The sequence below is a fragment of the Canis lupus genome, chromosome X, assembly GCF_011100685.1.
Source record: "Canis lupus familiaris isolate Mischka breed German Shepherd chromosome X, alternate assembly UU_Cfam_GSD_1.0, whole genome shotgun sequence".
Lineage (NCBI taxonomy): Eukaryota > Metazoa > Chordata > Mammalia > Carnivora > Canidae > Canis > Canis lupus.
The window spans coordinates 41,233,908-41,305,996 of NC_049260.1; the positions used below are offsets into that span (position 1 = coordinate 41,233,908).

The 72,089-nt window shown below is 41.5% G+C and overlaps 1 protein-coding gene and 1 pseudogene across 11 annotated transcripts; both read right to left on the minus strand.

Annotated features, from left to right (window-relative positions):
* Window positions 1–433: 433 nt before the first annotated feature.
* Window positions 434–1,665, minus strand: LOC102157029 (annotated as a pseudogene).
* Window positions 434–41,704, minus strand: ZNF41 (zinc finger protein 41). Of its 11 annotated transcripts, none has more exons than XM_038587248.1 (6): window positions 41,614–41,704; window positions 23,222–23,262; window positions 21,065–21,404; window positions 9,638–9,764; window positions 9,059–9,154; window positions 434–3,739 (listed from the first exon to the last, which is right to left on the minus strand). In XM_038587248.1, exons 3-6 carry the CDS (start codon window positions 21,134–21,136, stop codon window positions 1,710–1,712), a joined length of 2,325 nt encoding a protein of 774 aa, XP_038443176.1. In that variant the 5' UTR covers window positions 21,137–21,404; window positions 23,222–23,262; window positions 41,614–41,704; the 3' UTR covers window positions 434–1,709. The 11 variants fall into 11 exon arrangements, with proteins under 11 accessions (XP_038443176.1, XP_038443179.1, XP_038443177.1 ...); XM_038587251.1 differs by lacking the exon at window positions 41,614–41,704 and adding an exon at window positions 40,897–41,320; XM_038587249.1 differs by lacking the exon at window positions 41,614–41,704 and adding an exon at window positions 40,830–41,320.
* Between the last annotated feature and the right edge of the window lie 30,385 nt (window positions 41,705–72,089).

Below are 72,089 nucleotides of genomic sequence, written 5' to 3' on the forward strand. Positions count from 1 at the left end.
AGTCAGGATAGTGTTTATCTTGGAGGTTGAGGGGCAAGGCCTGGAAGGGAGCACAGGGAATGCTTCTGGAGTGTTGGGTGTTTTGTTTCTTGATCTGAGTATGTTCAATTTGTGAGAGTTCATTGAGCTGTTTGCTTATATCTGCATTTTTTTGTATGCAGTATATGTTAATAAAAAGGTTTAAAAATAAAACTGTATGCTAGAAAACCCCTTTTCTTATGAGTATCATGAAAAACATTTAAGGGAAAATGAGAAAGTATCTATATATCAGTGCTTTAAAATAAAGCAGTGCTCTTTCTAGAGAAGTCTTCCAGTTATTCAACTATAATCATATCTTAAACTAACCAAATACAGTGCAACATGATTTTATCCCATAGCAATCTACACAATACTACTCTAATGTGCATGTAGAAAATGAACGTATTTCACCAAATTGAAAGAAAACCAAAATCAAAATGTTATGTATTGAAATCCAATTTATCAACCACTCCTTTTCAAAAAGGAATCCCAAGGAAAGCAGAAGCTTCAGTGGATGAGACCAGAAGTCCAGTGTGTTGTGGCTCAGTTCCATTGTTTTAGGGTTAGTTACAAAGGGGATAATAAGTCTATGGTGTTCAGCTTACATAAATAATAGCTTTGGGGTACAGGTTAGAAGGTATGCAAACCTTTTTTTAAATTTTTATTTATTTATGATAGTCACACACACACACACAGAGAGGCAGAGACATAGGCAGAGGGAGAAGCAGGCTCCATGCACTGGGAGCCCGACGTGGGATTCAATCCCGGGTCTCCAGGATCGTGCCCTGGGCCAAAGGCAGGCGCCAAACCGCTGCGCCACCCAGGGATCCCTGCAAACCTTTTTTGAATGTGAATCACCTGCTGCCACAGCTTGTAATTAATGAGGGAACAACTGCCACCCTTAGATGTCTGTAAGGTTTAATAACTGTATTATTCCTGTAACATCGGCTATGGCTATCAGTTATGTCTGATTTGCCAATGCATAAAGTCATTTTAAACTTAAAGTGATACTTCAAGTTTAAAAATTCAATTTCATTTTTTAAAAATATATTGTGGTGAAGGGAAAAGAAAGAATAGTTCCTCATGGCAATCTTTTCTGTATCTTAAATGTCAATGATCACAAAAACTTCTGGCTTCTACTCACAGATCTGCATTCCTGAATAGGTTTTTGCCTTGACTTTGTTGCTCTGCAGGTGTTTGGACAATGAAAACTCTTCTCCCCACCCTAGAAATTTGAAGGAAAAAAAAGGTGGCCAAAATATTGAGGACTTTGACATCCCAGGGTATGAAGAACAAATCAGTGCTGAATTTATAGAGTCCTTTATCTAAAAAGTGAAACAGAGATTACAAGTCATCCTCTGGGGTCTCTATCTCTACCATTTGTAAGAGCTTGAGGGTCTCTGTGTGAATCATGCAACCAAACAGGACTATTGCTCAAATGCCTTATCAGTGTCTCCCTATGCATATAATTGCATGTCAACTGTGGTGATGCAGGTACTTTTTTTTCCAATTGACTGAAGGATGCTACTTGGCTTTGTTTGCCTTCTGTTCACTTAAGCTGTAGTTTGCCATAACATACCTATTTCCCCCTGCACAGTGATTGCAGCATCCGGCACCCCCTTCCCCACTACGAGACATCTGATGCATACCCAGTTGTGAGTTCCAGCTGAAGGCTTTTTCAGCTAATGGCTTTATAATTTTTCTCCACTATGAGTTTTCTGGTGTTTAATGAGATTTGATCTGTCAGTGAAGGCCTTCTGACATTCTGTACAAGCATAGGGTTTCTTTCCTGTATGAATAATCTGATGCATACTTAATGTTGCTTTCTGGATGAAGGCTTTTCCACATTTATTGCATTCATAGTGTCTTTCTCCAGTATGAGATTTCTGATGGATGGTGAGGCGGGACTTCCAGGTAAAGGTTTTTCCACAGTCACTGCATTTATAGGGTTTCTCTCTAGTATGGATTTTCTGGTGTGTTATAAGATTTGACCTGTCAGTGAAGGCCTTTCCACATTCAGCACATATATTGGGTTTCTCTCCTGTGTGAATCTTCTGATGTACACGGAGTTGTGACTTCTTAGTAAAACATTTCCCACAGTCACTGCATTCATAAGGCTTCTCTCCAGTATGAATTCTATGATGTGCAATGAAGTGTGATTTCTGGATGAAGGCCTTCCCACATTCAGGACAAACGTAGGGTTTCTCTCCTGTATGGATTCTCTGATGTACACTTAGTGTTGATTTTTGGATAAAGGCTTTCCCACATTCATTGCATTCATAGTGTCTCTCTCCAATATGAGATTTCTGATGTATTTTGAGGCGTGACTTCCATATGAAGGCTTTTCCACAGCCATTGCATTTATAGGGTTTCTCTCCAGTATGAGTTTTCTGGTGTTTAATGAGATTTGACTGGTCACTGAAAGCCTTTCCACATTCAGCACACATATAGGGTTTCTCTCCAGTATGAGTTTTCTGATGTGTAGTGAGGTTTGTCCTATGAGTAAAGACCTTTCCGCATTCTGTACATATATAGGGTTTTTCTCCTGTGTGAATTCTTTGATGCACATGGAGTTGTGACTTCTTAGTGAACGATTTTCCACACTCACTGCATTCATAAGGTTTTTCACCGGTATGGATTCTCTGATGTGTATTGAAATGTGATTTCTGGATGAAGGCCTTCCCACATTCGGTACATACATAGGGTTTCTCTCCTGTGTGAATTCTCTGATGCATTCTAAGTGCTGATTTTCTTGTGAACGCTTTCCCACATTCACTGCATGCATAGTGTTTCTCTCCGGTATGAGTTTTCTGATGTATATTAAGGTCTGAATTCTGGGAGAAGCCTCTTCCACATTCACTGCATTCATACGGTTTTTCTCCTGTATGAATTCTCATATGTCTAAAGAGATATGATCTGTGGAAAAAGGCTTTTCCACATTCACTGCATTTATAGGGTTTCTGCCCTGTATGAATTTTCTGATGTGTAATGAGGTTTGACTTGAGAGTAAAGGCCTTCCCACACTGAGTACATATATAGGGTTTATCTCCTGTATAAACACTTTGAGGTACATTAATCTGTGGCTTTTGAATGAGGACTTTGTCACTTTTATGGCAATCATGGGATTTTTCCTCAGCATGAATTCTCTGATGCTCAAAGAGATGTGACTTCTGGGGGAAGCTTTTTACACACTCAGTACATACATACAGTTGCTCCCCAGTCTGAATTTTCTGATGGTGGATGAGAACTTGTTTGTTGCCAAGATGTTTTTCACATTGATTAATTTCACAGGAATTTGCTCCTATATTAGCATTCTCAGTAGAGGAAGAGCTATGGGCAAGATTATCATTTCCAAAAATCTTATCAAGCTTCTTTGTTACACTGCTTTTATTGTGATTATGTAAGTTTAAAGTATGCTTCAGACTCTTTCCAAATGTGTCATAGTTATGGAGTCTTTTAATTGAAGGAACAACCTTGGTACTCACATGAATTATTTTTTCAATATTTTTATATTCATAGCCCCTCTCCTTAATCAGTACTCTCACATGACTTAAAGGGTTGTTTTGGCTTTCTTGAGATCTCTCTAGCTGGTTATTATTTTGCCACAATTCTTCTAAAATGGAACATAATGGATTTTTTCCTATGGATTGACCAAATTTCTCACAGTGGAACAAAACTTTTCCAGGAATTCTCTGTTGTTGCATTTCCCCAACATCCTCATCTACAAAGAAAAAGAACTAAGTGAAAATGATGCAAAGGACAATTAGCAGAGGGTAGGGGGTACATGTAGTTCAGATAAGAACATAGAAGTGGAAGAGTTCATATGACAATAATGAAAATAGTAATAATGTAGTAATACAAAATTCATCTAAAGCACTTACTATATACAAAATAATTACATACCATTTATGATGCACCAGGTACCATTCCAAGTGCTTTACAGCTCATTTAATCCCCACTGAACCCTAAGAGGTAGCCATCATTACCAATCACATTTCACAGATGAGAAAATGGAAGCACAGAGGTTATGTAACTTGCTTAAGATCAAATTGCTAAATAAGGGCAGCCCGGGTGGCTCAGCAGTTTAGCGCCACCTTCGGCCCAGGGTGTGATCCTGGAGACCCGGGATCGAGTCCATTGTCGGGCTCCCTGCATGGAGCCTGCTTCTCCCTCTGCCTGTGTACTTTGCCTCTCTCTCTCCCTGTGTGTTTCTCATGAATAAATAAATAAAATCTTAAAAAAAAAACCCAAATTGCTAAATAAGTGAGGGAGACAGAATTTGAATCCTGGGGACTCATATCCACTATGTAGGAGGTCTGGAGAGTGAGTCTAACCAGAAGGAGAAACTGAAGTCTGTTAAAGGGAATCCTAGCATGGAAGAAATATTTCAGGTTATATGTCTTTGTCACTTATCAGCTCTAAACCTTTCTAATCTCTTTGCTTTCTCTTGCTTTTCCATCTGAACCATATGAGCACCAACATTAAATTTATGTGGCCCAAAGACCCATTCCTCTATAGCTATGGGAAGCACCGTGGCAACATTAGCCATCCAAATAGTAAATAGGTATCTGTGCTCCAACTCTATAGCCAGCTGCAAGTTTTCCCTGGTCCCAGGGATATATGTTTTCAACAAGTGTCAAATAGGAGAGGGAAAGCCATCTATGCAGAAACTGCAAGCCATCCACTGAAAACTATTTGCATTTGCCTCTTCTTTTATACTACTAGAATGTAGCTGGGCTTACATTTACCAGCCTCACTTTGTTTTCGCCAGTGAACTATGAGTAGAAGTGATATGTGCAGCTGCCAGGTTGGCCCTTAAGACAGTGGGCAAAATTCTTCCCCTCTCTCTTTCCCACTGGACTCAACAATGACCCAACATTAACCATGCAGCTAAGAGCAATGCCCTAGGAGATGGCAAAACAATGACTTGGAACATGGTCCCTGAATGACCCATCGTGATCAGAGTTGACTTGTTGAATGAATCCATTTACCTCAGAATTCTGATATAAGAGAGAATATACATTTATACTAGGCCTGTTATTTTGATCCTCTGCATATTTGGAATGTATTATCCTTGATATTAGCTCTAACTTCAGTATACTTCTAGGGAGGTTATACCTGCTATGAATTTATAAAGCAGAGATGGTACTACTCATATCGATACTTAATTTGGCACAGTTTTCTTTTGTAACACAAAGGCTGAAATTGTTAACGTTTCATGCAGCTGTCTTCCCTTTCCAAATATAATCTATGGTCCTTTGAATTCCCCTGAGCAGACATTTGAAAAATACTTCTGAAAGAGAGCAAAATATCCTCTCTGCCTAACTCCTCAAATTCAAGAAATTTAAGTCTACCAAATATTTTCCATGCTTTGCTTCAGAAAACTGAAGAATAAATGTGCCAGGTATCAACATATTGCCTCTCAACTCTAAATTCACTCCTCTTTGTCTGCTCTACAAAAATGGATCTGAGTCTCTTTAAATATGTTTTTTTTCCCTTTGCCATCTGTCATGATGTTGAGGCTTTTCAGCACAGGTGATGGAGAAACTGCAGGAGGACGGGGTTTTGCTTCTTGGTTCTGGTGGACTCACTTAGCAGGTTCCTCCAGCAAGGGCAGCTTGTCTGGTACCAGGCTCCTGCAGTGCAGGTGGCTTCGCCAACACTGGGCTTCTGATGTACACGCAGCTTCCCAGGCACCCAGGTCTTGCAGTGTGGATGGCTTCTCTAGACCTCAGCTCCTACAGTGTGGATGACTTTTCTAGCACCCAACTCCTGCAGCTCATACAGCTTTCCAAGCACCCAGCTCCTACAGTCCTAGTAGCTTCTCCAGCTCCAGGCTTCTGCACTGTATTGCAGCCAGCAGCACTCAGCAGCTTACCCTGGCACCCCTCTCAGATGATGTGTAGACTACCTCTAGTGAGAAGCTTCACCATGATCAGCTTTCTCTGGAACCCCAGAGGGCAGATTTCCAGCAGGTTCTGCCAGCAGAGGACCACAGTAACTCTTCTTCCATGCTCTGAGCTGTGGCTGGGTCCTTCAATAAGATCTGGATTCATCCCTGGGAACAGGGGAGGCTTTTCCTTGGGTGCTCCATCAAAGTCCTAGAGGTACTGACTATTTCTTTTATCCGCTATTCCTTTATTCTTTAGATTTCTCTTTATTTTTACTAGCTAATCTCTTGTCACTTCAATCTCATCATAGCTAATAATGTTTTATGTTATGCTTTCCCTGTTCAAATTTGTATGTAGTTTCTCTCTCTTGATCAGCCCCTGATTTCTTTTTTTTTAAATTTTTATTTATTTATGATAGAGACAGACAGAGAGAGAGAGAGAGAGAGAGAGGCAGAGACATAGGCAGAGGGAGAAGCAAGCTCCATGCACCGGGAGCCCGACGTGGGATTCAATCCCGGGTCTCCAGGATCGCGCCCTGGGTCAAAGGCAGGCGTCAAACCGCTGCGCCACCCAGGGATCCCTCAGTCCCTGATTTCTATAACAAGAAATGGGCTCTGAATTCTGGGAACCTTCTAAAGAGAATGAGGTAAAAGCCTCAGTTACCACATAGTCTAAAATCTGTGTTTTTTTTTTTCTGAGTTCCTGTGGAAAGAAAGGCAAGAAAAAGGAAAGAACCACATATGCTGGAGTAACTGAGCCATTTCATGGAACACCAAAATCTGATTACCAGGTGAAAATGTATCATCTGAATAGACAGAGCACAGAATATTAAAGAGTCAGATTCATGGTGAACACTACTAAATGTGGTAGACATCAAGAAAATGTTAAAAATGCACAGCCAAAGCAACAATCAACAAAATGAAAAAGCAATCTACGTAAGGGGAGAAGATATTTGCACATCATGTATCTGATAAGGAGTTAAAATCCAAATTATCTAAAGAACCCATACAACTCAATAGCACAAAATAAGCAAACCAATTAAAAAGTGGGTAGAGGAATTGGATAAATAGTTTTCCAAAGAATACATGCAAATGGTTACTGAAAGTGAACTAATAAAAAGAATGAAAAAAAAATGGAATCAGCAAGTTCAATCAGGAATAAAATCATCATAGTCCAGGCATAAGAAAATATGGAGCTGGTTTTAGGTGATATTACTGGGAACTAAGAAGATGAACTGAGAACTGAAAATGATATTTACAAAAATGGAAAAGCACTAGGAACTAGAGGGTGACTAATTTTAAAAAAAGGCTGAAAGATTTAAGAAGCACTGACAGATTGTGACAGAATTTGGAAGGTGGGAAGGCTAAGTGTGAGATGATGATTCCAATTTCCAACGTACTGAGGGTCAAGAGAAACATCTCATGGGAACTTTCTGGGTAGTTAAATCTAGCACTAAAGTGAAAACCAGACTGGAGATGTCAACAGCAGAGTCATCAGAATTCAGTATGGATGGGGCAGCTGGGTGGCTCAGCGGTTTAGCGACACCTTTGGTCCAGGGCCTGATCCTGGAGACCTAGGATGGAGTCCCACATCGGGCTCCCTGCATGAAGCCTGCTTCTCCCTCTGCCTGTGTCTCTGCCTCTCTTTCTCTCTCTCTCTCTCTCTCTGTGTCTCTCATGAATGAATAAATAAAATCTTAAAAAAAAAGAATTCAGTATGGATGAATCTTTGCATGTATACAAAGAAAAGATTGGTGAACAGTAGACAGGGTCCCTAGGGCAGACTCATTGTAGGGGGCAAGGAGGAGGAGAAGGCTGGAAAGAAGGACAAGTAATAAATTGTATACAAAGCAGTATGAAACAGACAGGAAACTCAAGTGAAACAAGGGGAACACGAACAAGGTCACTCATAGAAGAAAACTCAAAGAGACCACAACAGGTCCGTAATGAAAGGCTGAAACTAGGTATAGGAGAAATGCAAAAAAGAAGAAAAAATATCATACCACTTCATACTGATTATTGGCTAAAAAATGAGAAACTTTGGTTCTATTAATTGTTGGCAGAAACTCTAGGAAAGCAAGAACCTTTGTGCATTATGGTTAGTATAGATTCATGCAAATCTGAGAATAATATGGTGGTGCTCAAATTCAGGATAAAAATATGCAATGGTTAGGCAAATCCCCTCTTCTATAAACATTCCTAAGAAATTCTCACCCTCCCAAATGTCCCCAAAGGGAACATTTCTGTAGAAATCTATCATAGAATTGTTCATATTAGCTGGGATTTTGTATTAGCAACAACCTTAGGTTCCACCCCTGGGTGAATGGTTAAGTAAGATGTGGTGCTGACACACTGTGGAATAGTATGCAGCAATTTGAAGGAATGAAGCCAGATGTACACGCTGTAATTCAGACAGACCTTACGAATGAGGGAAAAAAGGAATAGAATTAGACATGTGGCACCGTATAACTTATATATAATAAAGATACCTACTCATAAACCAATACTTCAGGCTTTAAAGGAATACTACACAAATTCACAGATCAAACACAGTAGCTCAGCTGCCCCTGGGAGGAGGTATAAGGAATGAAAGGGAAGAAATTTTAAAATAACTGAATGTACAAGGAAAGAATCTAAGATAAAGGGGGTGAGAGTGGAGTAGGAAGAATAAAAAGGTCTTAGATAAGATAGGGTGGTATATATGTGATCCAGAGTACAGAGACTAGAGGCAGCTCTTCTGTCAAAAAGCCAAACAATGAAGACAATTGCAAAAGTCATACTCGGGGGCAGCCTGGGTGGCTCAGCGGTTTAGTGCCAGCCTTCAGCCCAGGGCCTGATCCTAGAGACCCAGGATCGAGTCCCATATCAGGCTCCCTGCATGGAGCCTGCTTCTCCCTCTGCCTGTGTCTCTGCCTCTCTCTCTCTCTGTGTCTCTCATGAATAAATAAATAAAATCTTTAAAAAAAAGTCATACTCAGAGAGATCATTTAGGTATCAAAGGAGCTTCTGTCAACTATCTCCAATAAACTACAGAAGTTTAGAACTTTCAAGGGCAGGTTATCTTCATAGCCTTTCAAAGGTATCAGCCTCTTCTAGAAAAAGTGAGATTTACTTCCATGTCCCCCATCTGCCTGAGTCACACTCACTCACCCAAACAGCTCTGATGTGGGGTTTTTGTCTCCAAAATCCATGGCTCCTCTCCTTGTTCCAACTTGAAGATGACCTCTGGTTTGGGAACCTGGTACCCTGTTAACAGGAGATGACACAGGATTGGGTTGAGCTACTTGGATTTCAGGGGACTTTCTTTTCTTTTTCTTTTTTTTTTTTTTTAAAGATTTTATTCATTTATTCATGAGAGACACAGAGAGAGAGAGGCAGACACAGACAGAGGGAGAAGCAGGCTCCATGCAGGGAGCCCGATGCGGAACTCGATCCCCAGTCTCCAGTCTCCAGGATCACGCCCTGGGCCGAAGGTGGCGCTAAACCACTGAGCCACCCGGGCTGCCCTTCAGGGGACTTTCAATGGCATTTCCATTTGCTCTTCAGAAAAGTAATCACATTTCACTGGGAACAGAGTAATAATAATTGTGCTGAAAAGGGACTGAAGAATCTTGGACAAATAAAGGATGACACCATCACACACTTAAGATGTTCCAGGACACCCAGCAGCTGAGAATGGAAATAGCCACACTGAGGCCTCTGGCAGACACACAGGGCAGCTGTGCTTACCCACTGAGCACAAATGGCTGTAATTCTCCAGTGTCACATCCCGGTACAGTCGTCTCTGAGCAGAGTCCAGGTGCTGCCACTCCTCTCTGCTGAAGTCCACGGTCACATCCTCGAATGACATGGAGATCTGTAACAACACAATCCTGTTCAAGGTGACATGGTCAGCACTGGGGGGTTGGAAGAAAGATAAATAGGAAGCTGTTTTTGACGTTTGCCATAATGTAGTACATAGGGTTTTCACTCAGTACCTGGTTTTGTATTTCATCTTGTGAGAGAAAAAAACTTATTGAAGTATCTTGACATTCATTGTGTTTGTAATACATTCAATCACTTATTTGTTCAATCATTCTTTTGCAAAAATGAGGATTAAAATAGTCTCTCTTTAAGTTCTCTAGTTAATGTAGGAACTACATATATTAACTGGTTGATTATGTGCCAGGCTATGGCAATATAGTATTGAATAAAATAGAATTGAATAAAAAGAAACATATAGGGAAATGGCAAAACAATAGAGCCTTTAAAAACAATACAGAAAATTCGTTCCTGGGTTTTGGCACCCCCAAAAAACACAGACCAAAGATAATATAGACAAACACCTTCATGATCTCAGATTAGGAAAATAATTCTCAAACAAGATGCAAAAAACATTAACCATAAAGAAAAAGATTGATGTCTGGCTACAGTAAATTTTAAAAATTCTATTTATTTAAAAGACAGCATTATATGGGCAGCCCAGGTGGCCCAGAGGTTTAGCGCCGCCTTCAGCCCAGGGCGTGATCCTGGAGACCCAGGATCGAGTACCACGTCAGGCTCCCTGCATAGAGCCTGCTTCTCTCTCTCTCTCTCTCTCTCTCTCTAATAAATAAATACAACCTTAAAAAAGACAGCATTATAAGAGAAGAAAATGAAAGCCACAGGATAGAAGACATTTGTAACAGATATTACTGTTGAAGGGTTCATATCTAGAGGTTGTAAAGAACTCTTACAAATCAATGAGAAGAAAGGAGACCAAGTAGAAAAGACATGATTCTCTCTATTTCTGCTGCTACGTACAGCTAAAACCCCTGCACATTATATATGAAACAAAGCTAAGAACATTCTGTCAGCTGGAGAGAGGGAGGTAAACCCATGATCCTCAGAACCTGAGGAATGACACAGTGGTGATTTCCCGGAGTTTCTTTTTTCTTTTTTTTAAATTGTATTTATTTATTTGAGAGGAAGAGAGAGAAAGAGAAAGAACACAAGAGCAGGGGAGGGAGAAGTAGACTCCCCATGAGCAGAGACCTGAATGCAGGGCTCAATTCCAGGACCCTGGGATCATGACCTGAGCTGAAGGCAGATGCTTAACTGACTGAGCCACCCAGGCACCTCAGCTGGTAATTTTTTTAAGATTTTATTTATTTATTCATGACACACACACACACACACACACACACACACAAAGAGAAAGAGAGAGAGAGAGAGAGAGAGAGAGAGAGAGGCAGAGACACAGGCAGAGGGAGAAGCAGGCTCCATGCAGGGAGCCCGACGTGGGACTTGATCCCAGGTCTCCAGGATCAAGCCCTGGGCTGAAGGCGGCGCTAAACCGCTGAGCCACCCGGACTGCCCTTCCCGGAGTTTTCTTTTTTGCCACACATATCTTGAACTAGGTGCTCAAGAAATTGGCAACCTAAAATGCCAACTGGCACAGACAGAAACAGCCCCAGAAAGCCCACTTTCATTAGTTTAAGTACCAGGAAGAAGGCAACATAGCAAGAGAGAAAAACTTAGATGATACTGCCCTGTTCCAGCCAAGCATCATAGAAAAAAACTGTGCTCTTACTCCCATTCCCATCAGCAATGGCTGAATGGGGAGCCTAGATTTTCATACCAGTCTGGGAGTAATGAGACCTCTCTCCCACAGTGTCAGTTTAGCCTGTGTGGGGATTCTCCATTTCTAGCAGAACAGTGTCAGAGGAGGCCTGTTAAACACAAGATTGAAACAATATTCAGAGTCTTAGAGTTCCCAAAATATCCAGGACATAACTGAGAATCAGGCATCATGTGAAGAAGCAGAAAAATCTCAACTGGAATGAGAAAAGACAATCAAGAGACACCAACATTGAGATAACACAGATGTTAGAGTTATCTGACAAGAATTTTAAAGAATTTTAAAGCAACTATCATAAAAATATTTCAATCTACTCAAATGTTTTAAATATTTTATTTATTTATACATTAGAGACACACCGAGAGAGGCAGAGACATAGGCGGAGGGAGAAGCAGGCTCCCTGTGGGGATTCTGATGCAGAATTCTATCCTAGGACCCTGGGATCATGACCTGAGCCAAAGGCAGACACTCAACCACTGACCCATCCAGGTGCCCCATACTCCAAAGAAATTTGAAAGTAGAAAGTTTTAGCAAAGAGAGAAAAGATATGAAGGTGAATTGAATGGAAACTTTAGAACTGAAGAATACAATGACTGAACATTTAAAAGTCCACTGTGGGCTCAAGAGCAGAATAGAGAGAACAGAGGAAAGAATCCGAGAACTTGACAATGGAACAATGGAAATGATCCAATATGAACAGAAAGAAAACTGGCTGGGGAAAAAAAAGAGCCAAGCCTCAGGGACCTATGAGACTATAACAGAAGATCTGGCATTTGTGTCATCAGAGTCCCAGAAGGAGAGGAGAAAGAGTATGGGCTGAAAAAGTATTTGGAGACACTGACTGAAATTTTCTCGAATTTGGCAAAAATATCAACATAGAGTTTTAAGAAGCTGAGCAAACCCCAAAAGGATAAATCAAAGAAATCTACACCAAGACATGTTATAATCAAACTTAAGAAAACAAAAGACAAAAAAAAAATATATATATATATATATCTCCTCAAGAGAAATGGAAACATATGGCTATGTAAAAACATGTACACATATGTTGACAGCAGCATTACTCATAATAGCTAAAAGGTAGAAACCACCCCAGTGTACATCAGCTGACAAATGGGTAAATAAAATGTGACACATCTATACAATGGAATATTACTGAGCCATAAAAAGTAATGAAGTAGGGATGCCTGTGTGGCTCATCCCCGTGTTACACATGGTATAACATGTATACATACAACATGATACACCTCTTCCCTGTCTGTATCTACATACAAATATACCCAGGCATATGGACTGGCAACTCCATACTTATTCATCAGGTTATAATCTATTACTATCATTATTTATTTTGCTACTCAGATTGTCCCAGATTTGGCCAGAGGGAGCTCCTTGAAACATGATGCTGAGTGAAAGAAGCCAGACACAAAGATCACAGGTTATATGATTCCATCCAGAATAGTGAAATCTATAGAGACAGAAAGTATATTAGTGGTTGCTTAGGGTTAGGAGGAGGCAGGGAACAGGCGGAGGGTGGGGAGGAGTGATGGCTAAAGGAAATGGGGCTTCTTTTTGAGGTGATGAAAATGTTGTCAGATTGATTGTGGTGGTGGTTGCTCATATCCATAAATATAAAAAACACTGAACTGTACACTTTAAATGGGTAAATTGTATGATATGTAAATTATATCTCAGTAAAGCTGTTATTAAGAAAGGAGAAATGCAAAGGAAATCAAGCTATCCTCAGATAAAGGAAAACTAAAAAAATATGTTGCTAGCAGACCTACCCTAAGTGAATGGCTAATGGAAGTTCTATAAACAGAATGGAGATAGGGAAGCCTGGGTGGCTCAGCAGTTGAGCGTCTGCCTTCAGCCCAGGGCATGATCCTGGAGACCCGGGATCGAGTCCCACATCGGGCTCCCTGCATGGAGCCTGCTTCTCCCTCTGCCTGTGTTTCTACCTCTCTGTGTGTCTCTCATGAATAAATAAATAAAATCTTAAAAAACAACAAAAAAACCCAGAATGGAGACAATAAGAGAAGGAATCTTGGAACATCAGGAAAGAAGAAAATGGAAAAAACAAAAATATGAGTAAACACAATAGACATGCCTTCTCCTCTCTTTCTCCTCTAAACTATGTTTGAAGGTTGAAGCAAAAAAGTCTAACATTGTCTGTTGTGGATTTCCATGTATGTAGGGGAAATATTTAAGACAATAGTATTATAATATAAACTGGTGAGGGTAAAGGGATTTAAAGGTAGCAAAGTTTTCTATACTTCACTCTAACTGGTAAAATGTCAACACCAGTAGGCTTATTTGGTGATGGAATTGTTCTGTATCTATATTATTACCCAGGAATCGATACATGAATGGCAGAGAAGTACACACACACTGTAGCAATGTCAGTTTCCTGTTTGTGATAATGTACTCTAGCCATGCAGTATGTAACCACTGGCAGAAACTGGGTAAAGGGTTAACATGAGACCTCTCTATACCATCTTTGCAACTCCCAGTAAATCTAAAATTCCAGAACCCCGGGATCACGACCCCAGCTGAAGGCAGATGCTTAACCACCCAGGCGCCCCCCAAAATAAAAAGTTTTAGCAAGCTACCAGTTTTATCCTCAGAAGGACTGGAGTAATGGGCACACCAGAAATGATCAGAGTGGTATCAAAAAGAGGCATTCATTTCTTCCCTATCAGCCTGCCTACCTACAAACCTATCAACCTATCACATGTACTGGGGACTCACTGCTTTATTCAATGGGTTATCCTCTATGGCTATCATTATTTATTTTCCCAAATTGTCCCAAATTTGGCCAGAGAGAGTTCCTTCAAGGTGGCTCCTGTGTTCTTTCCTCATGCCCCCATCTTTTGAGCACTTTTTTACTTTCCAGCACAATGAATTCTTCCAGGATCATTTTGTACTCTCTGCTCTACCCCTGGAGTTGGTCATTTCCCCAAGAAGCTCTAGTTCCTATTAGTGACTACTGACAAATCAAGGTGCACTCATTGTGCCTGGCATGTAATTGTACTTTCAGCAGTCAGAGCGAGGGATGTTTTTCCTTACCATAGAATGCCCAGCTAATCAATGTGGAAGAAATGATGGGATTAGAAAAATGTCATTAGGGAGACAGTGCTGTAATTAATTGTTACAGGCAAGAATCATCACTGGATGCTAAAAGCAGTGAACAAAAGCATGAGAAATAGGATATTTACATAGCCTCAAAGTATCTCCCCACAAAATAGTTATTAATTACATAGGGAAAGACAGTCATGTTGCAGTAGTTGACAGATGCCATCTTAGTCATGGTGATCAAAGTTAATATCAATAAAGGATAAATTGATACTGAGTGACTACTGACATGAAGCAGTGAGAACAACACAGCATTGTTTCTGTGATATTCCTGAGAAAAAAAGGAATAACCTAAGTTGAATTATGAGGAAGCAAGAGACAAATCCAAGTTGAGGGACATTCTTCCAAAGGGTCCATGTAATGAAAGTCAAGAGAAGGCTGAGGCACTGTTCCAGATTAAAGACTAAAGGGAAATGATAAGTAAATGCAATACATGAACCTGGATTGCATCCTGGATCAGGGGAAAATGCTATAAATGACCTTCTTGTGACAATTAGGGAAACTGTATATTACACATTGTATATTAGATAATTACACAACACGTGGTATGTTAGTATTATAACAATGTGAAGTTTCTGGATTCTGAAAACTGTACTGTGGTAACAGAAGAGCATGTCCTCGTTCTTAAGAGAGACACATTGAAGTATTTAGGAGTAAACGGGAACAGTGTCTGCAAATTGCTCTCAAATGGTTCAGAAAATAGTTTTAAATGTAGCTGTGTTTATACACATATACACATACAAACACATGCATAAATCAAGAACAGAATGAAAGCAAATGTGGCAAAATGTTAACAGGTGATTTTTTTTAAAAAAGATTTTATTTATCCATTCATGAAAGACAGAGAGAGAGAGAGAGAGAGAGAGAGAGAGAGAGGCAGAGACACTGACACTGGCAGAGAGAGAAGCAGGCTCCATGCAGGAACCCGATGTGGGACCCGATTCCGGGTCTCTAGGATCACGCCCTGGGCCGAAGGCGGTGCTAAACTGCTGAGCCACCGGGGCTGCTCAACAGGTGATTTTTGGATGAAGGGCATACATAGTTCTTTGTGATGTTTTTGTAACTTCTCTCTAATTTTAAAATTATTTCAAAACAATCAAAAGTAAAAAAAAAAAAGCGTTGGAATTCTTGGTAGAACATTTAGGTGAATATTTGTTTATTAGGCCTTGGGGTGGGTGAGGATTTCCTAAACAAGTGGGAAAACGAGTGGGAAAAGGTACTGAGTATCAAAGAAAAGATCTAATGATTTGACTTCGAGGAAATGAGGCCTCCTTCCCCTTGTTAGTGAATGTTCAGGGGCACCAAGCATGAAGGGAACTCATAGTACCTTCTCCACCACCAGCAACTCCTGGAGGCAGCTCCACAAGCACTGGCCCATGCCCAGCACATCTCCAACCACCAGCTCTCCTGAGCATAGCCCTGAGGGCTGCTGAGAGGAGCACCTCCACTTGAGCCCCTAGCAACACACCTGACCTATGCCCCCTTCATCACCCAGTCAACCAGGAGGTCAGGCTTGAGGGAAGCTCTCATTCTGACTGTCTGTCCTCCTGACCAGCTTGCCAGTTACCCCAGGATAGACCAGCAGGTGTGTGGGTCACCCAGTGGGGACGAACCACAGGGGGGTGGGGGGCAGGACCGGAGTGGCTATTTACCATCCAGGATGAAAGAATGAAAATATTCCATCATTTGACATCATTAAACATTTTATCACCTCCAGTGGCCCAAGCTGGTGGACAAAAGACCATTCTCATCTGTCTCTCTCTCCCTAGGAGTCACTAAAGCCATGTTCTCAGGGAAAGTACACAAAGACCGTGACAGGCATTATCAGCATTAACAGATACAAGATGAATATATACAAGGTTACTGCCCACAGATGCCCCTCTTTGATCCCTTTTCCCACAAAAAAAAAAAAAAATAGAAGCTTTGGGAGGGGGATTTTGGCACTAGAAATCTGGGTAGAAAGTTGCTAATACACACTCACCCAGATTCCAGCCTCACCTGCCACATATGAGAAGGTTGGATTTTCTGGCCCATTTCTACCATTGGAAGATGGCATGTGTGCCTACCACCACCAGGATCCTTACAAGGACTGCCTCATTCTAGGTGAGGATCCCCATTCTAGCTCCTCACGGCTCTCCAGTGACTCACACAGCACTGTCTCCCTTCAGGGTCATCTGAGCCAGCACACTATGTGCTTTTGTCCCCGAGGTGTGCTGGGATACTAGGATTGACCACACACTATCCATTGTGTCCCTGGCCATCTGCTCTGTCCCATCCTGCAGTCGGCTTAGGGCTCAGTATTCCCACTTCTGGGCTGCCCTTACTCCTGCCCAGGAACACTTCTACATCACCCCCTGTGATATGATCCTGCCCTTTTACACCCTGTCCTAGCCTTGAAGGGCTTCCATGGTGCTTACTAGGATGGCTGAAAGTGTGCAATGAGTTCTTGGCTCACTGTGCCCTCCCAACCCCCCGCCAGAGGTCAGATACCCAGCTTCTTTGTATGTTTGCCCTTGGCTGGTTGCCCTGATCTTTCCTGCTCCCTCTGACTGTTCTCCGTACCCCTATGCTCCTCCTTCTTGCTTTCCTGTTTACCCAGGCCACTCCTGTCCCTTACTTCTCCTTGTTGCTCCCTCTGCTGGTCCTTATTTCTTGTGTATAGTCCCCATAGTACTCTTCCTTGGTCTGTTTACTGTTCCATCTAAATGTTGCTTGCTCCTTCTGAGTGCCCCCTGGTCTCTTTCCTGAGTGTCCCTGGGTTCCTCTAACTGTTCCACACCTATTTCTCCTTCCCTTTGACTGCTCTCTGGTGTCTCTGAGTGTCCTGTGTTTCCTTTGACAGTTTTCCCTCTAGCTGATCCTTAATCTGTGGCACCGTTCTGATTGTGCTCTAGTCCATCTGGCTGTTCCCTGGTCCTGACAAGCTTTCCTTATTCCTTCCAGTTGACACAGACTGACTGTCCTTTGAGTCCCCTGACTGCTGTCCCATCCCAATTCTTCCCTGTGCATTTCTAAGACACCCTCACTTAATACTCCTGCATTTGGTTTCAGGGAAATCCATGCTTTGCAGAGAGCTGGTCAACCCGGCCGACCTGGCTCCTAGCCTACGCTCTTGACCACCAGTCTGCTAGTTCTGTACACTCCACTGTGCTTGATTATGCACTCTCACCTTCTCCATCACTTACATCATGTCTATTTGCTGGATCCTCTGGTTGTTTCCTGGGTAGGGTGACCAATTATCTCGTTTGCCCAGGACATTTCCTATTTTTGCACTGAAGTCCCACATCCCAAGAAACCCCTGTCACCCCAGTCCAGGGCACTCCAGTTGTTCCTCAACCTCTCCTCAGCTTCTGCAACTTACCCCCAGTGCCTGTTACATGGGGCCTCTGGCTGCTAACTAGCTTCAGGAATGGATATTATGCCTTCCAGCTGTTCTCTGGTCCCTCTAGCTGTTCTCTGGTCAGTCAGGCTGCTCTCCAACACCAGAAAAACTTTTAATGCTCTTTTTATTTTCCCCTAGCCCTTTGGTTAGCTCCTGGGATGTCTAGTAGACGCTCAGTGCCAAGTACAACTTTGCAGTTCCCTCTGGCTGTTCTCTGACCTCAGAGACTATTCCTTGTTCCATATGGCTCCTGATGTCCTCAGCTACTCCTCAACCTGAGAGGCCTTTCTCTGTCTTTCCAACTGTCCCATGGGTCTGTCTCCTCCTCACCCCTCCACCTGTTCTACAGCCTCAGCAGCTGGTCCTTGCTTCCTCTGGCTGCTATCCATCCCCTTCCCATTCGTTCCTATTTTTTGGTCCCCCATTACCTCTACCTTTCCCTATCCCCTCAGATTCTTCCCTAAATCCTGGTGCCTTGTGAAGTTGCTTGTCCCAAGGCTCCTGCCCAGAACACCAAACCTATCTGCTGTTCCCATTTTAGCCAAATCTTCTGTTTTCTCATCTCTCTGGATATTACCTGGTCCCTCTGCCTTCTGGTCCCTCCTATTTTGAGATCCCTCTGTTGTTCTTGGATCTGCTGGCTTTTCCCTATTTTCCACTTCCCCAGCCCCTGATGACTATTTCCTGGTCTCTCTGATGCCCTTGGCTTCTGGGCTTCTGTCTCCCGTTACATCAGTTCCATTGCACTCTCATCTGTCCCCTGGGCCCCTTGGCTATCCTCCATCTCCAGTAAGTGCACCATGGTCCCTTCAGCTGTTCCTCAGCCCTCTTTCTCTTACTGACCCTTCTGCCTATTTTCCAGCTTCAGCTACTATTTCCTGGTCCTGCTGGCTATTCCCTACCCCTCGGGACATTTTTATTTGTTCCTTGGTATCTCTGTCCATTCCTTGCTCCCTGACATCTAATGAAAAAACCAAAAACCTAACAAACAAATAAGCGAATAAATAACATTCAACAGGACCATTTCCATTTCTTCTTGCAAAGGTGTAGAGGTCTGTGGCTGGGAAGGAAAAGATGAATGGAGAAATATGCCTTGTAGAGGCCAGAATCTAGAATTTCCCACACACTGGCTGGGCAGGAGGCCACCTGCAGAAAGAATGGGGAGAACCACGTTGTTGTGGCCCCAAACTGTGGGTCTGTGATTGATATGATGCAGCAGAGCCTCAACACTTCCATAGGTGGAAGTGCACTATGGAAGTGGCTAGGCAGCCATTCGTTTACCATTCAATCCCCTTATACCTTTGACACAAATATAATCTCAGTGACTTAGGCAAAAAGATTTCAGCGCAGGAATTTTACCAAAGCAGTGTTAATCACAACAGAAACACCCTAAATGCACATACAGTGGATTGGTTAAATTAATTAAAGTTTATCCAAAGGATGTAATGGTGTGTGCTATGTGTATATGAAGAAAAAAATATTTAATGCCTAGAAAATCATTATAAACTGTCAAATTAAAAAGGAGGCAACCAAATACTGTGAATTCCATTTTTAAGCTTGACTTATAGGGCAGCCCGGGTGGCTCAGCGGTTTAGCACTGCCTTCAGCCTAGGGTGTGATCCTGGAGACCCGGGATCGAGTCCCATGCCGGGCTCCCTGCATGGAGCCTGTTCTCCCTCTGCCCATGTTTCTGCCTCTCTCTCTCTCTCTCATGAATAAATAAATTCAAAAAATCTTTAAAAAAAGATTAAAAAAATAAACTTGACCTATAGAATGTATATGTATATGGTACGTATGCACACCCACAGCCCCACACTTATGCCCACATACGTGCACGCATGCACATACAAAGGAAAAATCAACTGAAAGGAAAAAATAACTAAATTAACAATGGTTAATTTGGGGTAATGCTGGTATTACAAATAATGTTTTATTCTCTTCTACTTGTTTACCTGCATTTTCTAACTTTTTAATGAAAGGATGAAATAAGAAAAATCAAAATAATTTTTAAAGTTTAATATTATCCTAACGACCACATGACCCTGAGTCCCTGTGACAAGGAGCCCATCCCAGAGGTGACAGTATCCATAGGAAGGTCTGAAGAAGGGAGCTGTCAGGCAAGATCTGGCTCTCTCATTGTCTTCCCTTGTTTACAGATTCTCAGGGGGAACTTTTACTTATTTTTATATTTTAAAACATTTTATTTATTTATTTGAGAGAGAGGGAGAAAGCACAAGTGGGGCAGGAAGGGACAGAGGAAGAAGGATAAGCAGAGGGAGGAGGAGACTCCCTGTTGAAAAGGGAGCCAGACATGGGGGGGGGGGCGCCTCAATTCTAGGACTTGATCCCAGGATCATGACTTGAGCCGAAGGCAGACACCCAACAGACTGAACCATCCAGGCGCCCCACTTGAGAGGAACTTTTGGTGGGCAACTTGGTCTTGGCAGTGGTATGGTAAGGATGGAATACATATTCAGGAGGCCTGGTTCCAGTCCAATGCTGTTATTCACAATCCAAGAGGCCTGGGCAAGTCATGCCCCTTCTCAGGCCATTTTATCACCTTTGAAAGGAGGAGGAAGAACTAGAAGGACCTTGAGACTATTGTCCTATTATCCTGCCATTCTCTCAGTTCCAGAGGAAAGGGATTTTTCTGCCCTAGATCAGGATAGAGGAGAAATCAGCAAATCCCCAGAGAGAAGGGGGAAAGGAGGCTGGAGTGGGGGATGGGATCAGCTGAGCATCTGCAAAGAGCCAATGGAAAGTGCAGGGCCTGTGCTGGGGGTCAGGGGTAGCATCTCCTTGGGTACGACTCCAGATGTGGGGTGACACTCCCATCCCACATGTCCTCCATCAGCCACATCACATGTCCATTGAAACACACAGGGCTCTGGATGTGGTACTCACACAGCAGAAAGATGGTGACCTGGTAGCCTGGAATCTGCCACTTCTGTGACCCATCTTCCCCTTCCCTGAGGCCCTGGTGACAGGTCAGGGTTGTCTCCTCAGAATGAATTCCTGTCCCTGGAGTCCTCTCCCTCCTCACCTCACACGAGCTGCCATGTCCCTCTGCAGCCAGGACCGAGGACCACTGGGGAGCACTCCGGTTAGCTGACATGTTCCTGCTGGGCCTCAACTCCCAGGCTCTCTTGATGATGACTCTGCTCTCTCTGGGAGCCTGAAGTCAAGGGTGCACCTGTGGACTCAAATCAGCTGCTGGGGCTGCAAGGTAGGTCCTATAGCCTCTACTATGGGGTCTGGCCCAGGCACTCCGCAGAGACTCCAAGAAACCCTGGAAAGCCAGTGTCCATGTGGTCAGTCATTCAGCACTCACCCCCACAAATCCTTCCTGGGGGCATCAAGGGGGCAGCTCTCTGTGCTGGATACTGTGAAAGAGAGAAGTTCGGTAAAACCAACACCAAGTATTAGTGTATAATATTAAACAGATACTCATAAGGCTTGGTAGAAAATGAATGAGGGTTTGAATTCCAGATCTACTACGTTCTAGCTAGCATCTGGGGAAGTCACTTTAGTCTGAGTTTCTTCATCTTAAAACTGAGGATGAAAACACCTGTCTCATAGGGTTGTTAGAATTAAATGATACGATGCCTCTTAAAGTACTCACTCCTACTTGGTACCTGGAACATACTCCATTGATATTAAATGCTGTTATTATTACAAGGTGCAAGGCAGGTACCTCATTTAACTTTCAAACTCATCCTGTGAACTAGATATTCTATTATTATTATTTCCATTTACTATCAGTAGAGATGTTCAGACATATTAAGAAATTTTCCCCAAGATCACTCAGATTAGGGGAAAAGACAGGGACTCCAATGCAGGAATGCCTGGTTCCAAGCTACATTTTCTTAACTACTATGCCATATGGTACTCTGTGCATGGCAGAGTCACAGAAAACATGATTTCTATTTCCTGCTGCCCTTAAAGTGCTCTAGCTAGGAGTGATCATGTCATATGTGCATAAACTGAACTTTCGTATAATTCAGTGTATGTTCTGGGCAATTTAGAGAGCCCACCCTCTTCTGCCATAGACGAAAACATAAACTAAATGCCTCCCTTGCTCAACTCCCATCTGGGCCCTGAAAACCAGCATGTCTGTATGGGCTCCTAAATCAGTAACCCACACTGCTTGACAAAACTGTGTCCCAGATGGTACCAGCAACTGGTTTCCATAGGCTCCTCAAATAATCACCAACACAGGCAATACACCCTCAATAGAAAACCAACCAATGATCTATTCAGTGCCCTTTGGGGATCCCATAACTCACAGCCTATATATAGAATTAGTGACTCCCGTAAAACCTCCCATAGTAGTCTGTCACATACTAACTCACATAGTCCTGCATTTACCGATATTCACAGGTCCCAGTCAATGATTTGGATAGGGCCACCAAAATTGACTCCCCAAAACTTGTAATCCCAGGCTTGCAAGCAATCATTCGCTACCTCAGTGTTCCAATCAATAACTCTCATAGGCTAATCAATGACTTCAATGCTAATACTTGCATCTCCAACTCTCAGAAAGCCTCAAGAATTTCCCAAGACTGTCACTCACTGCCCCAGTATGAATCACATCAATAGGCTTTAGATTATCTAATCCTATTGGACCCTACCTCATTGATCCTTCCCTACAGAAATCCCCCAATCCTTGACTCCAGAGGAACCAAATCAACCCCAAATCTGATTTAGCACTGACTTTAAAGAATAAAGGAAAACCTGAAACACTTCCAGGAAAACAACATGGAAAGGGCTCACAATGGCACTGGACTTTTTGTTTGCAGTGATAGGAATCATATTAGAAGAAAATACCTACAAATTACTGAGAGAAAGGGGCTTAGGGCTGAGAATTTTAAACTCATCCTAGCTAAATACTAATCTTCTGTCAGAGTAAAAGACAACTTTAGACATTATATTAAGTCTAAACATTAAGTGCCACAATTCCTATCTCAAAAGAATACTCAAGAGACTAGTATAAGCAATTATAAATTGAATAGTTACAGAAACCTCAAAATCAGAGGATAGCAGTCTTGAGAAATGATTCTTGTAATATATAGTTACATATGAAAACAGAAAAATAATGTATTTGGGCATATGGAATAAATAAAATTATTACTAAGTGGAAATTTTAAAACACCCTGGAAAAATCTACTGAGTGATAGAGTAGTGAAGGCAAATCACCTACCTCTATTACTAGATCCAAAGACTATTACAACATTATTGGACCTAAGAATAGAGAAATATAGATAATTATATTTGTAAGGAAGGTGAAGGCAACCACTAGCAGAAATTGATAAAAATAATCAAAATTCCAAACTATCAGAATTCCAAGATAATGAGAACCTAGAGGGGAATTAAAAGAAATGTGACCACACCAGCAAAAATAGGAAAAGGAAAGAGTGGAAATATAAATCAAGTAAAATAAATAGTAAACATAAAATAATAGAAGGCACAAAATTTACTATGCTACAATTCAACTAAATTGAATGAGCTGAATCCTGCCATAAAAGATAACGGCTTTGGGATTGGTTAACAACAACAAAAAAATACAGGTGCCACACATTTAAAACACAAAGACAAAGATGTGAAATGAAGCACTGGAAAGAAACATGCCATGCCATTTACCATTCTTTGTGTTATGGCTGGCACTCATTATGTCTTAGTTATGAAAACCTTGCCTACCTCAGGGTCATAAAGATGTTTAATGTTTTCTTCCAAATTTGTATTGTTCTATCTTTCACATTTATTTATAGCCTTCTTGGGAAGGATTTTGGTATATGTATGTGTTACGGTCAAGATTCATTTCTTCCATATGTATATCAAGGTGATCTAGCATAGCTTATTGAAAAGAGTATCTTTTCTCCACTGCTCTGCAGTGTTGGTTTGTGATTATGTGGAGGTTCATTCCTGGACTCTGTTTCCATTGGTCTGTTTGTCTATTCTTGGACCAATACTACAGTGTCTTAATTAATGTGCTTCATATCAAGGTTTGATATCTTGAGCCTGACTGGCTCAGTAGTTGATTGTCTGCCTTCAGCTCAGGTTGTGATCCTGGGGTCCTGGGATCGAGTCCCACATTGGTCTCCTTGCAGGGAGACTGCTTCCCCCCCTGCCTATGTCTCTGTCTCTCTCTCTGTGTTTCTTATGAATAAATAAATAAAATCTTAAAGTTTTGATATCTGGTAGAATAAAAGGTTATTAAATTAGACTACACTAAAATTAAAGACTTTGGTTCACCAGAAGACAAAATTAAGAGTGAAAAGGCAAATCCCACAGTGGGAGATGACTGTAATACTAGTATCTGACAAACAATTCATATCTCAAATACATCAAGAATTCCTAGAAATCAATAGAAACAATAAGAAGAGTAAACTTCTTATTAGGAAAGAGACATTTCCCAAAGATATGCAAGCAGCAAATAAGCATAGGAAAAGATGCTCAACTTCATTAGTTAGCAAGGAAGTATAAACTACAATCAGATCATCCTTCTTATCTACCAGAAATGGTTCAAATGAAAATGATGGAAAATAACCAAGAGAGCTAGTGAGGATATGAGCAATAGAAACTCAATATATTGTTTTTGAGGAGCATCAAACAGTACAAAACTTTATAAAACTGTTTGATGTTATCCACAAAAGCTGAACACATGCAATAGCCTGTGAGCTAGCCCTTCCACTCCTAAGAATATACTCAGGAGAAATACGAACATATACTGACTGAAAGACAAGTATGATGATGTTGAGAGTGGCTTTATTCAAAACTGAAAATTATGCAAATGATCATCAACATCAGAATGGATAAACAAGTTGTCCTATATTCATACAAGGAAGTACCATACAGTAACAAGAATGAGCAAATTGCCACACACGACAGGCATGAATTTCATCTCATGAATATTATGTTGCCCAAAGAAGCCAGACCCAAAGAGCAATGAATCAATACAATATGATTATGTTTATATAAACTTATTTTTATATAATTTATATGATTTAAAAATTTTTTTTTTATTTATGATAGTCAGAGAGAGAGAGAGAGAGAGAGGCAGAGACATAGGCAGAGGGAGAAGCAGGCTCCATGCACCGGGAGCCCGATGTGGGATTCGATCCTGGGTCTCCAGGATCGCGCCCTAGGCCAAAGGCAGGCGCCAAACCGCTGCGCCACCCAGGGATCCCTAATTTATATGATTTTATATAATTTATATTATAATTTTTATATGATTAAAAATATAATTTATATTAAAACTATATAAAATTATGTAAAAATTAAAAAATATAAAAGACATGTAAAACTAATCTACGCTGTTAGAAGTCAGACTGTTGGTACCCCTTGGGAGGAAGTTAGTGATTGGAAAGGAACACAAGGGGGTGTTTCTTGGGTGCTAGTGATGTCCTATTTCTAAATCTAGGTGGTGGTTATGCATGTTCGCTCAGTCAGTTAAAAAAAGACATCAAGCTAAATGCATAATCTGTGCAGTTTTCTGTATTATGTCATAATTAAATAAAGACTTTATACAATACACTGGACAAATGTAAGAAAATGACAGCACATCTAGAAATATAATTATTGAGGTGGAAATTAAGTCCAAAGCACTCAATAGATTATCAAAGGGATCCTTTTTATTTTATTTTTTATTTATTTTTATTTTTTAAAGATTTTGTTTATTTATTCATGAGAGACACAGAGAGAAAGAGAGGCAGAGACACAGGCAGAGGAAGAAGCAGGCTCCATGCAGGGAGCCTGACGTGGGATTTGATCCCGGGTCTCCGGGATCAGGCCCTGGGCTGAAGGCGGTGGTAAACCGCTGAGCCACCCGGGCTGCCCCAAGGGGTCCTTTTTTAATAATAAAATATATAACAAAGAATTACAGAAGCCTCTGCATAAATCCATAGGGCCATTCAATATATACAAATAAAACCAGCACAAATGTACAAAACCGCATAAGGTCTTAAAAATCAGGGATGCCTGGGTGGTTCAGTGGTGTGATCCCGGGGTCCTGGGATCAAGTTCTGCATCAGTTTCCCCACAGGGAGCCTGCTTCTCCCTCTGCCTGTGTCTCTGCCTCTCTCTCTCTCTGTGTCTCTTATAAATAAATAAGATCTTTTTAAAAATCATAATTATAGGGACTCCCTCTTCTGGAGATGGGAGTAGGTATTAGTTAACCTATTCTTTCTGCTAAATACAACTAAAAATGTAGACATTATATATAAAACATAGGAAGATTCTGAAAGGTGGAGTGAAGAGGACAGATTGGCTGGTGATCCTGAGACCTCCAAAATGATGTGGCAGTGAGTTCTCTGGGTTTTCTTTTAGCCTCATATATCCTAGACTTGGTGCTGGAGAAGCCAGCAACCTAGAAAGGCCAAAGGGTACAGACAAAAACTGCCCCAAGAAAAGCCTGCTCTCTCTAGTCAAAGGACCAGGAAAGAGGCAGCCTACCAAGACAGAAAACTTTTAGACAATGATGGCTCTACTCAGGCCAAATACCACAAAAACCACTGGAGGCCCACCACCATTACTAATAGCAAAGGCCAAGTGGAGAGCTTAGACTTCCACCCTTGACAAACTATAAGAAGGTATCCCCAGCCCCTCTACCCCCTGCCCAGGTGGTATCGGAGAAAGCCCATTAGGGTGCTGGAGCTTTCTTCCTTGCTGCCTCCTTCCCCTCACCCTTTGGGGACAGTGGAGATGATGTGGGGAGTGTGGGCTTCCACCCTCACCCAGAAATGACAGTGTCTTTCCTCCTCCCCACTGACTGATGTCAGGGGAGGCCTATGGGAGCATTCACCAGGGCACAGCAGTAACAAGGGCACTTCTGCCAATAGTGTCAATGGACATCAAATGGGAAGCAGTGACAAGGTACCCCTCTCCCTCCCAGTCAGGGTGATATCAATAGAGGCTTAGTGGGAAGCATGAACTCCTACTCCCACTAGGCAATAAAAAGGAGCCCATCCTGGGGCACCTGGGTAGCTCAGTTGGTTAAGCGTCTGACTCTTGATTTCGGCTCAAGTCATGATCTCAGGATTGTGAGATCAAGCCCCGTGACAGGTTCCAAGATGGGTTTGGCGCTTGCTTAAGATTCCCTCTCCTTCTCCCTCAGCTCCTCCCCTCACCATTAAAAAAAAAGACACCCCCCCAAACAGAAGAACTTGGACTTCCATCTCCACCTAGCAGTAATGAATGAGGTGACATCTCCCTTTACCAAATGGAGCTCTGTCAAGGGAGGCCTATTAAAACACAAGAGTTAAATAAATTACAGAGCCTCTTAATGTAATACTCAAATGTCCTGAACATAATGAAAAATTAGATGCCATACCAAGAACCAGGAAAATCTCAACTTGAACGGGAAAAGACACGAAGGAGATCCCAACACTGAAATAACACAGATGTTGGAATTATCTGACAAGGATTTTAGCTTTTTAAATATAATTTTATTACTTTTTAAAAGATTTATTTATTTGAGGGGGGAGGGGTAGAGGGAGAGGGAAAGGCAATCCCAAGCAGACTCCCCATCAAGCGAAGAGCCTGATGCAGCACTCAGTCACATGACCCTGAGATCATGATCCCAGCCAAAATCAAGAGTCTGACACCCAACTGACTGAGTCACTCAGGCACCCCATCTGACAAGGATTTTAAAGCAGCCATCATAAACATGCTTCATTGGCCAATTATGAAAAATTTTTAACACAAATGAGACAATAGAAAATCTCAGCAAAGAAATACAGGCATACCTAATTTTATTGTGCTTGCCAGATATTGAAGTTCTTACAAATTGAAGGTTTATGGCAACTGTCAAGTAAGTCTACCAGCACCATTTTTCCAATAACATCTGCTCACTTCATGTCTCTGTGCCACAATTTGGTAATTCTTGTAATATTCCAAACCTTTTCATTATTATTATACTTATTATGGTGACCTGTGGTCAGCGATCTTTGATGTTACTATTATAATTGTTTTGGCACCATAAACCATATCTATATAACCAGACACAACATTCCCTTAAGCCAAAGCCTAATCCAGATCAAGGCCCTAATTCTCTTCAGTCCTCTGAAGGCTGAGAGAGGTGAGGAAGTTGCAAAAGAAAAGTTTGAAGCTAGCGGAGGTTGGTTCATGAATTTTAAGGAAAGAAGCTGTTTCCATAACATAAGGTGAAATCGCAAATGCTGGTATGGAAGCTGCAGTAAATTATCTAGAAGATCTAGTTAAGATAATTAATGAATGTGGCTACACTAAACCACAGATTTTCAACATAAATGAAACAGCCTTCTATTAGGAGAAGATGCCATCTAGGACCAGAAGGAAATGGCACATTTTTCAAGTGCAGAAAGAAAAGAATTGTTAGGGGGAGTTGGGGGGTGGGTGGCGAGAAGAAAACTGTTAGCCTAGAATCCTATACCCATAGAAAATATCCTTTAGGAAGGATAGAGCTGTCAAGATATTTTCAGATGAAAGAAAACTAAGAATTTGTTACCAGCAGACGTACCATAAAAGAATGGCTATAGGAAGTTCTCTAACCAGAAAGGAAATGATAAAAGAAGAAATCTTAAAATATCAGTAAGGAAGGAAGAACATGGAAAGAGGGAAAATATAGGTAAATATAATATGCTCTCCTTCTCCTAAGTTTTCTAAATTATGTTTGACCATTGAAGTGAAAATTATAACACCACCTAATGTGGTGCTCAGTGTATGTAAAGGAAGTATTTAAGACAATTATTTATAAATAGGGGAGGATAAAGGGACATGAGGTAAGGTTTCCACACTTCCTTGGAAGTGGTAAAATGATACCAGTGAACTCTGATAAGTTGTGTATATATTACATGATACACAGAATATCCAAAAAAAAGCTATATAAAGTAAGATTCCCCTGAAAACACTAGATAATCAAAATGGAATTCTTTAAAATGTCCAAATACCCCAAAGAAGGGCAAAAAAAGAGAGAGAAACAAAAACAGAGAGAACAAATAGAAAACACAAAATATGACAGATCTAGATATTAACATACAAATAATTACATAAAGTATAAATGGTATAAATGTACCACTTGTAGACAGAAATTAGCAGATTTGATCTCAAAAATCATGACCCAATTATACACTGTCTGCAGGAAACATGCTTCAAATATAATGATATATGCAGGTCAAAAGTAAAAGGATGAAAAAAATATATCATGCAAATGTTGATTAAAAGGAAGCAGGAGTGGATTTATTAATATTGGATAGAGTAGACTTCAGAGTAAAGAAAATTACTCTGGTACTGACAGGGACATAACATAATGATAAAAGGGTCAGTCCACCAAAAAGACATAGCAATCTTAAATGTGTATGCATCATGCAATAGAATTGCAAAATATATGAAGAAAATTTTGATAAAACTGAAAGGAGAAATAGGCAAAATCACAATTACAGTTGGAGACTTCAATACCCTTCCTTCAACAACTGATAAAACAACTAGACAGAAAATCAGCAAAGTTGTAAAAGAATTCATGAACACCTTCCACCAATAGGATCTAAGTGACATTTACAGAACATTCCACCCAACAGTAGTAGAATACACATTCTTTTAAAGTGCCCACAGGAAAAAAAATAAAGTGCCCACAGAAAATACATCATTTGGCCATATCCTAGACCATATAACAAACCTCAACAAATGTAAAAGAATTGAAATCAGACACAGTATGTTCTCTGACCACAATGGATGAAACTAGTAATCAAAATAAAAAGGTAACAGGAAAATCCCCAAACACTTAGAAACTAAACAATATACTTCTAAAAAACTCATGGGTCAAAGAAGTCTCAAGGGAAATTTAAAAAATACACTAAACTGAATAAGGGGTATATATACCCTCACCCCTTGACCATATAAGAATGGTCTTTGGGCCTGGAACACTTACTTACCAAGAGACCAAGAACCCACACAGCCTATGTTGGGCTATTGCCTTGTGTGGGAATATTTTTTCCTTACTGCAGACTCAATGTGTGCCATTTTTTTTTCTGCCAAAGTTTGTACATCAATGGCCCTTAGGCATGCCCCTAGCTTTCAGTATTTCAGTCTCCATAGTGGGGGGTGGGGGAGTCCTTCCACTGCAATGAGAGGGTTGTGATTAGTATCTTAGTTCAGTTTAATTTATATTTCCTTGCTAACTAATGGAGTGAAGGATCTTTTCCTATGCTTACTTGCCATTTGGCTAGCTATAAGGAAAGGATGCACTATGGATGCTGATCTTGCTCTGTCTCTTCTCTATTCAAGTAAAGCATTGTTCCATTCAGTGTTTCACTGTGTTGTGTTTTCCTTGGTGACTTTGATACCAAGATGCAGTGGGCAGAAGTGTTTGGAGTCCTCCCCTGGAATTTGATAACCAGTGCACAATACTCTGCTCCATAAACTAAAGCAGTCCTATAAGGAAAATTTATGGCACTAAATGTTTACATGTGAAAAGAGAAAAAGCCTTAAGTCAATAATCTAAACTCTCAAGAAATTAGAAAAGAAGGTGGGGGGGTCTGGCTGGCTCAATTGATGGAGCATGCAATTCTTGATCTTGGGGTTTTAAGTTTGAGCCCCATGTTGGGTGTAGAGATTACTTAAAAATAAAATTTTGGGCAGCCCGGGTGCTCAGTGGTTTAGCGCTGCCTTCAGTCCAAGGCCTGATCCTGGAGACCCGGGATCAAGTCCCATGTTGGGCTCCCTGTGTGGAGCTTGCTTCTCCCTCTCTCTCTCTCTCTCTCTCTCTCTCTCTCTCATAAATAAATAAAATCTTTAAAAAAATAAAATAAAATCTTAAAAAAAAGAAATTAGAAGAATATAATAAACCCAAAACCTGTGGAAAAAAGGACATAAGAAGAGTAGGAGCAAAAATCAATGGAATTGAAAACAACAGAAAAATACAATAAACCAAAGGGCTGGTTTTCCAAAAAAATAAATAAATAAATAAATAAACAAGCCTCTAGTAATATTGACAAAGAAAAAAATTAGAGATACAAATGATTAATATTGGGAATGAAACAGGGGCTATCACTACAGACTCTGCAGATATCAAAAGAATAATAATGGAATACAATAATAAATTTGACAACTTTGATGAAATGGACCAATTCCTCAAAAAGTACAAACTATCACAACTCTTCTAATATCAAATAGTTCATCTGAATGGCCTCACAACTATTATGGAAATCAAATTTGCAATTTGAAAAATAACTCTTTTTTTAAAAAAAGATTTTATTTATTTGAGAGAGAGAGCCAGAGAGAGCACGAGCAGAGGGGGAGGGCAGAGGGAGATGGAGAAGCAGACTCCTTGTTGAGCAGGGAACTCAATGTGGGGCTCGATCCCCGGACCCCAAGATCATGACCCAACCCAAAGGCAGATGCTTAACCACCTGAGCCACCCAGGTGCCCCTAAAGAACAACTCTTGAAATATAAATCTCTAAGCCAAATGGTTTCACTGGAGACTTCCACCAAATTTTCAAGAAGAATTAACACCAATCCCGCACTATCTCTTCCAGAAAATAGAAGAGGGAATTCGTGCTAACTCATTTCCTAAAGCCTGATACCAAAAGTAGAGTACAAAAGTCACATTCTTGATGTGCTAATGTTTTCCCACTGAATTATACATGGTTTGCATAGTAAATTTTGCACATTTTGTCATCACCTGCATTTGAAAATAGGGTGTTTCTTGTTGGGGATGCCTAAGTGGCTCAGTTGGTTGTCTGCCTTTGGCTCAGATCATGATGCCAAGGGTCCTGTGAGTCCTGCATCAGGCTCCCTGCAGAGCAAGGAGCCTGCTTCTCCCTGGGAGCCTGCTTCTCCCTCTGCCTCCCTCTCTCTGTCTCTCAGAATAAATAAAATATTTTTAAAAAGGATGTTTCTTGATGAACTATTCCATTTCTTAACCAAAAAAGTATAAAAAACCCTACAGACCAATATTCTTCATGAGCATAGATGCAAAAATTCTTAACAAATTATTACAAATATAATTTAGCAATATACAAAGGAAATTTTTTAAAAAGGTTTTATTTATTTATTCATGACAGACACAGAGAGAGAGGCAGAGACATAGGCAGGGGGAGAAGCAGGCTCCCCGCAGGGAGCCCAATGCGACACTTGATCCCAGGACCCCAGGATCACCACCTGAGCCAAAGGCAGACACTCAACCACTGAGCCACCCAGGTGGTCCACAAAGGGAATTATATACCATAACCAAGTGGGGCTTATTCCAGGAATGCAAGACTAGTTCAATATTTGAAAATCAGTCAATGCAATCTACCATATTAACAAGCCACAGAAGAAAAAAAAAAATCACATGATCATATTAATTGAGGCAGAAACATGTTTTCACAAAATCCAACAGCCATTCATGATTTAAAAAAAAACTCTTAGAAAACCTGAAATAAAGGTTAAATTTGTCAACTTGATAAAAATAAGATCTACAAAAAAAAAAAAAAACCTATAACTAGCATTGGGGTGCCTGGGTGGCTAAGTAGGTCAAGGTCCCAGGGTCCTGGAATTGAGCCCCATGTCGGCTCCCTGCTCAGTGGGGAGCCTGCTTTTCCTTCTTCCCCCTGCTTGTGCTCTCCCTCGCTATCTCTTTCTCTCTTTCTCTCAAATAAATAAATAAATAAAATCTAAAAAACCTACAAAACTATAACTAACATCATACTTAATAATGAGAGACTGAATGTTTGCCTCTTAATATCAGGAACTATACAAGAATGTCAACTACCACTACTCTTATTCAATATAGTAATGAAAATTTTAGCCAGTGCAATAAGGCAAGAAAAAAGAACAAAAGGCATAGAGATTGATTGAAAAGGAAGAAATAAAAACGGATCCTATTTGCAGATAACATGATGGCCCAGATAGAAAATCCCTAGGACCCTACACAAAAACCTCTAGAAGTAATAAGTGACTTCAGCAAGGTTATGGGACACAAGAACAACATGTAAAAATCAGTATTTTTATTTACTACAAATGAACATGATGAAACAAATGCACAATACTTTACATCACTCAGAAAGTAAAATATTTAGGTGTAAATGTAACAGAACATGTATAGGGGTTACATGTGGAAAACTAGAGAATGTTGATAAAAGAAGTAAAAAACATCTAAATATCTAAATAAATGGAAATACTGTATTTATGGTTGGGTAGCCTCACTGCAGTAAAAATATCAATTCTTCACAAGTCAATATATAGGCTTAATAAATTCCTATTAAAATCTCAGTGAGAATTTTTTTGTAAATATAGGCAAAATTAAATTTATATGGAAGGACAAAGGATCTACAATAGCTAAAACAATTCTGACAAAGAATAAAGTGGGAGAAATCAATTTACCTGACTTCAAGGCTTTTTATTTAATTACAGGAATCAAGACAATGTGGTACCAATGAAAGGACAGAAACATAGATCAATGAAACAGAAGAGAGGGCCGAGAAATAGCCCCACACAAATACAGCCAACTAATTTTTTTACAAAGGTGCAAAAACAATTCAATGGATGAAGGAGTCTTTTCAACAAATGGTGCTAGAGTAATTGGATCATTCATAAGGAAAAAAACAAAATAAATTTCAATCTAAATGTCACACTTCACAAAAAATTAACCGGAGGGGCGCCTGGGTGGCTCAGTCAGTTAAGGGTCTGCCTTCAGCTCAGGTCATGATCCCAGGGTCCTGGGATCGAGCCCCACATTGGGCTCCCCACTCAACAGGAAGCCTGCTTCTCCCTCTCCCTCTGCTGCTCCCTCTGCTTGTGCTTTCTCTAATAAATAAATAAAATCTTTAAAAAATTAACCAAAATGGATCACAGATTCAAATGTAAAACTATAAAACTGTTAGAAGACTACAACAGGAGAAAATCATCAGGACCTAGGGCTTAGTAAAAGTTCTGAGATAGGACACCAAAAACATGAGCAATAAAGGAAAAATATACAGATATTTGACTTCAACAGAGTAAAAACTGTAGCTCTGCAAAAGATGCTGTTAGGAGAATGAAATGAAAAGCTACAGGCTGTGAGAAAGTATCTGACAAAGGCTCATAATGATAACATATAAAGAACTCTCAAAAATCAACATCCAAGAAACAAACAATCCAATTAGAAAATGGGCAAAGGACATGAAGAGACATTTCATCAAAGAGGATATACAGAGGGCAAAAAAGTACATAAGAATATGTTCAACACCCACAGACAAGCATATTTTAGAATTTACATGGAAATGCACAGCCCGTAGAATAACTAAAGCAGTCTTAACAAAGAAGAGTAAAGTGGGAGTAAACAAAATAATTTAACTAAGCATTACATGCAGAATATAAAATCCCCAGAAAACATAAACCAAAATTAATCTCCCAAAGTAGATATCTGTTAAGACCAGTAATCAAAGAAAGTAATTACAATTTACCATTTTAAAGATTTTATTTATTTATTTATTTATTTATTTGAGAGAGAGAGTGAGAGAGTAAGCACATAAGTGGGTGGGGGGTAGAGGGGTAGAGAGAAGCAGACTCCCTGCTGAGCAGGAAGCCCAATGTGGGGCTTGATCCCAGGACCCTGAGATCATGACCTGAAAACTGAAGTCAGATGCTCATCCCACTGAGCCACTCAGGCACCCCTGCAATTTACTATTTTAAAAGACCAGTTCTGAATGTAAATTGGTATAGCCACTGTGGAAACAGTATGGATATTACTCCAAAAATGAAAAAATAGAAATACCATATGATCTGGTAATTCCATTACTAGTTGTTGACCCAGATAAAATGAAAACACTAATTAGAAAAGATATATGCACCCCTATGTTTACTACAGCATTATTTATACTAGCCAAGAGATGGAAGCAACCCAAGTGTTCACACATGCATGAATGGACAAATAAAATGGCTGAACTTTAAAGAAAATAATCTCCATGCCATTTTAACATATAAAAAGATAGAAATCGCCTGAATTCCTGTTAAAAACTGGCATAGTTTTAATAGCAACATGTTAAATATAGTATAAAAACAAGAAAACTACAAGTACTTTTTAAAAAAGATTTTATTTATTTATTTGAGAGAGAGCATGAGCAGGGAGGGGAGGGGCAGAGGGAGAAGTAGACTCCCCACCAAGTGGGGAACCCAATGTGGGGCTCGATTCCAGGACCCCAAGATCATATCCTGAGCCGAAGACTGATGCTTAACTGACTGAGCCACCCAAGCGCCCCTAAACAGTTTTCTTATAATGGTAAAACTTCTAATTTTTTTAAGTAGGCTCCACACCCAGCATGGAGCTCAATGTGGGGCTTGAACTCACAACCCTGAGATCAAGACATGAGCTGAGATCATGAGTCAGACACTTAATCAACTGAGACACACAGATGCCCCCTGGCAAAACTTTTAAATAAAATATTACTAACTCAAATTGAACCATGTCTCATAAGAAAAATTCCCCTTGACCAAACTAAATTATCCAAGGAAAGCAAAGTTGGGGCCACATTATATATAATTCATTACAGCAACCAATTAAAGAGTACAACACCATAAGACCATTAATATCAAAAAGCATCTGACACAATTCAGGAGCCATTCCTAATAAAAACACAAATTAAAAGAGCAATATAAAAATATTACAATGACTACCAAAAAACCTACCAGAGAACATTATGCTAAAAACATGTCCAGATCAGAAAACTTAATACCATTAGGGTAGTAATAATCCCCAAAATGATGTTCAGACACAACACAACCCCTATCAAAATCTAAGCTGGCATTTTTACAGAGGGTAACAAGCTGATCTTAAAAATATATGGAAATGCAAAGGACCCTGAATTTCCAAAACATTGAGTAAGAACATGTTGGAGGACACATTTCCCTATTTCAAAACTTACTACAAAGCTACACAAATCAATACAGTGTGGTACTGGCAGAAGGGTACACATACAGATGAATAAAATAGAATTGAGAGTTCAGAAATAAACTTGTACATTTACAGTAAATTTATTTTATTTTATTATTTTTTAAAGATTTATTTTATATATATGAAAGAGAGCACAAGCAGGGGAGGGGCCAAGGGAGAGGGAAAGAAGCAGACTCCCAGCTGAGTGCTGAGATGAAGAGTCTGATGCTTAACTGACTGAGCCACCCAGGCAGCCCTACAGTCAATTGGTTTTAGATAAGCATTCCAATATAATTCCTTGGGGGGAAAAAAGTCAATGATATCAAAAGCACAAGCAAAAAAGAAAAAAATGGATAAATTCAACCTCATCAAAATTAAAAACTTTTGTGCCACAAAGTCAACCACCAAGAAAGTGAAAAGATAACCACAAAATGGGAGAAAATAAATGCAAATCACATATCTGAAAAGGGACTTGTATCCAGAACATATAAAGAGCACTTACAACTCAATAATAAAAAAATCAAATCACTCAATGAACAATAAGCAAAGGATTTGAATTGATATTCCTCCAAAGAAGATACACAAATGGCTAATAAGGACATTGTCAGTGACCTCAGGCTGCTATAACAACAAACAACCACGTACTGGGTGGCTTAAATAACAAACATTTTTTTTCTCACAGTGCTTGAGGCTGGGAAGTCCAAGATCAAAGCACCAGCAGATTTGGTGTCTGGTGACAACCTTCTTCTTGTTTCATAGACAGCCATCTTCTTACTGTGTTCTCACATGGCGTAAAGGGGAAGGGGGCTCTCTAAGGTCTCTTTTCTAAGGGTACTAACCCCCTGCATGAGACCTCCACCCTTGTGACCTAATCATCTCCCAAAGACCTCACCCCTAATACCATCACATTGGGAGTTATGTAAACATATGAATTTGGAAAAGACTACATTCAGTCCATTGCACACATTAAAAGATATTCAATATCAGTAATCATTAGAGAAACAGAAATCAAAACTACAATGAGATACCACTTCATACCCATGACTAGAATAAAAAAAAAAGACAACAAGTGTTGGTGGGGATGTGACTAATTGGAACATTCATACATTCCTGGTGGGATATAAAATGGCACAGCCATTTCGAAAAACAGTGTGGCAGTTCTTCAAAGTGTTAAACATAGGGGTACCATATGATCTAGCAATTCCACTCCCAAGAGAAATGAAAATTTATGTCCACACAAAAATGTGGACACAAATGTTCATAGCATTATTCATAGTATTTAAAAGTGGAAACAATCCGAATGTCCATCAACTGATGAATGGGAAAACAAAATGTGGTATATCCTTACAAAGGAATATTATTCAGTAATAAAAAAGGAAGGAAGTACTGATACATGCCATAGCATGGATGAATCTCGAAAAAATTATGGTAAGTGAGAGAAGAGAGTTACAAAAGACCACATATAGTATGATTCCATTTATCTGAAAAGCTCAGAATAGTTAAATCTACAGAGACACAAAGTGGTTGCCTGCAGCAGCAGGATACAGAATGGGAATGAAGAATGAGTACCATATTTCTTTCTGAATGTTCTAAAATTAGACTGTGGTGGTAACTGCACAACTCTATGAATATACTAAAAACCATTGAATTGCAAGCTTTAAATGTGTAGTTTGGGGATACCTGAGGGTGGCTCAGGGGTTTAGTGCCTGCCTTCAGCCCAGGGTGTGGTCCTGGAGTCCCAGGATCGAGTCCTGCATCAGGCTCCCTGCATGGAGCCTGCTTCACCCTCTGCCTGTGTCTCTGCCTCTCTCTCTCTCTCTCTCTCTCTCTCTGTGTGTGTGTGTTTGCCTCTCATGAATGAATAAATAAAATCTTTTTAAAAAATGTGTAGTTTATGGTAGATGAATTATATCAATAAATCTATTTTTTTAAAAAAAAGATCATGTAGCTAGTAAGTGGCCATGCAGCATTTCAAACCCAGTATCTTGGCAAGAGGAAGGTATTCAGTAGATGTTTGTTGAATGAATGAATGAATGAATGAATGAATGAATGAATATCTTTCACTTTCAAATTAGCAACAAAATAGGGATACCCTGTATCAAGTATCATTCAACATTGTTCCAAAAGTGCTAGTTAATGCAAGAGGAGATGAGGTAATCAGAATAAATATTTGGAAGGAAGAGAGAGTATCATTGTTAATTGGCTGCAATATGATATTCTATCTAGGAAAACGAAGAGACCATAAAAAGCAACTAGAACTCACATGAGAATCTAATCATTGCATTGGATAAGAAATAAAATACAAAAATTGACAGATTTTTTTTTCCTTTGAAAATAGAAAAAATATGCTTTTCACCATGGTGACAAAAACAAATGTAAAATATTGAAGTATGCATTTTTTTTTAAAAAAAGAAGGTGCTGGGGATCCCTGGGTGGCACGGTGGTTTGGCGCCTGCCTTTGGCCCAGGGCGTGATTCTGGAGACCCGGGATCGAATCCCACATCAGGCTCCCAGTGCATGGAGCCTGCTTCTCCCTCTGCCTATGTCTCTGCCTCTCTCTCTCTCTCTTTCTCTCTCTCTCTCTATCATAAATAAATAAAAATTAAAAAAAATTTATAAAAAGAAGGTGCTGGGTCTATAAAAAGAAAACTATAGGGGCACCTGGGTGGCTCAGTCCATTAAGCCTCTGACTCTTGGTTTCAGCTCAAGTCATGATCCCATGAGTCGTGAGATGGAGCCCTGTGTCAGGCTCCATGTTCAATAGGGGGGAATCTGCTTGACATTCTCTCCCTCTGCTCCACCCCCGACTTGCACACACACACACTCTCTCTCAAATAAATAAATCTTTTTAAAAAGGAGAAAACTATAAAATATATTATTTTAATGGTTGTTTTGAAACAAGATGGTTTTAACATTCATATGAAATAATTAATGCTAAAGAATACTAAAGAAAACAACCAAAAAAGAAAGATAGAAAAAGAACAGTGAAGGGGCTAGCACTATTTGATATTAAAAGTATTTCTAAAAGTCAATACACTTTTTTGAAACGCAATATATACATATATTAGAAGGAAAAATAGAGCTCAGAAATAGAGCAACTTACATTTGGAAATCTATATGATAAAAGTGGCATTAGGTTGAGTTAGAAAAGTGGGTTCATTTAATGATTGATGCTTGCAAATTTTCTATTCAAATGGAAAATACACACTTCAGTCTCATCTCACACCACACACCAGAGTAAATTCCAGGTGGACTGAAATTTAATCTTAAAAATTAAAACATTAAAAATGTTAAATTTAAGGTATATATTGCTTTAAGCACTAAGTGGGGAGAACTCACTAGGCAAGATAAGATACTCAGAACCTTAAAAGGAAAAAGACAGATATCTCTAATCAGATGATTATTTTCTCTAATTATATGTGAAGACATCTTTCAAAACTTAAGTTATAAAGAGAGATAAAGGGAAAAAATCACAATAAATGACAGAAGGTTAATATTCACAAATTAGAAACACAAACCACCTAAAGGAAAAAAAGAGCAAAGGATATGAAAAATTTTTAAAACATATGAGAAGATATTCAACCACTAGTTGCCAGGAAAATGCACATCAAAGTAAAACAAGATACTATATACCAAAGTAAAAACAGATATCATTCTGTTTGTCCCTCAGAATGGCGAAAATTTAAAAAGCAGCAATATTCAGTGTGGGAGGGGATATTAAAGTCTTTTATTTTTTTCTATTCTTTAAAGATTGTATTTATTTGTTTGAGATAGAGTGAGAGCACAAGCGGGGGAGAGGAGCAGAGGGAGAAAGCGGGAGAAGCAGATTCCCCCACCAGTGTGGAGCCCAAGTGGGGGATTTGACCCCAGGACCCGGAGATCACCACCCCAGCCCAAGTCAAATGCTGAACCCACTGAGCCACCCAGGCACCCCAGAGTGAGCCCCTTTATATGGTGCTGGTGGGGAATACCAATTTCACAAAAGTTTTGGAAAATAATTTAAAGTTCAAATACATACCATCCACTTCAAGGAACATCCATTTCTGCACCTAATAATCACTCAGATGACAGTCTCTGAGTGTAGTTTAGCAATCAGTAATAAAAATGTCAACTTTTTGGGAAATCAGAATCTCATATCTAAACAACTATGGAGTCAGAGAGAAAGCCACAGCAGAAATTAGAAAACATGTTACACATCAAAATTTGTTACATGGAGCTAAAGTGTTCTCAGAGAAACATTCAGAAACTTAATGCTTATAAAAGAAAAATGATTGAATATTAATGAGAAAAGTATTCAACTTAGCAATTTTAAAATAAGAATAACCCAAAGAAGAGAAATAATGAAATCAAGGGGAGAAATGAATGACGCAGAAAACAAAGATACGGGAAGCCCAACAAAGTCAAAGTAGGGTTTTGAAACAATCCCATCTCAGTTTAAGACCACCCATCACTGACTCTGTGAGGCCGCCTGTCTGATTCCACTGGCCCCTCCATCGCTACTCTCCAATAAATGCAAAACTGACACCACAGAAATCTTGACTATCCACTCAATAAACCCCATGACACGCGTCATAGACCGTGCAATACTCACCCCACGGTTCGTTCATTGATTCTTCAATACTCACCCCACAAACTCTCCACCATTCACTCCACAGCCCACCCATTACTCCCTAAACACCCTCACCAGTTCACTCGCTGAACTCCAATCATTTATCTTGCAGGCCCCCTATCACTTACCCCACTAACCCTCTATGATTCAGCTCACAGACCGTCATCATTTATCCCACAGGTCCAATCACTTACCGCGCAGACCCCATCAACGACCTCTGAGAATCCTCACCGCTCTCCCCATAGACTCTTCATTGCTCACCCTAGAGAACCCCTAGAACCTCACTCATCGCACAGACTACCCATTTTATTCCCCCCCCCCGCCCCATCACTCACCCCACAACTCTGCCACTCACTGCACGCTCCTCCTACTTGGGGATCTCTGAGAAGCCTCATCACTCACCCTACAAGGTACCATCATTGAGTGCGAAATCCATGTCATCACACCCCTAGAATCATATCAGTGCTTTACTGGCCCAACTATGCCGCCTGTTAAACTCAGTCCAGGAACCCTAAGTGTTGAAACTACGTGGGAGGGACTCTTCCGTGTCTGGACCTCACCGCGCACATGCTCAGTGTCTGCCGGCCGCCCGCAGTCCCACAGGGTGCATTCGCGCGGGGTTGGCGCGTGTGCGTGGCGGAGGAGAGGCGGGCTTTCAAATGTTCTTTGGTGACTTTGTCAGGCAACTAACATGGCTGTCCCCTCGGGAGTGTCTCTACGGGAGCCGCCATCTTGGAAGGGTGGGCATTTCGGCCGGGACCCGCGCACGCTGCCCCTGCGGCATTTCCCGGGAGCCGAGCCGGCAGGAGCGCGGGCTGTGCCGCCGGCACTTCTCCCGCGCGGGGCTCATTCTCCGCGGCGCCCGCCCTTCCCGGCGCTCAGGGGCCCCGCCCTCGGGCCGCATCCCCAGGGGGCCGCGGCTTTCTCGCGCGCCGCTAGGCTCCCCCTCCGAGTCCCGCCGCTCCGGTCCCCGCTGGGAAGCCTCCTGCAAGCGGCGGGCCCGGAGACTGGCCCGCCCCGCTCCCTCCCCGGCCTCCTTCTAGGGGAAAGGGAACGGCTTCTGACAGGCGCGGGTGGCTCGCGGCGGCGGCGGGGCTCGGGGCGCCGCGACGTGCCCACCTGCCGGCGCCTCTGTCCCCGTGTCTGCCGAGGGCATCGCCGGGCTCCTCGACTGTCACTGGCCCTGGGTGGTTGCCGCGGGGCGGGGGGGGGGGCGGGGGGGGGAAATAGTACGTGTCAGATTTAGGCCAGGAAGCGGAAGTCGCCCGCAGCGAGAGTTTAACCACTCGGGGCGCGGGGCGCTGAGGTGATTTAGCGCCAGGGACCAAGTATCTGTGGAGCGACTCGTTGGGGGGCCTGTGATGTCAGTGGAGGGGCACTTCACCCAATTTTTAAAAAATCCAGTAGTCCGCCTTCCTGGTTTCCTTCTAAAAGCATTAAGGCTAAAGTTCCAGAGATCCAGGTTTTGATTGATTTCCATTAGTGTTTGGTTTCAAGTGCTAATTTGTCACTTTTTCCCCTTTTGCCCCATGAATGTTTTAGAAGTCCGTTGTCCAACTTGGCAAAACTTCTCCGAGACTCACTGGACAAAGGAATGGGTACTTTATTCAGGCTGCTGCGACAGGGAGAAAGGCCCAGCCCAGAGTTTTCTGGAGCACGAAGTGCTCTATAAGGGAGAGGGGTTTTATATATATATATTGGAGTTCAATTTGCCAACGTATAGCATAACACCCAGTGCTCATCCCGTCAAGTGCCCCCCTCAGTGCCCGTCACCCAGTCACCTCCACACACACACACACACCCGCCCACCTCCCCTTCTACTACCCCTTGTTCGTTTCCCAGAGTTAGGAGTCTCTCATGTTCTGTCTCCCTCTCTGATATTTCCCACTCATTTTCGGGAGAGGAGTTTTATAGGGAAAGGGAACCAAAGGGGGGGGGGCGCTTTGGTTCACAGGTGTTGGAATGCTGCCCCCAAGGAACGGTTTGTGATTTGACTCATCTCAGTATGTCACATATTCCTCTCGGAATTAATGACTCTCAGAAGGAATTTAGAGGGAGTACAGAAAAATTTTACAGTTCTGGACACCGTTTTTCATTTTCCCAAACAAACACAAAGTTAATCTGATGCTAGTGATTTCTCACCTTAATTGCATAGTGCTCTGGGAATATCGTCAGAATGATGTTGAGTCTTTGAAATGAGTTGAAACTTGCCTTAAGGATGAAGCATGGGCCCAGTTTTCGAACGTGTTTCATCTCTTGATTAAAAAGATTGCATTTTCCAGTTGTTGGGTTTAGCATGTATGTTTGTTGGCTCAAACTTGTTAGTTGGGCCTTTAGAAATGTATTTCCTTCCTGATGATTTTCTTCTGCTTGCCCCATGAGTTCCTGATGGAGGAGAGAGATTCTCCCACTATATTGTCAGGTCAGGGTTTCATTTTTTGCTTCTGTTTTGAAGTTTATTATTAAATTCAGGTAAGGGTATTTTGTTGTCAAATAGATACAGCCAAATCACTTCCCCAAAAGATTGTAACATGCCTACTCCCGCCAGCAAAATATGAGTTCATTGAGGCAAATCTGGATGTTGGTGCTGTCCTTCACGTTTGCCAGTGTGAGGGCCAGTAGTATTTAATTGCTTTAATTTGCATTTTACTGACTACTGGAACACAGGATCTTTTTCTGTTTGTTGACCACTTAGATTTTCTCTTCTGCAAATTTTCATATCTTTTGTCCAATTTACTTTGGAGTGATTTGTCTTTTACCGATTTGTAGAAGCTCTTTGTGCATTAGGGATATCAACCTTCTGTGAGTTGCGTTGCAGTATCCCCACCCCCTTTTTCTCCTTGGCATTTTATAGGTGTTCTTCAATATGTAATTAGAAAGATATTCTCTCATCAGAAATGTCTAAACTTTCTTTCCTGGCTTCTATATTTCCTATCTTGCATGGTCCTCCTCCCCCATTCCAGGTAAGCCTAAAGAGTCTTAACATTTATTTAATTTTTATTGCTTTGATTTTTTTCTACTTAAACCTTTAATCTAGTTGGAATTTACTGTGGCACATGGTATGAAGTCAAGGTCAAGCTCTGTTTTTGCTGTATCAAATAGAAATAGAAAGCTTCCATTTCAGAAATCTGCAATTATCTCAAAACCAAACAGAAAAGGGCTTCTCTTTTAGAGAGTGAGTAAGGAGGAAGCGAGGTGAGATAAGCAGAATCTGTGGAGGAGAAGCTGCATAAGCAGCAGAATGGCCTGTGGGATCCGATAGGGAAAGTGCCCACTGTGATCAATGGATTCCCTCCCAGAAGAAGCTAAGAAGAGAGGGCACCTTCACAGTTTTTTGTGTTTTCTCAGGCTTGGGGACAAGCCGGGTTCAGGAGCCTGTAGGGAAAAGAGAAGCTCCACTGAAATTTGGCTAAACAAGCATTTTTGTTCTGATTAAATCAGTGTTCATGAGGCAAGGAATGGGAATTTGGAAAGCCTGTGTCTGTCCTTGTCATAGGTAAACAACAGGAGCATCCATGAGTCCTGTTTAAGTCTTGTAGGGGAGAGGAGTTCTTTGCAGGAAGCAGGTTTTCCAGAACATGAAAAGAGTAAGGGGATTTCTGAACCTTCACTGTTTATCTGGATCACAAGGCTTAGGTTAAATTCAACAATATCAGCTGGCACTCTTTATGGAACACACTGCCCTGTATCCACTGAATTAAAAATCAGTCTTGTTATATAAGGTCACAAATATGTTTTGCTTGACCTGAACTCTTGATTGTGTCTCTGTAATCTGATTTCAAAGGAGTTTTGTTCTGGCAAATTAATTTTTCTAAGAACTCCCTGAAGTTTAAAATGAAGTTTCAAAATGAATGCTACCCCCCTCCCAACAACCCCAACAAAACAAAACCATTGAGATTCTGTTTGGAACTGTATTACCCTAAAATAATAGTTTGGGAAGAGTTAAAGTTTTTTGTTACAATAAGCCTTTGTATCAAAGGGATTTCATGTGTCTCTATTTGATTATGTCTCATATGCTGCAATGACATTTTGTAGCCTTTTAAGTCTATCATCTTTTTTGGTTAAATTTGTTCTTAGTCACAATATTTTTGTTGTCATTGTTAAGGCTTGTTTGCTAATCTTATCTGTTTACTGTTAGTATAGGAAGAAAATGCCTATTTTTATAATTTTATCTTGTATCCAGCCCCTTATCAAAACCACCTACCAATTCGGTTAGCTTCTTAGTATAGTCTCTCAAGTTTTCTAATTGTACAACATATCAGAAATAGATAATATTCTCTCATTTTTCCAATATTTGGTGTGATTCTTTGTATTGTATTAGCTGTTCAGTACAGTAACCACTAAGCTCATGTGGCTATTTAAATTTAAATTTATTAAGAAACAGACTCTTAATTATAGAGAAGAAACTGAAGGGTACCAAAGGGGAGGTATCTGGGGTGATAGGTGAAATAGGTGATGGGGATTAAGGAGGGTACTTGTGATGAGCACTGGGCAACGTATGGAATTGTGGAATCACTATATTGTACACCTGAAACTAATATAACACTGTGTGTTAACTCACTGAAATTAAAACAAAAACTTAAAAAGCCTAAAAAAGATTTCAATTTCAATTTATTTAAGCCAAATAAATTAAAATTCAGTTTCTTATCTAGCTACGTTTCAAATGTTCAATAGCTGCATATGGCTAGTGGCTACTGTATTGGACAGCACTAAATATAAACATTTCTGGGATATTGGATAGTGCTGAAATACAGCCTTCAAAACAATGTTGAACAATACATATGTTAGCATCCCTATCTTGTTGCCAGTTTTAATAGAAATGATTTATACATTTTACCATTTAGTATAAAGTTTTCTGGCAATTTTTGGAAAGTGGTTTTGTCAATTTTAAGTAGTTTCCTTCTATTGCTCTTTTGAATTTTTGTTATTAATATAATGGTTACTGAATTATATCATATACTTTTAAAATATCAATAGCATTATGTAGCTTTTCTAAAGTATTGTTGTAATGAATTCTGTTGATTGACTTATAAATATTAAACCACACTAGCATTTCTAGAATCATCTTAATGATTATGGTGTATTTTTTTCTTTTTATATATATAGAGAGAGCACATGTGCAAGGGGGGAGTAAGGTGGGGGGTGGAGGGTTAGGGGGAGAGGGAGAGAGAAAATCTTAAGTCGGCTTCATCCTGGGCATGGGTCCCAGAGGTGGGGTTCCATCTCAGGACCCTGAGATAATGACCTGAGCCAAAATCAAGAGTTGGATGTTTAACCAACTGAGCCACTCAGATGCCCTTTTTTTCTTGAGACATATCTGGGTTTGATATGTGGATATTTTATTTTTTTAAAGATTTTATTTATTTATTTATGAGAGAGAGAGAGAGAGAGGCAGAGACACAGGCAGAGGGAGAAGCAGGCTCCATGTAAGGATCCCGATATGGGACTCCATCCCGGGACCCTAGGATCATGCTCTGAGCCAAAGGCAGACACTCAACCACTGAGCCACCCAGGCATCCTGTTAATAAAATATTTTTTTTAAAAAAAGAGAGAGAATAGAAGGGAAATAGAAAGCCTTTGTCACTGAGCCATTTTGCAACCCAGCAGGACAGATTTCATTAGACTTTAAGGCCTGAGAATATCCTTCATAGCTTGAGGACCAACCCTATTGGCATAAAACCTCACTCATTCATGCTTTTTCTTTAAAACTGAGTGGTTTTGGAACCCTGTTTCTTGTTTTAGGAGTCGACAGCCTTTCTCCATCTCATCCTGTCTTTGTTCCTTTCAGTCCTCACTGGCGGTGTTTCTGATGGTGTAACATTCTCAGAAATCTGGCAGGTCTCCTCTGTATGTCACAGGGATTCATGCCATCAGAGAATAGGAACCTCCACAGGTTTTTCCTCATTAACTCCATTTCTACTCCTGGCTTCTGCTGTAAAGGTTGAGGGGATCTATAAGTCACATGCTTAATTACATCAGTACTAGCAAAAGATTATCTAGCCACACTCTTGGCACCATCTCCAGAACATGCCTTTTGGAACCTCCTAATCCTCGTACCTTCTGCAATATGGATAGGCTGAAAATTTCTCAGGTCATCAAGTGCTGGTTCCTTTTTGCTCAGCAGTTCTTCCTTCAGTTTTCCCCTTTCCTCTCACTTTTTACTATAAGCAGCAAGGAGAAACCTTGAAGGCTGCACCTTCAACACTTTGCTTAAAAATTTCCTCAGCTAATAAAACTCAACACCCCCAAACAAATAATCCATTTTACAGATGAGCAGAAGACATGAATAGATATTTTCCCAAAGAAGACACCCAATAGACACATGAAAAAATGCTCACTATCACTCATCATGAGGAACATACAAATCAAAACCATGATGAGATACCACCTCACACCTGTCAGAGTGGCTAAAATCAACAATATGAGAAACAACAGGCATTGGTGAGGATGTGGAGAAAGGGGAACCCTTGTGCACTGCTGGTCGGAACACAAACTGGTGCAGCCACTGTGGAAACACGATGCAGGTTCCTCAAAAAATTAAAAATAGATATACTCTGATCCAGCAATTGCACTACTAGGTATTTACTTACAGAATATAAAAATACTAATTCGAAGGGATACATGCACCCCAATGATTATGGCAGCACTATCAAAAATAGCCAAATTATGGAAAGAGCCCAAATGTTCACTGACTGATGAATGGATAAAGAAGATGTGCTGTATACATATACAATGAAATGTCACTCAGTCATAAAAGGAATGAAATCTTGCCATTTGCAATGATGTGGGTAGAGTCAGAGAGTATTGTGCTAAGCAAAATAAGTCAATCAGAGAAAGACAAATACCATATGATTTCTTTTTTGTTGGTGGTTTTTTAAAAAAAGATTTTATGTATTTGAGAGACAGTGAGAGAGAGAAAGAGCAAGCATGAGCGATGGGAGGGAGGGTCGGAGGGAGACAGAGAAGCAAACTCCCTGCCCAGCAGGGAGCTGGATATGGGGCTTGATCCCAGGACCCTGAGATCATGACCTGAGCCAAAGGCAGACACTCAACCGACTGAGCCACCCAAGTACCCCACATATGATTTCACTCACATGTAGAATTTAAGAAACAAATAAACATGGGGGGAGCTGATGGTTACCAGAGGGGAGGTGGGTGGGAGGGATGGGTGAAATAGGTGATGGGGATTAAGGGGGGCATATGTTGTGATGAGCCCTGGATAGTGTGTGTAAGTGACAAATCACTGAATTCTATACCCGAAACTAGTATTGCACTGTATGTTAACTAGCTGGAATTTAAATACAAACTGAGGGGAAAAAAATCTCCTCAGCTAAATATCCAAGTTCATTGCTTATAAATTCTGCTTTCCATACCACTATATGACATAATTAAGCCATGTTTCCTGTTAAAAGATAAAAAGGATCACTTTTCCTACAGTTTCCAATAATATGTTCCACATTTCCTTCTGAGGCATCATGAGTAGCACTTTAATGCTCATATTTGTGCCATTTTGTTGAATATATATGTAATATATATTCTCTAAAACAATATAGGCTTTTCTACCATGTTCCTCACTTCTGAGCCCTCACCAGCAGCACCTTCAGCATTTGCATTTGTACCAGCAATCTGTTTTAAGGCAATCTAGACTTTTTTCTCTCCTGTTCCTTAACATTCTCCCAGCATCTATCTGGGAGAGTTACCTATTACCTGATTCTGAAGTCACTTTCACATTTTTAGATATTTCTAATAGTAACACTGTTCTTCCAGTACCAAACTCTGTTTCCTACCACAGCTAGGACAAATTACCACAGACTGGGTGGCTTAAAACAACAGATATTTATTCTTTCACAGTTCTGGAGGTCAGAAGTTCCAAATCAGTATTGCTGGGCCAAGATCAAGGTGCTGGCAGGATCATGCTCCCTGGGAGCTCTAAGGGAGAATTCACCCCTTGCTTTTTCTAGTTTCTATGGTTGCTGGCATTCCTTGGCTTGTTGCCCCATCACTCCAATATCTGCCTACATAGTCACATTTCTTTCCCCTTTTCTATTTATGCGATCTCCTCTTGCCTCCCTTGTACAAAGACACTTTCCATTGCAGTTGGGGGCTACCTGGATAATTCATGATAATCTCTTTACCTCAAATCTTTAATTACATCTGCAAAGTCCTTTTATGGTAACATTCACAGGTTTCAGGGATTAGGATGTGGGTTTCTTTCAGGGAGATGTAATTCAGCCTACCTCAGTAAGGAAAGGGAATGTCCAGATAAAAAGTAGGTGAATAGAGCCAAGAAATCTCAGAAACAAGTTGCCATAATTTTTAGCACTATGCAAAAACAACAGAAGAGGGAGCTCTGACATTTAAGAAGCTACCCTGAACCCCACCTCCCTCCAAAAGTTAAGGGAAACTAATTTTGTATAAAGAAGAGCAACAAAAATGTAGAGGGGAAAATCTCATACACTGTCACTACAAGAGTAAAAGAAAAGGAGTAGAATACCATCCCTAGAAACAATGAAGACATGCTAGAAACACATGCTTACAGAACAGATCAAAGCTATAGCCAGCTATTTTGAACAAGCTAAAAGACATTAAGAAAATGGAGGCACCTGGGTGACTCAGTGGTTGAGTGTTCTGTCTTTGGCTCAGGGCCTGATCCCAGGGTTCTGGGGTTGAGTCCCCACATCGGGCTCCCTGCATGGAGCCTGCTTCTCTTTCTGCCTGTGTCTCTGCCTCTCTCTCTGTTCTCTCACGAATAAATAAATAAATAAAATCTTTTAAGAAAAAGACATTAAGAAAATAATGTAAGGGAGGCATCTGGAAGTCAGTGGAACATGTGACTCTTGATCTTCGGGCTGTGGTTTTGAGCCCCGTGTTGGGTGTAGAGATTGCTTGAAAATAAAATCTTTTTTTTTTTTTGAAAAAGAGAAAATAATGTAAGACAATGAAAGAGAACATAAAATAAGTACTAGAAAAACTCAGAAATGACTTGATAGATCTCAGGAAATATTTGGAAATAAAAGAAAAATATCACTTCAGAATAGAAGATTAAACTACAAGGAACACAAATCAGATAAACACAACATATGGTGTCTTAAGAGAAATAGAAGGTGACAAGGAGGAACATTTTTTTTTAAAGAAGTAAAAAGATTTGAGAACAAATGACAAATACCAAAGTTAGAAAGACAAGATCCAATTCCAGACACTGTCAGGGTCCCTGAAAAAAGAAAACAAGATCAAGGAAATAAAACAAATACTAAAAACTATAATTCCATAAAACTTCCTGGAGCAATCATTAAGAAAAAACCCTACATACTGAAAGAGCAGCACACCAGACTTTCTACTGCTTCTGACCAAGATGGAGTAACAGGTAGTAGATTTACCCTCCCACCTGAAACAAGTAAAATGATAAGACACATGAAACAGTGGTCTTCAAGATGATGGACATCAGCCAACAAAGAACAGTGATCCTTGTGAAAAGAGAAACAAATAAAGTGAGCTCTACAAATGCCTCAGCCTGGATAGTTTCCCATCATGACACTGAGAGGGGAATCCAGGCAGAGCCTGGTGCTCTCTCCTGGTTAAGGAGATGGACCTGGGAGTCCGAGGAGACCACAGCGGCTGGAGGTCAAGGATAAGGTACTAGAAAGGAGAGAGCTGCATTCAGTTGAAAAGAGCTCAAAAAAAAAAAAAAGAAAAGAAAAGAAAGAAAGAAAGAAAGAAAGAAAGAAAGAAAGAAAGAAAAGAGCTCCAGAGGTCCGTAGAAGGTCCCATTCGAGTCTTCAGCTAAATACTCTTCAGCTTTTGCATGTGAGGAAACTACCGAAGGCTGGGCAAAGAACCACCAGAAAGGATTAAAGGGAATAATCCTTTGAGTTCACAGAGGGCTGGCAAGAGTTCCTGATCTCACAAGACAGAGAGGAAAACCTCATAATTTACAGAGGATTGAGTAGAGTATTTAGGAAGCTAGCAGTAGGGGCAAAATTAGCCCTAGACTAAATGCTGCTCTGCCTCTGCTCAACAAAGCTTAAAAGCAAGATCCAAAAGAATCAAACTGTTCCCAGATACATTAACTGTGTTCCAGCTTACAGTTTAACTACATTCATAGGAATACAAGAATATCCAGCTCCAGGCAAGATAAAATTCACAATGTCTGCCACCTAGTAAAAAATATCCAGGTATGCAGTGAACCAGGAAATGATACATAATTCGGAGAAAGATAAATCAACTCAAATTGACCCCAAAATGATAGGGATTTTGCATGAATAATGAAATACATTAAAACAGTCATTATAACTCTATTCCAAATGTTCAAAAGCCTAGGTTAAGCATATTGAGTAGAGACATGGAAAATTTTTAAAAGGCCCAAATAGAACTTCTAAAGATAAAGACAAAGTTTGAAATAAAAAAAATGCATAGATGGCATTAACAGTAGATTAGACATTGGAGAAGAAAAGATTAATGAATTTGAAGACAGAGGAATAGCAATTACCCAAATTGAAATGTAGAAGGTAGAAGGACCGAAGAAATGAGCAGTGGGTCAGCCATGGGATAAACTCAAGTTACCTAATGTGCATGTGCTTGATGTCTCTGGCTGGTGGGAGGCACAAGAAAAAGATATTTGAAAGAGCACACCATGTACTTGAGAACATCCATGCAGAGTGACTGTGACCGGATCATATTCTCATAAATGATTAGACTTTAAAATAAAGAAAAAAAGAAAAAAATCTTTGAGCCTCTGGGGGAAAAAAAAGAACAAGCAATGGATAAGGGTAAGAAATTTCGATCATCATCAGATGGTGATGGTAGCCCTTTATGTTAGGATACAGTGGAGTAACATTTAAAATAACAAGAAAAGAAAATGTGAGCCAAGAACTTTATACCAAGAAAAGCTGTCTTTCAACAAAATGTTATCAACATGCAAAGACTCAAGAAATATTGTCCTTTCTAAGGAATCTATTAAAGAACAAGCTTTAGAAAACCACAAGGACTCAGGAGTCTTTGACGTAAGGGCTGGTAGTAAGCATCGAACTAAGAATTAAGACTCAGTAGCAGTTCAAAGGGAGGGGCACCTGGGTGGCCCAGTGGTTGAGCGTTTGCCTTTAGTTCAGGTCCTGATCCTGGGGTCCTGGGATCAAGTCCTGCACAGGCTCCCCCGCAGGGGTCCTACTTCTCCCTCTGCCTATGTCTCTGTGTCTCTCATGAATAAATAAAACCTAAAAAGAAAAAAGTTCAAAGGGAGAGGTTAGTACATAATAGTTCAGGTAATGTAGATACGATACAACCAAGGAAAAAAATGGGGGAGAGAATGTGCTTGTGTTTTTAAATTATTCGTGGTAATCAAATCAGTGGTGGGATTAGTATTATTTTCCTGAGATTGAATAACATGGGGGCCCAGAAAGGGGTTAACCTAGCAAGCCTGTGACTGCTATCCTTGGAAATATCTGCTCACAAGATTTGCCCTTGGCTGGAGTCTTGGAACTTGGATTTCGAGAGGGTTCCCACCATTCCCTGACTGATAAGGGTGGCTCATTATGCATAGACTGTGCAAGCGATGTGGTTTGTGCCAAACGTCTGCTTTCGTGTGGGGATCCAGAATATTGGTACATGCTCTGCAGAGGGTGCCTAGTGACTAAGTCCCAGTAAAATCCTTGGGCAGTGAGTCTCCAATGCAGATTCTCAGGGTAGTGCTGCATTTTTGTTGCCGGGGCAACCGCAAACTATGTGTGACCCCTCATGGGAAGGAGACAGCGTGAGGAGGTCTGTGCATGGTATCCTCCTGTGTCATTTTCCCTTGTAGATTCGACCACATATTTATTTGCTGTTATAAACCTTCACTGTGCATACCACTATATCCCAAGTCCTATGAGTTCTCATAGTAAATCATCGGATGCAGTGGCAGTGGAGGGACACCATAGAACAACCCTGACTCGGGATCCCTGGGTGGTGCAGCGGTTTGGCGCCTGCCTTTTGTCCAGGGCGCGATCCTGGAGACCCGGGATCGAATCCCACGTCGGGCTCCCGGTGCATGGAGCCTGCTTCTCCCTCTGCCTGTGTCTCTGCCTCTCTCTCTCTCTCTCTCTGCGACTATCATAAATAAATTTTAAAAAATAAAAAAAAAAAAAAGAACAACCCTGACTCACTGAAATATGGCTACAGTGTTGCTTAGGAGAAAGAAAAAGGAATGGGGGAATGATAAAATCCTGGTGTCTGGGTGGCTGTGGAGTGACTGACCAACCTACAGTGTGAAACAGTAACTGAGGGGTGCCTGGGTGGCTCAGCGGTTGAGCATCTGCCTTTGGATCAGATCGTGATCCCGGGGTCCTGGAATCGAGTCCCACATCAAGCTCTCCACAGGGAGCCTGCTTCTCCCTCTGCCTATGTGTCTGCCTCTCTCTGTGTGTCTCTCATGAATAAATATAAAAATAATCTTAAAAACAAAACAAAATAGTAACTGAGCTGCTGTCTCTCCTGAGGGGTGAGGCTCCCTCTGGAATTTGAAGACCATAAATCCAACCACAGGCCAGTTAGCTTGTTAGAAGATCCCCCTGGCTGCTCTTGGTCCTGCCAGATAAAGGGAGGAAAAAGAACAATTCTGGGAATGGTGGCTTTGGTTTCTGTTCTGTCCTCTGAGTAGAGGAGAAAGGGCCTAAATATTGCGCCCCCCCCTCCCCAAATGAGCTTTGTATGAGTTAAAGACAAATCAAAATTAGCTTGTCGTTCCTTGCTCTCTCCTCTAGGTAGGAGGGGAAAGGATCTCACAAGTCCCCAAGACAGATTTTGGGGTTGGCCAAAAATGTTCAGCGTGTTTTCCTCCCTCCTCCAAGTGGAAGAAAAATAGCCACATTGGATCCGAGGGCTGGAGCAAAGCTTTAGATAAACCAGAGGGGGTGGGAAATGGCAAAGAAAAGGAAAGAACAAAAAAACCATTCTAGCCTTTTCTTTGGCTTAGCAGCTGACCCCCCCCCCCCACACCTAGTTTGTTCCACTTGGATGGGGTGTGGGACCCTCCTTACTTGGCCCCTCAGAGGTCCCGGCAGCTTGAATGTTAACCCTGTAAATGCTGATTTCACAGTGAGCTTTTGGGAGAAACAGGGAGGGGAATTCTTAAAAAGACGCTGGATTCTGTGGCTCCCGCATCTGGGGCTATGATAAAAATGGATGGGAAGTGTCAGACGGTTCATCAGCACTAGGCAGGTCATCCGGATTGATAGAAGGAAGCTGTAAAGGAAACAAAAAGCACCGGTGGCTCACTATCTCCCTGGTGGCAGAGGGCAGTTTGGAATCTTTGAGGATCCGAGACAGAACAAGACTACCTAACGAGTGGTTTTTGCCTGCTGGAGTCTCTGGAAAAAGAAGCAATCTCTGGGTAGAAAGGGGGGTCCTTCTGGAGATGGGAAACTCAGCTGTCAGTTTGCTAAGGCGCTGTCATGGAAACGAGATGTCTGGCCAGTTAGAGGCTGCTGCGGGCTGGTCAGCCCCGTGCATGTATGTTTCAGTGGGTCCCCCTGGACTGTAAAATGGACAAGACCAAAAGGGCTACTAGGAAAGCTTTGCTTGGCCCTTGGGAACACAGCTGTCTGGCCCTTCCTTGGTTTGGCTTTGCTGCTACTGAAGAAAAGCTGCTGGCTTTGAATAAAAACAACCTGGGTTCCCAGATCCTAATTGCCTGGGCCTGACTGTTAGCTGAAAGCTGATACTGGCTTCTGCTTTGTGCTGAATGGAAAGCACATCTCAAAGGACAGAACTCAGATTCTAGAACGTTCGCCTACTTAAGACAGTCTCTGTGGGGCCTGCGGACATATCGTGGGCGCTGATGGAATAGGCTATCTGAGCTTGTTTCATTTTTATCTTTTATTATTAAAGGATGGTTGACAATGTCCTATTAGCTTCAGGTGTACCTTGTAGTGATTTGATGAGTATGGTCACCATATGTCACCATACGGCGGTTGCTGCAGTATTATTGATGATATTCTCCATGCTATACTTTTCACCCCCGTGACTTATTTATTTTATAACTAGTGGTGTATCCCTCTTAATTCCCTTCACCTATACCACTCAGCCTCCATCCCTTCCCTCTGACAACCACCAATTTTTTCTCAACGAATAGACAAACAAACCAAACCAAAGCCCCTAAATATCAGAAAGAGACTCGTGGATCTATTTGATTATCATACAGATGCCCACAGGAGAGGGCTTGTTCTCTGAAATGGAGCTGCTGGTTGGCTTTATATTATTCATATGGGGACTAATTTGGGGAGGGGGACATCACAGAGAATGTGACCCTTTCCCCACTCCCAACGATCAGACTCCTGACCCTCATCTTGCAGATGTCTCGTTGCTGTTGACTTGGCTGTGTTCAAATTTCTAGATTACTTGCAGTTACACCCTTGAATTAATAGCCTGAATCTTCGTCTTTCTCTCGCGCGTTTGCCAGGCATTTGATTATCAAACGCAGCTGTCCCCAGCAAGGGTTTGATTTTTTTCTAGGCCGTTCACTGGGGAAATGATCAGGACTAAAGGAATGGGAGGTTATGTAAACGCATTGTGAAAAAAAAAATGAAAGTTGAAAATTCTTCCCGACCAATTCCAGGACATGATGCATCTTTCTGGTTAAATTGTATGACAGTGTTTATCCGGGGAAAATCTTTCTGTCCCTCTTGCATGCAACCCTTCCAGATAAAAGGTTTGGTGGAGAATAAAATGCTTGGGAAATGTTAGGTTAGGTCACTGAGTGAGACAGGCTGATGGTGTAACCATGGAGAAATAAGGAGACATCTGGGAAGGAGCCAGGGAGTACAGCAGGCATTAATGATCATTGCTTTTCTGAACTGTTTCTGGAAGCTTCCCATATTCTGGAAGAAAAATGCCCTTGGTGTTGCATTTCCAAGCTGCTGTGAGCACCTCGAATGCACATGGACTGCTGAGCCCACGTCATTCCTGCCAGGGCTCTGATACCTCCAGATGTCGTCCACACTCACAAGAAGGAAGACATATGTCTCAGACAAGCAGAACCGATGGAAACTGGCTTGCTTTCAGGCAGTCTCTCTGAAACCAAAGAACCAAACGGAATTATTTGGATTAGATACTGGGGACCCTGTTAACCCATACTGCCCCATGTCTGTCCTGTTTGGGGTGCCCTAATAATTGCAAACTGTTCCCTGGGGTGCCACATGTAATCTCTGGGATAGCACTTCCTGAGTATGGGTCCCGATTATCCAGACACTGCCTCAGCCTGGAAGACTTTGAGGTCAGCTTCCACTACCTGGCCAGAGTATGCCCTGTCTGAATGGATGCCATGAGCCAGGTCAAAGAGGGTTAATATAGAAATTTAATGAGGAGTAGCGTCTGGGTAGCTCAGTGGTTGAGCATCACAACTCAGGTTGTGATCCCGGGGTCCTAGGATTGAGTCCTGCATCAGGCTTCCTGCTTCTGCATCAGGCTTGCCTGCTTCTCCCTCTGCCTATGTCTCTGCCTCTCTCTCTGTGTCTCTCATGAATAAATAAATAAAATCTAAAAAAAAAAAGAAATTTAAGGAAGAAGCCACCTAGATAGATCTTTGTGGTTAATGCTATTTGTTTTAACTGGTGAAACCTAAGATCCCTGGAAGGTACAGATGAAGTCAATACTACAGGTTGGTCTCACCCTGCTGTATGGGGTCCTACTGATAATCTTGCTGTAAAGTTGACTTGGCCAAGGGCTGAGGGGCAGACTATCCAGAAAGAGGTTAATAAAGCAGGCCAGAGACTGGTATCCTTTGAAAGGACTGCCTGCAAGGTTGGCTGGGAACCTGGTCCCACTATTCCTTGACTGAGAGGAATGGGTCACTGTGCCCTGACTATTTGTTCAAACAGTGTGATTTATACCAATCATCTGCTTTTCTCTTAAGAGTCCGGAATTTTGGTATGTTCTAGGCAGAGAATACCTAGTGACCAGCCCCCATAATTGGGCACTGAGTCTCTAATGGCTTGCCTGGGTAGAAACATCACACATGCGTCACTGGAATTTTTGTTGCTAGGGAACAGTGAGCTTTGCATGACCCATCGTGGGAGGGAGACAGTATGAGGAAGCCTGTGTGTGGCCTCTTTTAGACTCTGCCTATCTATGTCTTTTTCCCTTGCTTTTTCTGTCACCAGTCCTTTTGCTGTAATAAACCTTGGCTGTGAATACGACTATGTTCCATCCTGTGTGAGTCACTGAATGTGAGGTGGTCTTGGGAACCCCTAACACAATGGGATAAAAATCAATGAATAATTATGAGATATTCTATCATCCCCTGTTATCTTGAGAACCTGTGTTTTTGGTGGGAAGAAGGAAATATGGATATAATATAAAGAGGTTAAAAAAACAAAAAAGCTGCGTTCCTGAATTTGAATTGGAAATATCAGTATGATCGCATAAGATCATACATTTAAAAAAAGAAGAATGTGTGCTTGCGTGTGCAAGCATGTGCTTTCTAGTTCTGTCTGATGAAGAGGCCTAGAAACAATGATCAATTCAGTAGCTAGCAACCTGGGCACCCAAATTATAGGCATGAAATACCATTTCCCATGAAAATAAATCAGAATTTCCTAGAGAAATGGCTGATTCCAGGTCTGGTGCTAAAAACGTACAAGATGACCCTAGAATCTTGTCATTTTTAACAGATTATGAGGAAGCCTTCAAGGCCTACTAGGGTCATGGCCAGAGGACCTTGGAGCCAGCTTCAGGCTCTCATTGGCCACAGATGAGATAATTTGAGTTTCAAGAAGATAATAATTGCAATTTGATTGAAACCCATCTAATGTTTATTTTTTATTTTTTTTTAAATGGCTGTTTCTTTTTTTTTATTTTTATTTATTATTTATGATAGTCACACACACACACACACAGAGAGAGAGAGAGAGAGAGAGAGAGAGGCAGAGGGAGAAGCAGGCTCCATGCACCGGGAGCCCGACGTGGGATTTGATCCCGAGTCTCCAGGATCACGCCCTGGGCCAAAGGCAGGCGCCAAACTGCTGCGCCACCCAGGGATCCCCCATCTAATGTTTAAATTAATGACTTCACAGTTACATTTAATCAAGTTTGATAGGGAATCAAACCATTTTCTTGAAAACTAGCAAATAAAGGGGAAAGAATAAAGCATTTATCCTGCTCTTCCTATATGAACTATATAGCATTGGTAACCAAATGACGGATAGCTGAAAGCATTTCTCTAAAAGCATTACAGTGAACAAATGAAAAAGAATTGTTAAAATTTGAATATCATTATTTTGCAACCACTGGTGAATGGATCTAGGCCTTTGAGAATCTCAGCTGCTGACAGCACAAAAAGAATGACAATCAGACATTATGTGCCCTCTGATGAGGACATGGCCCTATCTGTAATATTACTAAAGAGATCAAACCTGAACCAGATCTGGCCTCTGCATCCAGCTGCCAATTTGCAGAAACAAGAGTACAGAGAAATATGTTGTACTGCATGGGAAATAACAGAAAAACAACAACTATATTGGTCTCTGTGTCTTGGTTCCTGGCACAGATCTCCTAAAATCCTTGTAATTTCCAAAGCAATAAGAGCATTAGGAGCGTCTTTTGTTCTAATATTTGGCCTTTGACCCTGGTTCCTGACACAGAGTTCGTAAATCTTTCGGAATTTCCCTGGGTGATAGTAATGTCTTTTGTTTTAATGAGATGTCTCTAGGTGAGTCCTGGATGGAAACTGGTCACCAGAAAGACTAAGCCATGATTAGAAGATTGGGATTTTCAGCAACCGCCCCCACCCCCGCAACTACTCCAGAGAGGGGACTTAATCATTGATCATGCCTACATGACAAAGCTTTCATAAAAACCCAAAAGTACAAGTTTGGAGTGCTTCCAGGTTGGCGAACATGCGGAGTTGCTGGGAACATGATGCCCCCAGGGAGGATATGGAAACTCCCCCACCCCTTCCATATACCTTGTCCTACCCGCCTCTTCCATCTGTATCCCTTATCATATCCTTTTATAATAAACTGATAAACAGTAAGTAAACTGGTTTCCTGTTAGTCACTCTGGCAAATTAATCAAAACTGAAGAGTGGTCATGGGAACCTCTGATTTGTAGCCTACTGCTCAGAAGTACAGGTGATAGCCTGGGCTTGGGATTGGCATTTGAAGGGGATAGAAGGGAGCAGTCTTGTGTGGGGCTGAGCCCTTACCTTGTGGGATCTGACCCTATCTTCCGGTAGTACCAGATCTGAGTTAAAGGGACGCCTAGGTGGCCCAGTGGTTGAGCATCTGCCTTTGGTTCAGGGCTTGATCCCAAGGTTCTGGGATTGAGTCCTACAGTGGGTTCCCCACAGGGAGCATGCTTCTCCCTTTGCCTATGTCTCTGCCTCTTTCTCTGTGTCTCTCATGAATAAATAAATAAAATCTTAAAAAAAGTCACTGTAATAGTTGATGGGCTAGATTTGGATGAGGCTTCTGGGATGAGTGGCAAAGTTCTTTCTTGAATTTGGTAGTGGTTACAAGGAGGTTTGCCTTATAATAAACTCCTTAAACTATACTTTTGTGATATATGGCTTTCTCTATCTATATTTTGTTTTATTTTTTCATAAAAATATTCAAGCTCTGGGCTATCATTGTTTTTTCTTCTCTCATAGCAGAGACTATTTATCTTAATTGCCCAGTCATCATCCATTTAGATTTCATTTTATACATATATTACAAGAGTCATTTCTTGCTACCATTTTCCCCATTTTGAGATTTCTGTTCTAAGGTTAGAGAATTTTGTTGAATATTTTTCTCAGGCCCAGAACGCTGATGGTAAATTCTTTGTACTCTTGGTCTGAAAATACCTTTGCATTAACGGACAGGAATTTTCATACACATCTTTGAGACACAGTAAGTGAAAATTACCTTCTTTCTATTTCCACATCTAAAAAGAGGAAGAACTAAAATGGAAGCTTGTTAATTTTACTTAGTTTTGTGGTAGTTCCAGTATTTCAGGGTGATTAAAATCTAGAGTCAGTTTTAACCACACTTTGTATAGCATATCCAGCACTGTGGCCCCTCTCAAGTGCCTCCCCAGCATATTTGCCCAGTAAATTTAAAAATTACCCCCAAACCCCAGAATTGTGGTAAAACACGCATAAACATAAAACGTACCATCTTAACTGTTTTTAAGTGTATGGTTCAGGAGTGTAAAGTATTTTCACACTGCTGTGCAGCCAACTTCCCGAACTTTTTCATCTTGTGAAACAGAAACTCTGGACCAGTTAGATGTTAACCCTTCCCTTCCCCTCCCTGCACCAGCCTCTGGCACCTACCATTCTACTTTCTGTCTCTACAATTTTGACTACTCTAGGGACCTCATATATGTGGAATTGTGCAGTCTGTCTTTTTGTGACTGGGTTATTTCACTTACCATGATGTTCTCAGGGTTCATCCCAGTAAAAAAAAAAAAAAAGTTAAAATCCTTGTACTTTGGGAAATTGCAAACACACACAAAAACGAGAGAATGGTATAATGAACTCCTATGAACTGTTGTGCAGTCCTAACAATTGGCATCAACTTGCCATTTTTGTTTCATATATTCTGGGAATTATTTTTTGTTAGAGTGTTTTCCCCAACGTTTTATTATGAAAATTTCAAACATCCGGAAAAGTTCAAAGAATGGTGAATACCCATGTATCTATGTTTTGCTATATTTAAGATTTTATTTATTTATTTAACACACGCACGCATGCGCGCGCGCGCGCACACACACACACACACACACACAGCTAAAGATCACAAGCAGAGGGAATAGCAGAGGGGTCCCCGTGGGGCAAATTCACACTTGCTGTCTTGGCTTGAGGACCAGAAGCACCTGGAAAGATCGGTAACAGGCCTCATGCTCTGCCCAGGGTGGAGGAAGCCAAGCAGAACGAGTCACCTCACCCCAAGCACAGGGAAGCAGCAGGAAGAGCAGACAGAGGTTGCTGAGATGCCCAAGTGTGGTCTAAAGACCCTTGCTTGCCATCATCAGACATCACTAGATGGTAGGCTGGTTTTTTTTTTTTAAGATTTTATTTATTTATTTGAGAGAGAGGGTGTGGGTGCACAAGTAGGGGGAGGGGCAGAGGGAGAGGGAGAAACAGACTTCCCACTGAGCAGGGAGCCTGATGTGGGGCTCCATCCCATGACCATTCCCACCCCCCACATCATGACCTGAGCTGAAGGCAGATGTTTAACCATCTGAGCCACCCAAGCACCCCCAGATGGTGGTTTTTGATAGTGATGTGGGAGGGCCCCTGTCCACCTCCAGGTACAGCATAACAGAGCCACCATTTTTGAGCCTGCACAAAGGTGGACTGGGGCTGGAGGCCCTTCATGGGGGGTGGAAGGCTTTCCCTGCAGAGCCCAGCTCCCTGCTCGCTCTCCTCCAGGGCCCCCACATCCAGGGCTGGGGGACACCCTACCATGTGCTCCCATCACAGCACTGCCCTGTTACCTTGACCATTTCTCTCACTAGTCCATGAAATTTGCGGGCAGCTGAGGGCACATCTCATTCCCTTTCGCATCCTAGTTGTCAGGACCCAACATAGGTCCCCTGACCAGGGTTATATAACCCGAGATTCCTGTGCTCTGGCACCAGAATCAGAGGAACCAGAAAGTGGCAGGGAGGGGTCCAACAGGTCCTCTGAGAGTCCTCGCTGGCACCACATCTACGTGATGCAGGTGGACCTGGATTCTGTCAATGGCCCTGCTCAGTCAGGAAAACTGTGCTGCGTGCAAGTGAGGTGGGCCACTCCTAAGCCTGGATAGAGAGGGACAGGGCTGGTTTTCACTGCTGGATCTGGAAGGAGTGTGAAGAAATGACAGCCCCCGCAGAGTACCAGCTGGCCTGCTGAGGGCTCTGCTCTGAAAAGGCCAGGATTTCAGGCCAGTCGAGATGCACTTTCTTTTAAAAAAGCATTAATCACTCCTTCCTTGTCGGCTCCCGGCTCCGGCTGAGAGCAGCTGGGAGCCTGGGGAAGCTGCCCATGTTTGGGGGTGGGGAATTCAGCTGCTTCCACCATTTCAGTTTCAGCTGAGGAGACCAGGAGGCCAGGATGCAAAAGGGATGGGCCCCAAATCTCAACCAGTAAGTGCAGAGCCTGGCATTGCTCACCCACCTGCCCCAGTACCTGCTTTCCAGAGCAGCAGATGGACTCTGGATTCTGCCAGTGGTTATGCTGGTCTTCACTCCTGGTTAGGGACCCAGATCTAACACTCTCTCTTCGTACCCACGGAGAAAACTACTGGAGAATGAGGACGGACCCACTTGCCCACCTGTTCCCACTACCCCAGAAACCTGCCCTTGGCACAGCGTCTAGGCCAAGGACAAACCAGCCACAAGTGCACTTAGTTTCACAAATCTGATGAAGGCCGACGGCCTCAAACCTGGCTCTGAAGGAAGCCTGGAGAGACCAGCTCTCAGCTACCTGCCTCTTCTGGGGCCCAAGCCCCAGGCTGGAAAGGTGCTGGCATCCCAACTTTGGGCTGTGGACTCATTGCCCCAGTGTGGGCTGGGTCACAGGAACAGCCATACTGAGACTGGACGAGTCCTTGCAGCCTAGGCAGGGAGCATGGCCTGGTTCTGGGGCTCACTCCCTGCTCTGCTGGGGCTTTGCCTCTCAGCTGGTGGGGCTGGGTCTTCCTGATTCTCAGGTACTTTTTGGTGGAGTCTGGGATCAGTCCGGGGTGTTTGCTCTTGACCTTCTTGTGACGCTACATGCAGCAATACTGTGAGAGAGGAGATATGCCGGGGTAGCTTGGAGGCTCTGGACTTCCTGGGTATGGCTCTGGTTGGCTTCTCCATGGATAATGCTGCCTCCATGGACTCCAGCCTGGTCCCTTGCTCGGGCAGGTCCCAGACAGGTCCCTGTCGCTGATGGTGGTCACAGTGGCTGTGTGATTGGTTAGGGTGGTCATACTGCACTGGCTTGGTCTTTGTGGTCACCAGCCCCTGCAGCTCATCTCCCACTTCCAGAGCCCTCCCCCTCTCTGCCAGCATCTTTAAGTATTCCTGGTGGCCCTCCTCACAGAGCTTCTGCTCCTTGAACTGCTGCTTGATTAAGGACAACAGCCTCCTTCTTTGGACTTCTGTCTGACTTCCTATTGGGGACACATATCAGGTACTCCCTCTGTTTTTCCTTGAAGCTGAGAATGAGAAGGGCTCCCTGGTCACGAGCATCTGCCTTTTGTGGCTGCCGTGGCCCAATCTACCTTGTTTATTAATGTGTTGCCAAATAAGTTGCAGACATCAGTATATCTTGCCCGTGCTAGAGTATTTTTTAAAAAAATCCCGGATGTTATTTCACCTATAAATACTTCGGTATATACCTTCAATAACTAAATACTGCTTGTCTTAACATGACCACAAAACCCTTACACACCTAACAAAGATAGCAATTCCTTAATACCTACCTCCTATCCAGTACATGTTTAGATGTTGTGGGGGGTGAATGCTGAATGACCACGTGGACACTGGCTTTCCAGGGTTTCTTGGAATCTGCGGAGCACCTGGGCCAGACCCCATAGTGGAGGTTGTAGGACCTACTCACAGCCCCTACCTCGTGGCCCCCACAGCTGGTTTGAGTCCACAGGTGCGCCCCTGACTTCAAGCTCCTGGGAAGAGCAGAGTCATCAGCAAGAAAGCCTGGGAGTTGAGGCCCAGCAGGAACATGCCAGCTAACCGGAGTGCTCCCCGGTGGTCCTCGGTCCTGGCTGCAGAGGGACATGGCAGCTCGTGTGAGGTGAGGAGGGAGAGGACTCCAGGGACAGGAATTCATTCTGAGGAGACAGCCCTAACCTGTCACCAGGGCCGGAAGAAAGGGGCAGATGGGTCATGGGGGTGCAGATTATAGATTCAATGCACCTGAGGCAGATCACTATCTTTCTGCTGAGAGTGAGGACCACGTGGCTGGGGTCCTAGGACATGGACAGAAATGAACAAGTTCTGGCTGGTTTATCACTTCTTCATCGATTTATTATTACCTCCTTTGGTTTTCATTGAACTTTAGGATTTTTCTAAGATGCCATATAACTAAGTGGCCGAAGTAAATTGGTAAAATTTAGGATCAGGGAAAAGAGAGGGCAAATTATCAACACCAGGACTGTGAACTGTAGATGTGTCTCTAACTAGAAAGCGTAATGAGAAACAAAATTAAATCAACAAATTAAAAACATATTAGGTTACTAATTACAGAAATGAGTTATATCAAGGTTACACCTCTCACTGACTTATTTCACTTAGTATTATGCCCTCTAGGTATGCCCATGTTTTTTATTTTTTTATTTTTAATTTTATTTTTATTGGAGTTCGATTTGCCAACATATAGCATAATACCCAGTGCTCATCCCGTCACGTGCACCCTCAGTGCCAGTCACCCAGTCACCCCAACCCCCTGCCCACCTCCCTTTCCACTACCCCTTGTTTGTTTCCCAGAGTTAGGAATCTCTCATGTTTTGTCTCCCTCTCTGATATTTTCACTCATTTTCTCTCCTTTCCCCGTTAATCCCTTTCACTATTTTTTATATTCCCCATGAATGGGACCATATAATGTTTGTCCTCCTCCGATTGACTTACTTCACTCAGCATAATACCCTCCAGTTCCATCCACGTCGAAGCAAATGGTGGGTATTTGTCATTTCTAATGGCTGAGTAATATTCCATTGTATACATAGACCACATCTTCTTTATCCATTCATCTTTCGATGGACACTGAGGCTCCTTCCACAGTTTGGCTATTGTGGACATTGCTGCTAGAAACATTGGGGTGCAAGTGTCCCGGTGTTTCACTGCTTCTGTATTTTTGGGGTAAATCCCCAGCAGTGCAATTGCTGGGTCGTAGGATAGCTCTATTTTTACTCTTTGAGGAACCTCCACACAGTTTTCCAGAGTGGCTGCACCAGTTCACATTCCCACCAACAGTGCAAGAGGGTTCCCCTTTCTCCACATCCTCTCCAACATCTGTTGTTTTCTGTCTTGTTAATTTTCCCCATTCTCACTGGTGTGAGGTGGTATCTCATTGTGGTTTTGATTTGTATTTCCCTGATGGCCAGTGATGCGGAGCATTTTCTCATGTGCTTCTTGGCCATGTCTATGTCTTCCTTGGTGAAATTTCTGTTCATGTCTTTCGCCCATTTCATGACTGGATTGTTTCTTTGCTGTTGAGTTTAATAAGTTCTTTATAAATCTTGGATACTAGCCCTTTATCTGATAGGTCATTTGCAAATATCTTCTCCCATTGTGTAGGCTATCTTTTAGTTTTGTTGACTGTTTCTTTTGCTGTGCAGAAGCTTCTTATCTTGATGAAGTCCCAATAGTTCGTTTTTGCTTTGATTTCCCTTGCCTTCCTAGATGTATCTTGCAAGAAGTTGCTGTAGCCAAGTTCAAAAAGGGTGTTGCCTGTGTTCTCCTCTAGGATTTTTTAAAAGATTTTATTTATTTATTCCTCTAGGATTTTGATGAATTCTTGTTTCACATTTAGATCTTTCAGCCATTTTGAGTTTATCTTTGTGTATGGGGTAAGAGAATGGTCCAGTTTCATTCTTTTGCACGTGGCTGTCCAATTTTCCCAGCACCATTTATTGAAGAGACTGTCCTTTTTTCAGTGGATGGTCTTTCCTGCTTTGTTGAATATTAGTTGACCATACACTTGAGGGCCCATTTCTTGGTTCTCTATTCTGTTCCATTGATCTATGTGTCTGTTTTTGGGCCAGTACCACACTGTCTTGATGATCACAGCTTTGTAATACAACTTGAAATCCGGCATTGTGATGCCCCCGGCTCTGGTTTTCTTTTTCAGTATTCCCCTGGCTATTCAGGGTCTTTTCTGATTCCACACAAATCTTAAGATGATTTGTTCCCACTCTCTGAAGAAAGTCCGTGGTATTTTGATAGGGATTGAACTGAATGTGTAAATTGCCCTAGGGTAGCATAGACATTTTCACAATGTTAATTCTTCCAATCTGTGAGCATGGAGTATTTTTCCATCTCTTTGTGTCTTCCTCCATTTCTTTCAGAAGTATTGTATAGTTTTTAGGGTATAGATCCTTTACCTCTTTGGTTAGGTTTATTCCTAGGTATCTTATGCTTTTGGGTGCAATTGTAAATGGGACTGATTCCTTAATTTCTCTTTCTTCAGTTTCATTGTTAGTGTACAGAAATGCCACTGATTTCTGGGCGTTGATTTTGTATACTGCCACATTGCCAAATTACTGTATGAGTTCTAACAATCTTGGGGTGGAGTTTTTTGGGTTTTCTATGTACAGTATCATGTCATCTACAAAGAGGGAGAGTTTGACTTCTTCTTTGCCAGTTTGAATGCCTTTTATTTCTTTTTGTTGCCTGATTGCTGAGGCTGGGACTTCTAGTACTATGTTGAGTAGCAGTGGTGAGAGTGGATATCCCTGTCGTGTTCCTGATCTTAGGGGAAAGACTCCCAGTGTTTCCCCATTGAGAATGATATTTGCTGTGGGATTTTCATAGATGACTTTTAAGATGCTGAGGAGGGCAGCCCAGGTAGTTCAGCGGTTTAGCGCCACCTTCGGTCCAGGGTGTGATCCTGGAAACCTGGGATTGAGTCCCACATCAGGTTCCCTGCATGGAGCCTGTTTCTCCCTCTGCCTGTGTCTCTGCCTCTCTCTATTCTTGTGTCTCTCATGAATAAATAAATAAAATCTTTAAAAAATAATAAGATGCTGAGGAATGTTCCATCTATCTCTACACTCTGAAGTGTTTTGATTAGGAATGGATTTTGTCAAATTCTTTCTCTGCATCTATTGAGAGGATCATATGGTTCTTGTTTTTTCTCTTGTTGATGTGATCACGTTTATTGTTTTATGAGTGTTGAACCACCCTTGCATCCTGGGGATAAATCTCACTTGGTCATGGTAATAATCTTCTTAATGTATTGTTGGATCCTATTGGCTAGTATCCTGTTGAGAATTTTTGCATCCCTGTTCATCAGGGATATTGGTCTATAATTCTCCTTTTTGGTGAGGTCTTTGTATGATTTTGTTTTGTTTTTTCTTTGTCTGATTTTGGAATCAAGATGATGCTGGCCTCATAAGACGAGTTTGAAAAAAAATGAGTTTGGAAGTATTCTGTCCCTTTCTATCCTTTGGAACAGCTTTAGTAGAATAGGTATTATTTCTTCTTTAAACGTTTGATAGAATTCCCCTGGGAAGCCATCTGGCCCTGGACTTCTGTGTCTTGGGGGGTTTTTGATGACTGCTTCAATTTCCTTCCTGGTTATTGGCCTGTTCCGGTTTTCTATTTCTTCCTGTTCCCATTTTGGTAATTTGTAGTTTTCCAGAAATGCATCCATTCCTTCTAGATTGCCTAATTTATTGACGTATAGCTGCTCATAATACATTTTTTAAATCGTTTGTATTTCCTTGGTGTTGGTTGTAATCTCTCTCATTCATGATTTTATTAATTTGAGTCTTTTCTCTTTTCTGTTTAATAAGGTTGGCTAATGGTTTATCTATCTTATTAATTCTTTCAAAGAACCAACTCCTGGTTTTGTTGATTTGTTCTACAGTTCTTCTGGTCTCTATTTCATTGAGTTCTACTCAAATCTTTATTATCTCTCTTCTTCTGCTTGGTGTTGGTTTTATTCGCTGTTCTGTTTCCAGTTCCTTTAGGTGTGAGGTTAGCTTGTGTATTTGAGTTTTTTCCAATTTTTTGAGGGATACTTGTATTGGATGTATTTCCCTCTTAGAACTGCTTTTGCTGTATCCCAACGTTTTTGAACGGTTGTATCTTCATTTTCATTAGTTTCCATGAATCTTTTTAATTTTTCTCTAATTTCCTGGGTGACCCATTCATCTTTTACTAGGATGCTCTTTAACCTCCACGTGTTTGAGTTTCTTTCAAATTTCTTCTTGTGATTGAGTTCTAGTTTCAAAGCATTGTGGTCTGAAAATATGCAGGGGACAATCCTAATCTTTTGGTATTAGTTGAGACGTGATTTGTGACCCAGTATGTGGTCTATTCTGGAGAAAGTTCCATGTACGCTTGAGAAGAATGTGTATTCTGTTGCAATAGGATGGAATGTTCTGTATATATCTGGGAAATATCTTTGGTCTAGTGTATCACTTAAGGCCCTTGTTTCTTTGGTGATGTTCTGCTTAAAAGATCTGTCATTTGCAGAAAGTGCTGTGTTGAAGTCTCCTACAATTAATATATTATTATCTAAGTATGTCTTTACTTTGGTTATTAATTGATTGATATACTTGTAGCTCCCACATTAGAGGCATAAATATTCATGATTATTAGGTCCTCTTGTTGGATAGATCCTTTAAATATGATATATTGTCCCTCTTCATCTCCTACTACAGTCTTTGCGATAAACTTTAATTTATCTGATATGAGGATGGCTACCCCTGCTTTGTTTTGAGGACCATTTGAATGGTAAATGGTTCTCCAACCTTTCATTTTCAGGTTGTAGGTATCCTTAGGTTTAAAATTAGTCTCCTGTAGATCGCAAATAGATGGGTCTTGCTTTTTTATCCAGTCTGAAACCCTGCGTCTTTTGATGGGATCATTTAGCCCATTCACATTCAGAGTAACTATTGGAAGATATGAATTTAGTGTCATCACAATACCTATTCAGTCCCTGTTTTTGTGGCTTATTTCTTTGGGCTTCCTCTTTCTTTTACAGAGTCCCCCCCCCTTTTTTTTTTTTTTTACAGAGTCCCCCTTAATATTTCTTGCAGAGCTAGTTTGGTGGTCACATATTCTTTCAGTTTCTGCCTATCTTGGAAGCTCTTTATCTCTCCTATTCTGAATGAGAGCTTTGCTGGATAAAGTATTCTTGGCTGCATGTTCTTCTCATTTAGGACCCTGTATATATCCTACCAGCCCTTTCTGGCCTGCCAGGTCTCTGTGGAGAGGTCTACTGGTAATCTAATATTTCTCCCCATATAAGTTAAGAATCTCTTGTCTCTGGCTGCTTTAAGGATCTTCTCTTTATCTTTGGAATTTGCAAGTTTCACTATTAAATGTCAAGGTGTTGAATGGTTTTTTTATTAATTTTAGGGGGTACCTCTCTATCTCCTGGATCTGAATGCCTGTTTCCCTCCCCAAATTGGAGAAGTTCTCAGCTATGATTTGTTCAAATATGCTTTCTGGCCCTTTGTCCCTCTCGGCGCTTTCTGGGACCCCAATTATACATAGATTCTTCCTTCTGAGGCTATTATTTATTTCCCTTAACCTTTCCTCATGGTCTTTTAATTGTTTTTCTCTTCTTTCCTCAGCTTCCTTCCTTACCACCAACTTGTCTTCTATGTCACTCACTTTCTCTTCCACCTCATTAACCCTAGCAGTTAGGACATGCAGTTTGGATTGCATCTCATTTAATTGTTTTTTAATTTTGGCCTGATTAGATCTAAATTCTGCTGTCATGAAGTCTCTTGAATATTTTATGCTTTTTTCCAGAGCCACCAGTAGCTTTGTAATTGTGCTTCTGAATTGGCTTTCTGATATCGAATTGTAATCCATATTCTGTAACTCTGTGGCAGAGAGTAGTGTTTCTGATTCTTTCTTTTGTGGTGAGCTCTTCCTTCTAGTCATTTTGCTCAGTGCAGAGTGGCTGTATGAATGGGCTGAGTCAAGAATATTAACCATGACCTAAGTAAATTTCACCCTAGATGATTCTTGCTAGAAGCGAAAACCCTTCTCTCTGTAGCATTCCGGCTGTTCTCTCTTTAAATATCAGGTTGAATTCATAGGTGTTCAGGATGATTTGAAAGCTATCTAGGTGGGGATCCCTGGGTGGCTCAGCGGTTTGGCACCCACCTTCAGCTCGCGGCGTGATCCTGGGGTCCCCGGATCGAGTCCCATATCGGGCTCCCTGAGGGGAGTCTGCTTCTCCCTCTGCCTATGTCTCTGCCTCTCTGTGTCTCTCATGAATAAATAAATAAAATCTTAAAAAAAAGAAAGCTATCTAGGTAAGTTGGGGAGACTAGGTGAGTTGAGGACCCTTACTCTTCCACCATCTTGCCCCCAGTACCCGCCCATGTTTAAAAAAAAAGATTTTATCTATTTATTTGAGAGAGAGAGGGAGAGAGAACACAAGCCAGGGAGGAGGGGTAGAGGGAGAGGGAGAAGCAGACTCCCCACTGAGCAGGGAGCCCAACGTGGAGCTTGATCCCAAGACCACAAGATCATGACCTGACCTGTAGGCAGACATTTAACTGACTCAGCCATCCAGGTACCCCTAGATCCACCCATGTTGTTGCCAATCTCAAGACCTCATCCTTTTTCATGGCTGAGTACTATCCCATTGGTTATATCTACGTCTTCTTTCTCCATTCAACAGTCGATGGACACTTGGGTGTCTTCCATATATTGGCTATTGTAAATAATACTGCAGTATACACAGTGTTGTATGTATTTTTTTTAATGACTGTTTTCATATCTTTGGGTAAATGGCCAGTAGTGAAATTACTGGATCATATGGTAGTTCTGTTTGCAATCTTTTTTTTTTTTTAATTTTTTATTTATTCATGATAGTTACAGAGAGAGAGAGAGGCAGAGACACAGGCAGAGGGAGAAGCAGGCTCCATGCACCGGGAGCCCGATGTGGGATTCGATCCCGGGTCTCCAGGATCGCGCCCTGGGCCAAAGGCAGGCGCCAAACCGCTGCGCCACCCAGGGATCCCTGTTTGCAATCTTTTGGGGAACCTCCATACTGTTTTCCACAGGGGCTGCACCACTGTGTGTTAATTATATTTCAATAAACAAACAAAACAAACAAAAAACAACATTAGACCTGCATTTAGTAGAAATTGGCAAATTTCTCTAAGGCCTGACTCCTTGGCCCCCTTTCCAGCTTCTCAAAGGGGAAACTACTTCGAATTCATGTAATTGATTCTTTTGCTACCTCCCATCTGTAAATTACATACATATATTGCTCGTTTGTTCTTTGGCAGGCATTGTGTTTCATCTTTCTAGCACAGGAGATAAGGATTTAGCTTTCTCCCATGCATGCCACCTCCCTGTATTCACACCCTTACTTCCCAAGCTCCAACCTCCTAATATGATTGTGTAACTTGGTTAGATCTATGGTCAGTATTTTTTTTTTTTGACCATGTAAGCTATTCACAGCTAAGCCATGTTGTGTGGTTTGATGATTTTTCCTTTCCTGCTCATCTTTTCGTTTCCTCTACTGTTAATAATTGTCTGGTTTAGGGGTTTGTTTAGTTTTCTGTATACTTACCAATAACTGAACTTGGAATTCTTCCTAGTGGCATAAATTTTATCAACATTTTCCACATATTAGGTAATAATAATAATAATAATAGCAGCGAACACTTATGTAACAGGTAGCACTGTCGGCACTCCACATATACCCCACAACCACCTGATAAGAAAGGTAATCTGAGTTTTCCCTGTTTTATTATTTGAGAATATGTAAGCACAGAAAGTTTAAGTATCAGTGTAGGTAAAACCTACTGTTCTCCATCCTGTGAGTCTGCTTACTCTTGCACAGAGCACTTCACCTCTGACACTTCTGATCACCAAATGTATGGAGGGTTTTCCCCACACCATGCGATTCTCTGTGACACCAGAAGGAGTGTCCTACAATTTAATTCATTCTGACATGATCTACCTAGACAGAGGGTCAGATCCCACAGTTTAAGGACTCAGTCCCACGAGACTACCTCCTTTGCCTACATCAGATGCGAATCCTAAGTCCCAGGTTGTCACCTGTGCTTCTGACTGATGGGCTATAAATCAGAGGTTCCTATGATCCCCTATTTGGGTTTGATTAATTTGCTAGAGTGGTGTACAGAACTCAGGAAAACAGTTTGTTTGTTTGTTTTTTAAGTTTTTATTTTGGGATGCCTGGGTGGCTCAGCGGTTGTATGCCTGCCTTTGGCTTGGGTCATGATCCTAGGATTTGGGATTGAGTCCCATATCGGGCTCCCTGTGAGGAGCCCGTTTCTCCTTCTGCCTGTGTCTCTGCCTCTCTCTCTGTCTCTCATGAATAAATAAATAAATCTTTAAAAAATAAAATAAAAGATTTTATTTTTCTATTTATTTGAGTGAGAGAAAGAGAGAGCAGGGGGAAGGGCAGAGGGAGAGGAAGAGAATCCCAAGCAGACTTCCCACAGAGCTTGGAGACCCACTCAGGACATGATCTCACGACCTTGAGATCATGACCTGAGCTGGAATCAAGATTTGGTTGCCCAACTGACTGAGCCACCCAGGTGCCCCAGGAAAACAGTTTATTATAAAGGACTATGATAAAGGATACAGATGAACAGCCATATGGAAGAGACTGGTTAGTGTTAGGTATGGGGAAAGGGGGCAGAGCTTCCATGCCCTCTTCCAGGTGGCATTCTCTCAGCATCTCCACACGTTCGCCAACTCAGAATCTCTCTGTACCCCATATTCTTGGGATTTTATAGAGGCTTCACCATTTAGCCATGGCTACTCATTAACTCCATTTCCAGCCTTTCTCCTTTTTTGAGAGAATGGGAGGTGGGGCTGAAACTCCCAAGAGTCTAATCATGGCTTGATCTTTCCAGTGACCAGCCCTCATCTGAGAGACAACCCACTATTGCCTTATTATTATTTTTTTAAAGATTTTTTTGTTG

Coding starts and splice junctions, on each gene's coding strand:
- ZNF41 (XM_038587248.1), bottom strand. CDS start 21,136: ATGTCAGCTAACCGGAGTGCTCCCCAGTGGTCCTCGGTCCTGGCTGCA. Junction 9,155..9,637: donor CAGCCATTTGTGCTCAGTGG/GTAAGCACAGCT, acceptor TCCTGTTAACAG/GGTACCAGGTTCCCAAACCA. Junction 3,740..9,058: donor CCCACATCAGAGCTGTTTGG/GTGAGTGAGTGT, acceptor TTTTCTTTGTAG/ATGAGGATGTTGGGGAAATG.